General features: G+C 42.7%; 1 protein-coding gene across 3 annotated transcripts; it reads left to right on the forward strand.

The window, feature by feature from the left end:
- The first annotated feature begins 3,729 nt into the window (after positions 1–3,729).
- On the forward strand, positions 3,730–40,997 carry CCK (cholecystokinin). Of its 3 annotated transcripts, none has more exons than XM_040353123.1 (3): positions 3,730–3,974; positions 9,513–9,767; positions 40,525–40,997. In XM_040353123.1, the coding sequence occupies exons 2-3, from the start codon at positions 9,515–9,517 to the stop codon at positions 40,662–40,664; spliced, it is 393 nt and encodes a 130-aa protein (XP_040209057.1). In that variant the 5' UTR covers positions 3,730–3,974; positions 9,513–9,514; the 3' UTR covers positions 40,665–40,997. The 3 variants fall into 3 exon arrangements, with proteins under 3 accessions (XP_040209057.1, XP_040209054.1, XP_040209055.1); XM_040353120.1 differs by lacking the exon at positions 3,730–3,974 and adding an exon at positions 3,985–4,060; XM_040353121.1 differs by lacking the exon at positions 3,730–3,974 and adding an exon at positions 3,985–4,060 and having other exon boundaries at positions 40,528–40,997.
- The last annotated feature ends 31,092 nt before the right edge of the window (positions 40,998–72,089 follow it).

Consider the following 72,089-nt stretch of genomic DNA (forward strand, 5'->3'; position numbering starts at 1 on the left):
CAGAGCCTGCAGCGCGCGCTGGCCTTCCTTTTCCAGGCAGGTTACTGTACTTACCTTGTCCCTGGATCCAGCGATGCATCCCCGCTGTGTGAGCGAGCGGCGTCCTCCATTCGATTCACACAGTGCCTGCATGCCGCCGATCTCCGTTCCCTGCGACGTTACTAAAGCACGGGGGCGGAGACCGGCGCCAAATTCAAAAAAGTAAACAAACACATTACATACAGTATACTGTAATCTTATAGATTACAGTACTGTATGTAAAAAATACACACCCCCCCCCCCCCTTGTCCCTAGTGGTCTGCCCAATGTCCTACATGTACTTTTATATAATAAAAACTGTTCTTTCTGCCTGCAAACTGTAGATTGTCCATAGCAACCAAAAGTGTCCCTTTATGTCAAAAGTGATTTTAGAGCAGCTAGAAAACAGCGATAATAAATTATAATCACTTGCAGAATTGAGCGATAGCGATTTGTGGGGAAATCCGTCATAAAAAAATAAAAGTAATGACAGCAACAATTCTGCAACTGAGCAAATTTCAGTGATTTTGAGTTGATTACATTATTGAATAATTTTTATTATAATTACATTATCATTTGTTATAATTATTTATAGTTATTTATTATATTATAATTTTATGATTTTGTGTTTCAAACTTTATTATACCCGGGATGCCTATTAGACTCTTGTTTGGACAGATTTAAGTGAGTTATTCCTAAGAATTGCAGGCCTACAATATAAAATGCAGAATTTCCATGCAAAATAATTGTACCGCTTTGATACGTAATTCCAGACAGAATCATACCGCCAGGGAGGTTAATATCCATACCAGACCTGAAGGGCCTGATAATTGAATTTGGGGGGACCCCTACGCATTTTCTTTTTTTTTTTATGAAAGACTTTTCTCTGCATTGCCGGGAGTCGACAATTCATTATAGCCGCGAGTGATTTTAAATGACTTTTTTTTCCTTCAGAAATTACACTTTGTGCAGGGATAGTTCTAAGCACGGGAAACAAGCACTGCTTTACAGGCATACTATACACCCCCCTAGGTACGAAATTTAAAGGAATATTTCACTTTTATTGTTTCACTTTAAGCATTATTAAAATCACAGCTCTCGAAAAAAAGGCAATTTTTAACAGGTCCCCAAACACTTGTTTATGACAATAACTTGCATATCAGCCTTTAAAATTAGCACTTTAGATTTCTCCCATAGACTTTTACAGGGTGTTCCGCGGCTTTTCGAATTTGCCGCGAACACCCCAAATGGTTCACTGTTCACCGAACAGGCAATGTTCGAGTCGAACATGAGTTCAACTCGAACTCGAAGCTCATCCCTACTCTACATAGGAGGACAGGTATTTTAGATATGACATGTACTGAGGACAGGTATTTTACACAGGACATGTACTGAGGACAGGTATTTTAGATAGGAGCACTTTACTGTAGATAGGAGGACAGGTATGGTAGATATAAGGACAGATACCAAGGATGGGTATTATAGACAGGATAGGTACTGAGTGAGGACAGGTATTTTAGATAGGAGCACTGTACTGTAGATAGGAGGACAGATGTTGAGGACAGGTATGGGGGATAGAAGGACAGATACTGAGGATGGATATTATAGACAGGACATGTACTCTATATAGGAGGACAGGTAATGAGGACAGGCATTTTAGATAGGACATGTACTGAGGACAGGTATTTTAGATAGGAGCACTGTACTGTAGATAGGAGGACAGATGTTGAGAACATATATGGTAGATAGAAGTACAGATACTAAGGGTGGGTGTTATATACAGGACAGGTACTCTACATAGAAAGACAGGTACAGAGAACAGGTATTTCAGACAAGACATGTACTGAGAACCAGGGGCGGACTGACCATTCAGGCACACGGGCACTTCCCGAGGGCCCCATGCTACTAAGGAGCCCCATCAGGGTTGCCAGCCTCAGTAAAACCAGGGACAGTATGTAAAAATCTGTGTTTTTTAAAAAATCCACAAATTATAGCTGCCCCGCCTCTCCAGTACCTTTTCAGTGTGTGTATGTGTATTCTGTGTGTATGTATACTGTATGTGTGTGTGTGTACTGTGTGGCCCATAATCTATTGCCTGGGGCCCCCATAATCTCCTATTGCCCAGGGGCCCCAAAATCTCCTATTGCCCGGGGGCCTCATGAGTTGTCAGTCCGTCCCTGCTGAGGACAGGTTTTAGATAGGAGCACTGTACTGTAGATAGGAGGACAGATGTTGAGGACGGATATGGTAGATAGAAGGACAGATACTAAGGCTGGGTATTATTGACAGGACAGGTACTCTACGTAGAAGGAAAGATACTAAGGGTGGGAATTATAGACAGGACAGGTACTCTTCATAGAAGGACAGATACTGAGGGTGGGTATTATAGACAGGACAGGTACTCTACATAGAAGGACAGATACTAAGGGTGGGTATTATAGACAGGACAGGTACTCTACATAGAAGGACAGATACTGAGGGTGGGTATAATAGACAGGACAGGTACTCTACATAGAAGGACAGATACTGAGGGTGGGTATTATAGACAGGACAGGTACTCTACATAGAAGGACAGATACTGAGGGTGGGTATTATAGACAGGACAGGTACTCTACATAGAAGGACAGATACTGAGGGTGGGTATTATAGACAGGACAGGTACTCTACATAGAAGGACAGATACTGAGGGTGGGTATTATAGACAGGACAGGTACTCTACATAGAAGGACAGATACCAAGGTTGGGTATTATAGACAGGACAGGTACTCTACATAGAAGGACAGATACTGAGGGTGGGTATTATAGACAGGACAGGTACTCTACATAGAAGGACAGATACCAAGGGTGTGTAGTATAGACAGGACAGGTACCCTACATAGAAGGACAAATACTAATGCTGGGTATTATAGACAGGACAGGTACTCTACATAGAAGGACAGATACTAAGGGTGTGTATTATAGACAGGACAGGTACTCTACATAGAAGGACAAATACTAAGGCTGGGTATTATAGACAGGACAGGTACTCTACATAGAAGGACAGATACTGAGGGTGGGTATTATAGACAGGACAGGTACTCTACATAGAACAGGTACAGAGAACAGGTATTTTAGACAAGACAGGTTTTATAGGGGCACTGTACTGTAGCTAGGAGGACAGTCGCCTTTTGTGAAATGACAGATTCATTGGTCTATATTAGTACTAAAGAAAGAAAGGTGAACTGGTACTGTTGGTCGGACTCGGCACATACTGTACAGACACTAAAGACACTCACACTGATAGATATACTGTATAATGCATGCAGCTCAGACAGGGTAAGCTGTAGGTACACATTTATATAAGTGATATGTATATGTAGTACTTTGATGATAGTTGTATACAGATATTCATATAGTCCATCTATTTCCCAGACAGGTAATCATATGCTAGAAAAAGGTATGTGAATTCATTGGATCTGTAGAACTGAGATTAAACAATGATAATAAGGGTATAGGTTATATAGAATATAGAATAGCGATCTGTCTTGTAGCAGTTCTCTGTCGGTAATAAATGAATGGGCATGCATTACATGGTATGGAGAGATGTGGTCTCTGAGCTGTCATTGAGGAGGAGGATGAAGATGATGAGAAGTGTCATCTCAGGCTGTCTGCCCAGTGCAGGTAAATAGGACATGATGTGTGTTTACCGGAGAGAGGAAAATGAAATAAACAGATAATAGAAGAGAGAGACCAGCACAGTGAAGGACGATCTGTGGATTCGCTCCAAGTGAAATTAATTTCTTATGACCTGATGCCATGCAGTTGAACATGTGGTGATCCCTGGTTTGCGTCAGCTTGTGCAAACAGATGACAGTCAGGGCGACTATAAAAGCGACAGTTTGGGCATTAGGCGCACAGTACCTCCTGAGCACTGCCCTCTCCTGCCTGCCTCTAGGAAAGCACCTCCTGCCTGAAAGGTAAGCAGCATCTCCTCTGATCGCACCATGTGCTTCCATGCTAACTTCTCACACCGATACAGACAGACAGACAAGTCGTGGGAAAGGTAAAGTGTGGACTGATCGCCCTACTCTATCCTACAGGAAAGTACTTTACAAAGCACAGATCTGATCGTGCTGAGACTGACACAGGACAGGGGTGACAGATCCGGACTGCACATGGTGATGCTGAGGACAGGCACTCTGAAGCTCATTAATACTTGTTATTATCTACTGTAATAGATTCTCAAGGATCTGATCGTGCTGAGACTGACACAGGACGGGGATGACAGATCAGGACTGCTTTTGGTCCTTGCTTCCCCTTGGTAATTCTTTCTAACATCCCCTATAATGAATTATCAGAGATCCGCTGGTTCAGAGTGACACAGGACAGGGATGACAGATCAGGACTGCATTTGGTCCTTGCTTCCCCTTGTTATCAGAGATCTGCTGGTACAGAGTGACACAGGACAGGGATGACAGATCAGGACTGCTTTTGGTCCTTGCTTCCCCTTGATGATGCTGAGGACAGACAACTTGCAGCGCTTTAATACTTTCCAACATCTGCTATAACAGACTATCAGAGATCTGATGCTGTACAGTGACACAGGACAGGGAGGACAGATTAGGGCTGCATGTTGGTCCTTGTTTCCCTTTGGTGATGCTGTAGGCAGACACATTGGAGCTCCTTACCTGCTAACATTTCTAACAGACTATCATAGATCTACTGGCGTAGAGAGACACAGGACAGGGATGAAAAATGAGAACTCCACTAGGTTCTTACCTCCCCTTAGTGACTGACACCAAGGACAGACCCCTTGTGGCTCCTTAATACTTTTTTTTAATATATTCTCTATAATAAACTATTGGAGATCTGCTCATGCAAAGTGACACAGGACAGGGATGACAGATCAGGGCTGCATTTGATATTTGCTTCCCCTTGATGATGCCAAGGACATACAACTTGCAGCTCCTTAATACTTTCTAACATCTGCTATAAGAGACTTTCAGAGATCTGTTCATTCACAGGACGGGGATGACAGATCAGGGCTGCATTTGATGTTTGCTTCCCCTTGATGATGCCAAGGACAGACAACTTGCAGCTCCTTAATACTTTCTAACTTCTGCTATAAGAGACTTTCAGAGATCTGTTCATTCACAGGACGGGGATGACAGATCAGGGCTGCATTTGATATTTGCTTCCCCTTGATGATGACAAGGACAGACAACTTGCAGCTCCTTAATACTTTCTAACATCTACTATAATACAGTAAAACCTTGGTTTGCAAGCATAATTCATTCCAGAAACATGCTTGCAATCCAAAGCACTTGTATATCAAAGCATTTTTTTACAGGGTATAAAAGAGAAGAGAGGCACCTCTAAGTGTAGCAATAAGTTGCTAAATGTTATACCTTCATTAAATGTAACCATATTGCTACACTTAGAGGCACCTCGCTTCTTTTTTATACTCAGTTGTGACATGACGCTACTCTTATATCAAGACATTGCTTGTATATCAAGGCAAAATGTATTAAAACATTTTGCTTGTCTTGCAAAACGCTCTCAAACCAAGTTACTCTCAAACCAAGGTTTTACTGTCGTTTATGAGAGATCTTCTGGTTTAGTGAGACAAAGGACAGGGATGACAGATGAGGGCTGGCTTTGGATCCTTGCTTCCTCTTTGTGATGTGGAGGACAGACATTTTGCAGCTCCTCAAAACTTTCTAAAACCCTCTGAAAATCCTTTATGGTCATGCATTTTGGCTGTGTATATTATATTTGCTTGTTAAAGTTTAATAAACTTTATTCTTGATTGAAAAAACAAAACAAAAAACATTCTATCTGTTATAACAGACTATCAGAAATCTGCTCCTGAAACAGGATAGGGATAGCAGATCAGGACTTCTTTTGTTTCTTGCTTCTCTTGGTGATGCTGATTGCTGAGTAGACACACCTTGCAGCTCCCTATTACTCTAATGCCGCATACACACGATCATTTTTCAGCATGAAAAAAACATTGTTTTTCAAAAATGTAATTTAAAATGATTGTGTGTGGGCTTCACATCATTTTTCAGGTTCTGAAAAACGACACATTTTTTTTTCGAACATGCTGCATTTTTTAACGTCGTTTTAAATGATGTCATTTTTTCGGGTTGTAAAAAATTATCGTGTGTGGGCTAAAACGACGAAAAAAACCCACGCATGCTCAGAAGCAGGTTATGAGATGGGAGCGCTCATTCTGGTAAAACTACTATTCGTAATGGAGTAAGCACATTCATCACGCTGTAACAGACAAAAAAGCGTGAATCGTCTTTTACTAACACGGAATCAGCTAAAGCAGCACAAGGGCGAATGGAACTTCCCCTTTAAAGTGCCGTCGTACGTGTTGTACATCACCGCGCTTTGCTAGATCATTTTTTAAAAACGATGGTGTGTAGGCAACATCGTTTTAATGATGAAGTTGGGAAAACGTTGTTTTTTAGACATGCTGAAAAACGATCGTATGTGCGCGGCATCACATATACTATAATAAGCCAGCGTTTCCCAACTACAGTACTCAACAGGTAATGTTTTCAGGATTTCTCTCAAATCAAACGGCTGTGGTAATTACTAAGGCAGTGAAACTGATCGAATTACCTGTGCAAAATAATGGGAAGCCTGGGAACGTGACCTGTTGGGGTGCCTTGAGGACAGGAGTTGAGAAACACTACAATAGGCTATCAGAGATCTGCTCATGAAAAGACTGACACAGGACAGTCATGACAGAACAGGGCTGCATTGGTCCTTGTTTCCCCTTGCTGAGGACATACACTCTTCAGCTATTTAATACTTTCTAACATGTGCTCTAATAGACTCCTTCTATAAGCAGGAAACAAATCAGAAGTACTTTCTAAGCAGATGTTTCTCCATTCACACCCTGGCATTGTGAACTATTTCAATGAGCATTTAATGTGGTATACCATCCTGATTGTGGTTGACTTGCCCTTCTTACTTGGTACCGTATAATGATGTGACTCGCACTTTGAAGTTAGTGATCTCTGCCACACATTACAGAATCTCTAAACTACCTAAAAGACAAAACAAATGGACACATCAAAAACAGAGACTGTACTAAAACCATTGTACCTTATAATAAGAATTGTCATCCTCTTCTACAGCTGTAAAATGTTGCTGCATGTTAGCATGCAGGTTGCATTGAAAGCAAAAATAATAATAAAAAAAAAAGACAGCACAGGGGCTGAATTAATAAAACAGGTGGAAAGGAAATAATACTAAAAGTAAGCAATCACCTATAATGTTATGTGAAATTTCAGTAAGAATTCTAACTCTTGTTATGCTCTTTTCTGCAGTTCTAATGAATTAGTCACTGCTGGATTTCAATTACTGTCATTAAACATGTGTTTAGTTTACATAAATGTAAAAAAAAAAAAATGTTTATATAATAAATATTTGTTTAGTATACATAATAAATTTACACCTTTTTTTCTTTTTAACATATACATTTGTTTAGTTTACATAATACATAATAAATATATATTTTTTAAATTTGAGTTTAAATAATAAATATACATTTATATACATTATACATACTTTCTAATATACTGTATATACAGTATATATACACAAACACACAATTGTACAGGTTTTTATAAAGGGCTTTTATATATATATATATACATATATATATATATATATACATATATATATATATATATATATATATATATATATATATATATATATATATATATATATATATATATATATATATATATATATATATATATATACACTAATTTTTTTTAGTTGCATAAAACATAATACATATACATTTATTTAGTTTATATGATACATGATATGAATACATTTACTCATTTACATTTACACATTTTTTGACAATAATGCTAACTTTAAATCATCGAATTTTAGAGAAATATTTAATCAGTTTAATGTCAGCTGGGATGCACTATAGAACTACAAGCATGTTTTGACAGCAAAACATTGTTACCTGAACGAATTCAGCTGGAAGCTATTCTTATGCAGGCAGTAACATCATTTCAGAAAACAGCTAAGCTTTTTCATGATATGATGAAAGGAGCTCAAAGTTAACATATTGAGGTCACTGGGAAGTATATCACGACAGTGGTCATTCACAATCTCCATTTCTTTGCACATATCACAGACTTGGTGCTTGCCCTGTATCTTCCCTTTGGCGATGTAAAAATAACGGTTTCAGATATTCAGGAGAAATTTATTTATTCACTTATTTATTTATTACAGCTATTTATAATGGGCTGACAATTTACGCAACTCTTTACATATTGTACATTCCCCATCAGTCCCTGCCTTCAAGTCACTTTCAATTTAAGGTCCATATCTCTCATCGTACATACATACATATAGTAGAGCCAATTTAGACAGGAGCCAATTAACCTACTAGCCAGTCTAAGCTCTAAAATTTGTTTGCATTTCCACCATACTATTTCTTTACTATTCAGTTATACAGTAAAACCTTGGTTTGAGAGCGTTTGGCAAGACAAGCAAAATGTTTTAATACATTTTGCCTTGATATACAAGCGATGTCTTGATATAAGTAGCATCATGTCACAACTGAGTATAAACAAGAAGTGTAGCAATATTGTTACATTTAATGAAGGTACAACATTTAGCAACTTATTACTACACTTAGAGGTGCCTCTCTTCTCTTTTATACCCTGTAAAAAAAAATGCTTTGATATACAAGTGCTTTGGATTACAAGCATGTTTCTGGAACAAATTATGGTCGCAAACCAAGGTTTTACTGTACTTTGAACTGGTTTAAAGATGTTGGAAATGATGAATACTTTTTATCACTTGAGAATAAACACATTTGGCAGTCATGGATATTACTGCACCAATCCCTTATTAAAAAAACATTAACCAACTATATTATTTGTTTAGCTAATTTAATAATAATAATAATTTTTCTATCTATATGGCTATCAACCTAATTATTCATCCATTCCATCCATTTACATTTATCTATCCATTCATAGATTCTATTATTGTGTGCAACATTTTTTTTTTTTTTAAGATGTAAAAAAGAAACATATATAAACAGACTTATTAGCCATACTATTAGTTGTAACTAATAAATACAAATATCTGTCGTTAGCTGTATATTACTGTAGATTTGTACTTATGTGCCATAATGATATATAACTCCCTTACCACATTGTGCTTTATCTCTATTATTCCAAAATGTTATTGTCATAATTTACTTACCACTAGTTATCCTCTTAACACAATGTTTTTTTTTGATCTAGTGTATGCTTATAGTGCTTTGTAAAGTGCTAATTCAATGTGACTTTTTTAGAGTTCTTCTGAACAGTGCAAATCTTTAAAGTTTGGGTTACCGATTCTCAAGCAACAAATACTGATGTGAAAGTTAAATCACGTAAATACGTTGATAAATATATTATGTAATTATGTTGATAATTAAACCAAGTAACAAGGAATGTATTCCATCTCTCCTTTAGCTATGTACAGTGGAATATGCATCTGTGTACTACTGGCTGTGCTGTCTGCAAGTTCCACAGGACAGCAAACAGTGGGCTCTATGAATGAAGACCCTGGGGCTCGTGAAATAGAACAGCAGAACATATTACAGCACCCACGACATATCCGTGCCTCCTCTTCAGCCCAGTTAAAGCCCTACCAGCGCATTGACGGAAATAGTGACCAAAAAGCTGTTATTGGAGCAATGTTGGCTAAATATCTGCAGACCAGAAAAGGTAAGATGGGATTTTTTTGTGTCGTATTCCACAGATTTACCTAACTCACACTATATTTTCATGTCAAAAGAGGTTTTCCTTCAGTGGCCCAAATGGGGATAAGATCACCAAATCAAGCAAAGGTGTAGCATTATTTTTAGTCCTATTCAGTAGAAGCCATCTTTAAAAAAAAAAAAAAGGATTAACATTCTGGTTTCAGAGCTTTTCCCTTCAGAAAAGGAGGAAATACAAATACACATCACATACCATAGAAGCTAACCCTTTTCATCTATAACAGTCTAAAGCAGCCGTTCTCAACCTTTTTGAGGGACCATCGTAATAACTTTCCCGTTTTCGGGAACCCCTGCTAAAATTACTATATCTACAACTTGTGATACATTAGTGTGATACATTAGGGGGAAGAATTACCCCCTTTTAGATATCTAAAGAGCTCAGTGGTGTCAGCGGGCACTTATCTGAGAGGTATAAAATTGCCCATTGCTCAAGGAACCCCTAACAACCTCTGGAGGGATCCTAGTTGAGAAAGCCCTGTCTAAAGTCTCCAGTAGAAGTTTATTTCAATAAGGGGTTTCTGTTTTTTCTTTCTGTGTGCCAGTCAGTAAAATTAAATTTTCCATGACTACATCCGAGATAACTGTATCATAAATAAGCCATATTAAAAGTAACAGTTGAGCTATTTACCAATTGGTTGACTGGTGCAGATGTGCAGTGTTCAAACACAGTTTTCCTGTTTAAAGCTATTAATTCAAAGACCAAACATAATTTTGGGTTATTTACACTTTCATTCTTATCTATTAAGTTACATACAAACATGTAGCATATAAGATGAACTATTTAAACATTAAGATACAGTAGCTCGGTGAAAACTCTGTCCATTATAACCAGTGGAGAGAGCAACCAATTAGCCATACTAAAGAAGCTCATTTATACAACTTACACACTTTGTGCTACAACAATATAACAGACTACAACAGACTAATGCCGCATACACACGATCATTTTCAGCATGAAAAAAACATAGTTTTTTAAAAACGTCATTTGAAATGATCGTGTGGGGGCTACACATAATTTTTCAGGTTCTGAAAAACGACAAAAAAAAAAAAATTCGAACATGCTGCATTTTATAACGTCGTTTTAAACTATGTCGTTTTTCGGGTTGTAAAAAATGATCGTGTGTACGCGGCATAAGCGATTGTTATTATAGCGGAATATATATACAAATTTACAGCAGAAAAACTCTTTCAGTGGCCGCATTCAATGTAGTGATCTTGTAGTTGTCTCCCATGTAATTTGTTCATTCCTTGGAACGTGAAGATCATTCAATGATTTTTGCATTGACAGCTTTCTCTTAAATAATACTATTCAACCACCTTTATTTTTCCATGGTAAAAAAAGAGGCACAATGCGTTATATGTTTATTTATATGGCTGTCACATAATTTAGGCATTCTTATGAACATGCATTGCAGCAAAAATGTGTGACTGTATGACACACAAAGAACATATCAAAACTTACCTTCAGGCTGAAGTAATGAAAACAAATATTTGCTAACTACTATCACATTAACAGCTTCCCTCAATACCATCTAACCCTATGTTCATGTTGTTTCATTTTTAGTCTTTGTTTTTACCAGTTTTATTTACTGCCATTCACCTGACCCCTGTCCTAATGTAAGTGTACACTTTTACCTATGTACCCTAAAATTATATTTTTGTTCTAAATCAGTCCCCAACTTCATTTATATCTTGGATACTGCAACGGTAAGATCTCCCTGCCATAGTTCTTGGCATTGTTCCTGTCCAACTGGACATTTCTGGGATCCCACTCACCATGTTTCAGTGCCTTCTGTTGCATTCTTCATTAAATAAATAAAAATAATAACCCCCCCCCCCTTTATAATGGACACAAATGGTGGGCAGACTAGAGAAGTCAAGCATTGAAATCTCACCAATAAAGTCCCTGAAAGATCAAATAAATACAATTTCAGCATCTATAGAGAACTGAAAAATTATCTTTGGATGAACTGACATTTTGAGTCATTGTCCTAGATGACTAAGGACATTTATGTACTGTAGATTTTTTAAGGATTCTGACATTTAAAAAAAACAGTATGGACCTGTAGATGCAGATATGCAGAAACCTAACAATTTCTCATTAAGAAGAGCCTTGTATGTCCATCTTTCTAAACACATACAAGCACATGTTTGCTGTGTGCCTCTATCCTCTTGAATTCTATATGATCCTTAACTTTCTAGCATCAAAAAAGTGAAAATTTTCTTTTGCAATTAAGTAGACAGAACTATTTGTGCACTCCGTTTTTTTGTAAAGCAAAAATGGTAGTGAAGTAAAGGACAGCAGCAGGAATGCAAGGAGAAAGATACCAGATGGAAAGAGAACAATAATCTGGCAAACAGAAAGTACGGAGACATGGGTTAAATCAGGTAGTTCATGTGAGGAGCAAAGAGTTCAAGGTTCACCAGAAAGATACAATGCAAGACAGGGAATCCAAATGATCAGGCAGGACAGTGAGAAAAGCTACAGCCAGTCACCACGGAGGTCCCAGATTCAGATCTGGACCCTGACACGCTTATTTGTATGCTATGCCCTACCTTGAGCAATTGATATCCTTCCCTTTAATACTGCTTATCATCCCACTCCTATGCAACTTTTTACACTTCTAAAAATCATGGTAATGGTGGCAGTGATCTCTATTTAACAATGTGCATAAACCTGCCATGGAGAAATGACGTCCTTAATCCCCCCCCCCCCCCCTACCACCACCACCACCACACACACACGCTCACTCCAGCTAACCAATTGCTCATTTAAGCTTTAGTCCATTAATGTAATTTCAAAACATTTTAAATAGTCAGTTTTTATTAAAAGCTCAGCTGCTGATTCTACCATGAAGATCCTTATCCAGGCACTTCCTGCTATAGTGACCACCATCTCATAATTGTGCTACTATGCTGTGATTCTGTCACATGCTCATTGATGGAGAGTCAAAACAGCCTTGCCAAAACACATTGCATTACTAAAACCGGTCCTGCGCAATGATGAGTCGCTGATGCTTGAGCAAGTGCATGTAGGCAGAAAGTGAAAGACTAAAAGACTAAAGGAGGTTGGAGGGGAGCAGTAGCAGCAAGATGCAAAAAAAAGCATGAGCAAAATGTGGAAATAATATTTTATGATTTACCATCTAAACGCTATCCAATTAAGGTTTTGATCAACTTATAAGTGGACCTTTGAGTGCAGCATATGGAAGCTACTACTGTTGACTTGTTTTACAGGTGTGGGTCCTAGGCTTGTCATCCTGGCTAGGGATGAGCTTCGTATTCGTATGTTCGATCGTTCGTTGAAATACGAACAAAACGGGTCGTTCGCGCCAAATTTGAGTTACGTTTTACAGACCATAATTCACTGCGGCATCGCTGGCTGATGATTGGCCAAGCATGCACTATGACCCGCATGCTTGGCCAATCACAGCTTGCAAAAAACGGAGAGCCATAATTGGCCAAAGCCAGGGTGGTTTTGGCCAATAATGGTTTAGGGGGTTTAGTACACGCCCCACACTATAAAAGGCCGCCTGCAGGTCGGCCTTGTGTAGTGTGTTGCGGTGGTTAAGAGAGGACAGAGAGAGTGTCATTTTTTGCAGGTAGATAGAGCAGGCAGGTAGGCAGGCTAGTCAGTTAATGTTACAGTGTGTAGAGGATATATATACATCCCAGGTGTTGTACATATATTTATACACTGTATAGTTTAGCTAGATCAGTTCTTCCTAATTTACTGGCAGGCAGGTGATTGTGCTAGCTGCAGTATTATCACGTGGTTTATTGCCTGTGTCCTCTGTAGTTTGCACCTAAAGCTACTTGGTGTGTACTGGCCGTGTGCTCTGTAGTTTGCACCTAAAGATTCAGGAGCAGTGATTTTAATGATGCTTAAATAAAAAATAAAATAAAATAAAATTCCTTTAAATATTGTACCTGCTGGGTGTCTATATAGTATGCCTGTAAAGAAGGTCTTTGAGAACCTGGGTCTTGCCCGAGGGAACATGTATCAATGGAAAAAAAGTTTCAAAAACTGTGTTTTTTTCAGGAGTCCTGAAAAAAACGACCGTTTTTAAAACTTTTTTCCTTTGATACATGTTCCCTGGGGCAAAACCCGGGTTCTCAAAGACGTTTTCACGGGCATACTATAGACACCCAGCAGGTACAATATTTAAAGGAATTTTTTATTTTATTTTTTATTTTATTTAAGCATCATTAAAATCACTGCTCCTGAAAAAACTACAGTTTTTAAACCTTTTTTTCCATTGATACCTGTTCCCTGGGGCAAGGCCCGGGTTCTCAAAGACGTTTTACAACAATAACTTGCATATTAGGATTTAAAATGAGCACTTTTGAATTCGAACGTTCGAGTCCCATAGACGTCAATGGGGTTCTAAATGTTCGCACGAACGTTCGTGCCGTTCGAAGGTTCTGGTGGTGGGGGGGGGGTGTTCGGCTCATCCCTAATCCTGGCCATAATCTAGGCAGACATTGGGCCAGTCAATACGTTACAAGGTAGTGAAACTAGGATCAGAAAGATAGACGTGAAGTTTTCAATTTACAAAGCAAGTCAGTGATAGCAAATCCTAAATTCCATTTTAACACTAAATATCACATAATGACATAGGGCCAGATTCACAAAGGAGATACGACAGAGTATCTCAGATACTCCGTCGTATCTCTCAGAGTATCTATGCGGGTGATTCATAGAATCAGTTACGCATAGATAGCCCTATGATCCAACAGGTGTAATTGTTTTACACTGTCGGATCTTAGGATGCAGTACCACGGCCGCCGCTGGGGGGAGTTTGCGTCGTAAACCAGCGTCGGGTTTGCAAATTAGGAGTTACGGCGATCCACGACGGTTTCCCGTCGCAAATTTAGTCGTCGTTTTGGGTGCCCTAACTTTACACAGCACACGTATGTGCTGTATAAAGTATGGCCGTCGTTCCCGCGTCGAAATTGAAAAATTCACGTCGTTTGCGTAAGACGTCCGGGAATACGGAAGTACGCTACGCACGTCGCCGTTCGAAAAAATGACGTCACTTCGCGCAAAGCACGGCGGGAATTTCGAAACGGAGCATGCGCAGTAGGTCCGGCGCGGGAGCGCGCCTAATTTAAATGGCACACACCCCTTTAAATTACGCAGGCTTACGCCGGAGGCCGCCAGCGTAGGTTTTCATTGCAAGTGCTTTGTGAATCAGGCACTTGCGATGAAAACTTGCGGTGGTGTAACGTATCTACGTGAATCTGGCCCATAGTTTCTAAATATGTCCCTTAGTGCACCCCTTCATTTGGTAGCTTCTTTTTGCATTTTGGTATGCATCCATAAAAATGTGATGAACATACAAGGAAGCACAAGTAGACTGATTATTCATTTATTGTGAATGTCCTTCGGTAAAGCATGTCATTAAAATAAGATGAGGTTTAGTAGAAGTTACAGCATTCATCGTTAATTCATGCTAAATTCCTTAGTGGTCGAAGTCATCAGAGGAGAAATGGTGAGGATGGAGATGATAGTGCATACTGATATTGTGTTTTTTATTCAAAGATTGTTTCATGGTGAAAACATATTAATTATCAGAAATGAGTAAATGTGTTTTTACCCGAGGAGACAAGTGAAGAAATGCCATTCTCACTGCCTAACTAGTGTTTGTTTAACGGTACTGCTTTTTATTAAAGTCAAATATGTTCCATAGGAAGCTATGAGAGCCTTTAGCAAGAAATATTAATTACATAATTTTTTTTCACCCCTACTCAACTAATTTTTTCATAGAAGGCAGCATTAGATTAATTCCCTTTTAAATGCACCCTTGCAAATTGAAGACATATGTTCAGCAAATTTAAATATTGATATAATAACTCGCCATAGTGCTGTACAAACTTCCAAGTTTTTCCGTAATGTATGTTTTTCATTCATGCAGCAATCCAACTTCAAATGAAAGGACAATGTATTAAAGGTTGACTTAGTTTATTTAAATAAATAATCTAAATATCAGTTTAACAGCATTTCCACAAATCTCATTATTATTAGACATGTGCATTCGTTTTCGTCCGAAAGCATTTTCGTCTGAATTTCAGGCACTTTCGTTATCGTTTTAATAAACGAAAACGAATGCACAGAATACAAAAAGCGAAAGATCCGACATAAACAAATGCTTTATTTTCGTTGCAAAAACAGTTTGATATAGATAGGAGATTTGACATGACGCTGACAATAACAATCTGTGTCTATCGAACCTGCGGTCGAATGTGCCTAACCTTAACTCTATTAGTCGAAGATTATTCTACATAGAGAGAAAAGATTCGACATAGAGAGAAAAGATTCAACGTTATAGAGAGAAAAGATTTGACATTATAGAGAGAAAAGATTTGACATTATAGAGAGAAAAGATCGCTGCTGGAATTGGGTAGGGGAAGTAAAATAAAAATAATGATGATGATGAATGTTATTGGCTGATTGTAACCAAAGAGGAGGAGCAGTAAAATAGTCAGAACTAACTTGACAATTCAACATGAACGACAAATATTCGACAAAGCATCGAAAAACATACACACGTCGAATCTGTCATTGAAGGCTTATGGTGTCTGTCGAAAGTTTTAGAATATTCGACGGAGCAGCTAAACTGTACAACGCCGCAATCGTACATTTCCGATCAAATGCTCGGCCCATAGGCTATAGAAAAGTTCTAATGTTGGTTGACTAGTAATAACAATTATTAAATATAATTATTACTACCGTATTTTCTGGCGTATAAGACGACTTTTTAACCCCTGAAATTTTTCTTAAAAGTTGGGGGTCGTCTTAAATGTCAGACGAGAGGGCATCCGTGATAGGCGGAACACTGAACACAGTGTCCCCTGGGAAGCTGTGTGTCCCGCCTATCACGGAACAGCAGAAGGAGGAGGCGCGGCTTTTGAAAAATGGACGGCCACGGTCTGAGATTCAGCATGTCAGGGTCCAGGGATAAGGTAAGGGATCGAGACATGCAGTGACACAGTGAGGCATGTAACAACGGCACAGTGAGGCATGTATCAATGGCACAGTGAGGCATGTATCAATGGCACAGTGAGGCATGTATCAATGGCACAGTGAGGCATGTAACAATGGCACAGTGAGGCATGTAACAATGGCACAGTGAGGCATGTAACGGTGGCACAGTGGGGCATGTAATGACACAGTGAGGCATGTAATGGTGGCACAGTCTGGCATGTAATGGCACAGTGAGGCATGTAATGGTGGCACAGTCTGGCATGTAATGGCACAGTGAGGTGAGGCAAGGCATGACTAGTAGGAAGGGGGTCGTCTTATACGGTGAGTATATCCCAAAACCAACATTTTAGCTGGAAAATTAGAGGGTCGTCTTATACGCCGGCAAATACGGTAGTCATACAACATTAGAATTCTACTATAGCTAGCTTGTAGGCGGAATATTAGACCGTAAATGTACGATTGCGGCGTCGTACAGTTTCTCTCCCCTGTCGAATCTTCTTTGAACACTCGACAGACACCATAAGCCTTCAATGACAGATTCGACCTTAAATCATTCGGATTTTCGGACGAATGCAATTTCTAACGAAAGACTAAATTAATAAAAACGAATTTCGGGAGTAACTAAATACATTTTTTGGATGAAAACGAAATTCCAAAACAAAATATTTCATTGTGCACATGTCTAATTATTATTCAGTCACAGTGCAAAACACATTCCAGCCAAAACCTTTTTTGTGTGTTTTGAAAAGAGGAGCAAAGGTTTAAAACCCCCGTCACACTTCAATTTGTGTGTCAGGGAGATTAGCACCTATTTCCTTTCCACTTGTTACCAACCAAGAAAGTGAGGGTAAATCCAAAATTAACTAGTTTCCCTGGTTACCAGATGATTTTTAAGCATATTCTAGCTACAACTGGGGCCATTGTGGAAATCCTACATATACATGCACATATTGTTTATTTATAAAACATTCATTGCACAAATGTCAGAAGCATTCATGCAAGCTGAATGAAATGTTACCGTAATTTTCGAAGAGAATAATACCTGTATTGCCAACACCATCTAGTGGCCAAAATGGAGTACAGTTTTCTGAAATAACTCAATGAAAAAACGATACCGCATTTTGGCCACTGGGTGGAGCTGATGATACAGAAAAATTACAGTAAGATTTCATTCAGCTTGCACAAATGCTTCTGACATTCGTGCAGCTAATGTTTTATAAGCCCCTAAATGGTTTTATTATTGATGCCTTCCACATACTCAGCGTAACCTGGAATTCATATGGACTTCATTAACCCCTTATCACTAGTAGGGATTTAAAGCGGTAATAAACCCAAACCCCAAAAAGTACTATATTGCAGCTTACCAATCAATAGATGTGGCTGCATTGGTTTTCTTTTTAGGTATAGTCCCTCGTTTTGACCTGGTGATATAGCCAGTAACACACCACCTGTCTAAGAGTGCCCCCACTTGATGAAGCGGTACCAGTGGACAGCAGCTTTGTCAGTCTGAGGGAAGGGGTGTTTTAACATATTTAAATATACTAGCAAATTGAAGCTGAACTCCAGGTAACATTTTATGAGCGGTGATTGGCTGTTATAGCAGCTGTTAGTGATAGCACAGCCTTCTAACTAGGAATACACACACCTACACATTTCTTCTTCTAAACCATAAGGTAGGTTAATGTTCTCTTCACACGGGGAGCAGGGCTGAGGAGTGTTCAACAGATTGTGGGTATCTAAGTTTTGATCTGTATAGAAAAGTGATCAGCACTCAGCTTTTGATTTAACCACTGGAAAAACCCAGATGTTTTATCTAGTTGGCTTTCTTACTCTATTTACTACAAATACATGTTCTTTCACAGAGATTAACCAATCTTTAATGCAAATGAGCAATCTCCAGCCTGTACTGTATGGAATGCAGAATAAATAATAGACCCACACTGTTGCCTTGTATCCATGTGTCTTCTGGCATTTACAACTTTGGTACACAGACAGCCCTTTTTTCTAGTGTTTAGGAAGCCTAGTTAAATCAAATGATTGTGTTCTATATACCTGCAAGGATTGAAAATCCTGCATTACTACAACAAGCATAAGGCTGGGTTCACACTAGAACATAGAGCGGCTCACAGCAGGGGTCCAGTGCGTCTCCATTCACCGTTTCAGGTCTGATTTCAGTCCGAATTTTTGGACCTGAAATGGACCAAAAGACGCACAGGGCTCCTGTGCAATTCGCACTGGAGCCGCTCCAGGGATGTGGGAACGGACTCAATAGAGACGGTCACAATCCCCCTGCTATGCGAATTAGATTAAACTCGCATTTAATTCGCAATAGTGTAGACCCAGGCTAACATGTCATCATGCATGACATGAATAGTGGAAGAATGGAAATCTATTGGTTGTTCTTAGTAATCAATTATTCCAACAGTCTAAAGCTGGGTTCACATTGCCACATGGAGCGGCTCACAGCAGGGGTCCGGTGCGTCCCCGTTCTCCGATTTCAGTCCGAATTTTGGGCTGAATTCAGATCTGAAATGGACCAGAAGACACACAGGGCTCTTGTTCAACTCACACATGAGCCGCTGCGGAGATATGTGAACCGGCTTCATATAGAGCTAGTCACAATCTCCTGACATGCAAATTGGATAGAGGAAAGACCGCATCCAATTTGCGAATGTGTGAACCCAACCTTAAGCTGGGTACACACTACAGTTTTTTCCGTGTAATCCAGAGGGTTGCACAGAAAAAAAACGTCAGCTCCGGTTGTAGCCGCTATACTAGCCATGTGAGGTTAGTTCAGGGATCTCCCCCCTGAGCTGTTGTAATCTGACAGGGGGTGGCCCCTCCCCCGCCAGAACACTTCGATCAGCACTGCCATTGGCTGAGAGCGCTGATCGGGAGTCGGTTGACTGTTGGTTTTCCAGAATTCACATCTGACAGAAGCCAACCAAACTGCTGCTTTCTGATGACATTGCAAGACAAAACAAATGTCGAGGTGCTCTTCTGGTCACGTCACGTCTGGGTCCCTGGCTTCTGGTTTTGATACTCGGCAAGTGGAATGCACGCCGGCCCTTGAGCATGAGCCAGGCAGCTGTGGTTTCCTTCTACTTTGAATGCAGGCTAATTTAAGCAGGCATTTTTATACTTTTTAATAAAACGGTATCGCGCTATTGGTCACCTTTCTCTCATTTCAATGTGATTTTATGGTGGAGAGGAGGAGAGGAGGAGTTATCGTTGATCCATTTTAGAGGGGAAATACACAGGATCCATGACCCAACTACTAAGCGCAAATTGACCCACTTTTTAGTCAAACAAATTTACTACTGCACACTTCGGGGTGTTTTTTGGATGTGCTGATGCTAGCAATGGTCTCCCATATCTTGTCTTATTGAAGATTTAATACTTGAAGACTATAAGAAGTGCTTTAAAGGAATTTTTTTACCACTTTGGATTGTGTTTTTGATTTAGCACTTTGCACTTTATGATCATGTCCCTTTAATACCTTTTTGTTATATATCACTGCTATTTATGCCATTTCATGTTGTCAATCATTTGCAAAACTATAGGCTAGAGAAATAGCGCCTCCTGCCACATACTTTTTTTTTTAACACTCATAGTATAGCTCATCTCAACTACTATTCTCTTGTGTAAATTTACAATGGTAGTGATACATACCTCCCAACTTTGTGAGATGGGAATTAGGATAGAACACCTAAAAGTATATAGGCATAAGGCCTCGTACACACGGCCGAGTTTCTCGGCAAAAAACAGCAAGAAGCTTGCTGGGGTTTTTTTTTTTGCCGAGGAAACCGGTCGTGTGTACACTTTTCAACGAGGAAACCGCCGAGGATCTCGTCGGGCCAAAAAGAAAGCATGTCTTCTTTTTCCCCGACGGCAATGGGAAAATTTGGCTCACCGAGATCCTCGGCGGCTTCACAAGGAACTCGACGAGCAAAACGATGTGTTTTGCCCGTCGAGTTTCTCGGCCGTGTGTACGAGGCCTTAGACAACCCCCCTGCCATGCCCCCCTTAAATGAGAATCGTACAAAAAAAAGTGATTGGTTGAACGTCCACAAGTGCTTCTTTACCACTACTATTCTTTTATATTGGCTTTTGGAATTCACAAATGTAGCAATTTAGAAATTAGATGAAAGGTTTAGCACTGAAAAAACACTTTTTGATAAATACATCAGGGCCGATCCTAGGCAGGGTGCACAGGGTGCAGGGTTCATTGCACCCAGGCGCCTGCAGAGGTGGGGGCGCCGAACATCCAACAGACTCTCTAACAGAAGCCCTATCTGTGTCCATCAGAAAGGCCCCCCTCCAGCTCCCAATAAAGTACTCTGCTTCTCTTCCTGTATTTTGTTTATTGTTAAGAGATCATGTAAGGATGCCAGGTTAATGAAGACTTTGTGGGGGGAAAAAATTGTAAAGGGGAGGAGTTAGTAAAATGACGACGCCCATGTGTGGGCGCCAGAAATACTCTTGCACCCAGGCGCCTGTGACCCTAGGATCGGCCCTGAAATACATAGTGAATTTTATATACAACTATAAAGATTAGACCAAAATGAGGGACAAACAAGGAGGAAAGAGGGACTTTTTTCAAAATCAGGGACATTTGGGAGCTATGGTTATATACTATATATACTTGACCTCTCCGTTCTCTGCATTCCCAGGGTACAACAACCAAAGCAAAAGCAGCAAATTAATTCAGTGGTCTCATTTATTACATTTTCTCCTGTGGCCCATCTTAGAACACAAAATGAACAAGCTATTCAATGTGAGATATCCTTACTGCTAATTATTTATGACAGATATGGGACTTAAGTTGACACAGATCAGTGTCCTTGTGGCTCACCCCAGACAACTGATGGATTCTGTACACAGGCTTTCCTCAGGGCATTATTTGGAAAAGGTTTATTAAGAAAGACAGGGACTAAAAAATCTAGGAGCTGGTAATGAAAGAACAGTTGAGACACAATCTTTAAGTTAAATACACAGTATATTAAAGTACGTAATAGGTAATAACTCACAATTAATATTGTTCAGACACTTAAACGTAGGATCTACAGTAGCTCTGGATGGTAAACTAAAGAATACAAGGATTAAATCTTATAAATAACATTAGTGTCTCTAAGGCCCCGTACTCACGACCAAACATGTCTGCTGAAACTGGTCCGCGGACCAGTTTCAGCAGACATGTTTGGCCGTGTGTAGGCCCGAGCGGACCATTTTCGGGCGGATCGGACAGGTTTCCAGCGGACAACTGTTTCCTGGACTTGCTTTAAAACAGTCCACTGGAAACCTGTCCGCCCGGACATGTACGGTCGTCTGTACAGACCTACAGTACATGTCCTGCCGCCCGCCATCCCTCGCATGCGTCGAATGACTTAGACGCATGCGTGGAAGCATTTTAAAGGCAGGCCGCCCACGTCGCCGCGTCATTGTCGCGGTGACACCGCGTCATCGACGCGGCGACACCGCGGACACGCCCCGCGTATTGTTTACGCACGGACCTCTGTTCGATGGTGTGTACAGCCATCGAACAGAAGTCCCCGGGCAGTCCCCGGGCAGACATGTCCGATGAAAACGGTCCGCGGACCGGTTTCATCGGACATGTCTGCTCGTGAGTACAAGGCCTAAGTAGCTGGATTTAGAGGTATGGCTGGTTTCATTGTAGGTTTTGATGTCAATTTTTTTCTAGCATACATTTATTCTGCAGCAAACAAATTTGTACAGTAATGAAAAGCACTCACCAAGAAATGTATAGTGTTTTCCATATTTTATCTTTAGGTGTAAAGCATACATTTTTTTAAATAATTCCTTTTTTTTTTTTTTTTTTGGTATATATGAAATATTGCATACAACTATCTCATATCTACGTTTTTGAAGCCAGAATGTGGCAAGTGCTTTATTGTCTCTTATAGCTGATTTACTTCTTGATTACAGACCTAATAGCTGTATTTCAAATTATACGTGCAGCTGAATGAGTCATAATGCCTTAAGAGCAACCATAAATTGTAGAGCTAGTGCTGGGCTTTCTTAGCAGACAGCCCAGCATCACCTGCACACACTTCCGGATTAAAAAATAAATAAAAATTATTTGCTTTGTAAGTGTTTCAGCATTTGCGCAAAAGTCATGAATAATACGAAACATGCTTGTATGTGTGAATTGTCCGTTTCTATTTTTTGCCTGCCCAGGACAAATTTAACATTTCCTAACATTCAATCCTAAAACAAGCCATAGATGATGCCATTTTCTTTCCTGCAACCCGTGGTTGCAGGAAAGAAAATGGCATCATCTATCGCTTGTTTAATTCGTTCAATTCCCCCATCACAGTCAGTGTTGATAGAAATGCTTTCCGCAACAATATTGTGTTTCTTCCGGCCAAACACAATAATCACTGCTAGCAGCTAAAGCTGTAATTGCATGCAATAAAATCCAACAGGCTGGTTGATCGACTTCAGTACAACCAGCCTCACTATAGATGGATTGAATATTAGCCGGTCCCTGCGGAACTGGCCAAGATTGAATCTATCTATGGATGGCTTAAGAGAAAAAACCTAAGAACCATCAATCAGAAGAGGTAAAGAACATTTTACCAATAGAGAAAATAGCCCAACACGATACGCCAAGAACATTTGACCAGAAGAAAAGATAATACAAGGGACACTTCTGCACTGTGTACAAAGTTTATGGAGATTCCTGCACTCCGACAGTGCCACTGACAGTGTAATGAATCAGCTCCTGCCAATGGCATTACTAGGGTGGTGCGGGGGTTGGGTCCACACCCGGGTGCCACCCACTACAGGGGTGACACCATCCTGAGGGTGACAGAAGCCCTGGCTCCCTTTTGCATTAGTTTTTTTTCAGCCAGAAAACCCTCATGCAGCGCTGTGGCCGCTCCTGGCCTGTGTTCTACTCCTCCTCTCCTCTGTATCTCATTACGGCGCTGCTGCACAAACCTGTCACGATCGACCCGGGCAGTGCGGCTGCACACTGTCTTCTCCTCTCCAGCCACCGCCAGGGTGTCCCGTGTACCTGAGCCCCCCAAGCTGGTGCGGTAACAGGGGGGAAGTAGTGGGTGTCGGCTTGCGATGGGGGGATTACTAATAGAGGGGGGTGCTTTGTCCTGGGGGGTCTGTACTAATGGAGGGGGGTGCTATGTCCTGGGGGTCTGTACTAATGGAGGGGGGTGCTATGTTCTGGGGGGGGTCTTTACTAATGGAGGGGGGTTCTTTGTCCTGGGGAGGTCTGTACTAATGTAGGGGGGTTCTTTGTCCTGAGGGGGGATCTGTACTAATGGATGATTTGTCCTGGGAGAGATCTATACTTGGAAGGGGGTCTGTACTGATCGAGGGTGGTCTATACTTAGTGACGGGGGGTCTGTACTGAGGGAGGACTATAATTGGTGAAGGAGGGTCTGTACTGATGGAGGGGGGTCTACTGAAGGAGGGGGGACAGTACTAAGGGGCGACTATAGTTGGTGTAGGGGGGGTGACACCATGTTTTACCACACCGGGTGACACCAACCCTAGTGACGCCACTGGCGCCTGCAGAGGGTGAACTGCTATACAGGATTGATACAATGTTGCTGAAGCAGAACTCTGTTTACTGAACTCAAACCCTTTCAAAGATAAGCAGTAGATCGCCTATGATACAGTAATGTGTTTTGCTTCCATTGTGTGTAGCAGTTCACCCCCTCATTACACTGTTGGTGGTGAGTACCGGAATGTCCATACACTTTATACAAGGTGCTAAGTTCTCCCTCATATTAATTCCCCTTCTGTTCAAAAGCTCCTAGCCTATAGTATTACGCTATTTTCTCTATTGGTTAAAAAAATCTTTAACTCTTTGGATTTCTCTGAGGATCGATTGTTGTCACGGGGCAAATTATACATTTAACAAATAGAAACAAATAGAAACTGCCCTTCAACATAAATTACAAACATTATGGATAATATTTGTGACTTTCCTCTCCTTAACTTAACGGCTTGCCGACCAGCTACCACAGTTATATTACGGCAGGCTGGCTCAGCTGTGCAAATCGCCCATAGGTATACGCAGTGATCTGTGGGCGTGTGCCAATCAGCGGCTCCAGCGGACTTGATGTCCGCTGGCCGCCCACGATCATCCCCTGCAGTGACAGAACGGGGATCTGCCATAAACAAGGCAGATCTCTGCTCTGAATTCTGTATTTCTGCTGTGCAGGAAAGCGGATCTGTGTGTTTTCCCAAGCAGCCCATCTCCCTCACACAGTTATAAACTCACTGAAGGGACACATTTAACCCTTTGATCACCCCTGATGTTAACCCCTTACCTGCCAGTGTCAGTAGTATAATGTCAGTGGATATTTTTAGCACTAATCTCTGTAATAATGTCACTGGTTTCCAAAAAAATGTCAGCTAGGTGTGAGATCTGTCTGCCGCAGTCCCGCTAAAAATCGCTGATCACCACCATTACTAGTAAAAAAAATATATATATATATATAATAAAAATGCCATACATTTTTCCATTATTTTGTAGACACTTTGGGGCAGATTCGCATAGAATTGGGCTACGCTGCGGCGGTGTAACATATCCCATTTACGTTACACCGCCGCAAGTTTTCAGCGTAAGTGCTTGATTCACAAAGCACTTGCCTGTAAACTTGCGGCGGCGTAGCGTAAATCCGCCCGGCGCAAGCCCGCCTAATTCAAATGGGGCGGGGACCATTTAAATTAGGCGCGTTCCCGCGCCGAATGTACTGCGCATGCTCCGTCCCTAAAATTACCCGACGTGCATTGCGCTAAATGACATCGCAAGGACGTCATTGGTTTCGACGTTAACGTAAATAGCGTCCAGCGCCATTCACGGACAACTTACGCAAACGACGTGAAATTTCAAATTTCAACGCGGGAACGACGGCCATACTTAACATTGGCTAGACCACCTAGCGGGGCAGGTTTAGTTTTACGCCGTGTATCTCTACGGAAACGATGTAAATTTACAGCGACGGGCAAAGCGTACGTTCGTGAATCGGCGTAACTAGTCATTTGCATATTCTACGCCGACCGCAATGGAATCGCCACCTAGCGGCCGGCCTAGAATTGCAGCCTAAGATTCGACGGTGTAAGTCAATTACACCTGTCGGATCTTTGGGAGATCTATGCGTAACCTGATTCTATGAATCAGGCGCATAGTTACGACGGACGAATCTCAGAGATAAGACGGCGTATCAGGAGATACCCCGTCGTATCTCTTTTGTGAATCTGGCCCTTTAACTTTTGTGCAAACCAATCAATTTATGCTTACTGTTTTTTTTTTTTATCAAAAATATGTAGCACTAGCAGAATACATATTGGTCTAATTTAAGAAGAAATTTGATTTTTGTATAACATTTATTGGGTACGTTTTTTAGCAGAAAGTAAAAAATAGATATATATTTTTTTAAATTGCCATTTTTTCTTTATATTTATAGCGAAAAAAAATAAAACTGCAGAGGTGATCACATACCACCAAAATAAATCTCTATTTGTGAGGAAAAAAATTACGTGCAATTTTCAGTTAAAATAACACAGTGCTGTATCGTAAAAAAATGGCCTTGTCAGGAAGTGGGTAAATTCTTCCGGGGCTGAAGTGGTTAAGGAAGCATCTTGACTTCTTTCTCGATTGCTGTTGAAGAGTTTCCATTGCTTTCTTCTTTCTCTCCTCTATGCAAAACAAAAAAAAGGAATAAAAACAATTAAGTTTAACATTAGGCATAAAAGCATTTAGCAACGAAGCAAAATTCCAGCTAGATATTGTAATTCTGCCTTAAATGGATTTTATGCTGTGAAGGATCTGATTACTGATCTGTTTAAAAAAAAATACAAGGTGAAAAGAGAATAACAAAACAATATTTTGCTGCAGTTTTTAGCTTAGATCCCGATTTTTCTGGTCAGCATCTTTCAAACAACTTCCTCTGAGCCCAGATTATCTTGCACCTGTCCCTAGCATGTGGCTGGGCAGTGAAGGAGAAGCAGCACAGTGATGAATTCATCTCTTTCCACTATGGTTCTTGTCAACTCATGAACCAATTGTGTCATTCTGCTCTTGCTTACTCTCAGGCCCCATACACACCATAGAATCTATCCGCAGATAAATCCCATCAAATGGGTTTCTGCGGATAGATCAGTGGCGGCTGGTGAAGTTTTATGATGGGGGGGCGCAATACCCCGCCCTTCCACATTTGGTCCCTCCCACTTCTCATAAGCCACACCCCTTATAGAATCCACCACTCCGTCCCCTGTATTCCACTCAATGTCAGGAGCAGTGGCGGCCCGTCCATAGGGGCGCCCGGGCGCCGCCCCCCATCCCACAGTCAGTAAAAAAAAAAAATATATATATATATTTTTTTTAAATCTGTCCCTTGAAGAATTTTTTTTTTCCCAAAAAAGGGCCTTATTGGCTCTATGTCCGCGCGCCGGACGCCGGGAACAGTCCTGTAGGAGTAGCGCCACGTCTGTGCAATCACGGGATTGCAGACGCGGCGCTACATTGGCACAAAAAATATGCCTTTGTGGCGCTCTCCATCGCGCCATTTGCTTCCGGCGCGATGGAGTGTATAGTTATGGCCGGGCGGGTGCATACACTGTCTGTGTGCACCCGCCCGTCTCTGTGCTGAGTGTGCTCGTTCCGACGTCACTTGAAAAACAGGAAGTGACGTCGGGTCAGCTAGAGCTCAGTGCGCCCGACCGTGGACGAGGTAAGCTTGCCTGTCTCTACTTCGGCGGCCGCTTCACAGCTGCATCCAACCCCTCCCGCGATTTCGTATTCGGCGGCCGGCTTCCCCCCCCCCACCCCCCCGCTTATTCAAAGTTTTTTTTTCAATTGATTATTCGGCGCAGGATTACCAGAGACTGCGGACATACTGCACATGATTACCAGAGACTGCGGACATACTGCACAAGATTACCAGAGACTGCGAACATACTGCACAAGAGTACCAGAGACTGCAGACATACTGCAGGAGATTACCAGAGACTGCGGACATACTGCAGGAGATTACCAGAGACTGCGGACATACTGCAAAAGATTACCAGAGACTGCGGACATACAGCAGGAGATTACCAGAGACTGCGGACATACTGCAGGAGATTACCAGAGACTGCGGACATACTGCAGGAGATTACCAGAGACTGCGGACATACTGCAGGAGATTACCAGAGACTGCGGACATACTGCACAAGATTACCAGAGACTGCGGACATACTGCACAAGATTACCAGAGACTGCAGACATACTGCAGGAAATTACCAGAGACTGCGGACATACTGCAGGAGATTACCAGAGACTGCGGACATACTGCAAAAGATTACCAGAGACTGCGGACATACTACACAAGATTACCAGAGACTGCGGACATACTACACAAGATTACCAGAGACTGCGGACATACTGCAGGAGATTACCAGAGACTGCGGACATACTGCAGGAGATTACCAGAGACTGCGGACATACTACACAAGATTACCAGAGACTGCGGACATACTGCACAAGATTACCAGAGACTGCAGGAATTACTTGTCCTGCGACTTGGGACTTAAATGTTGCATGACAAGTCGTACCCCATGATTTCCAATGAGAACCGTTCATATCTGTGCGACTTCAAAGTAGTCCCTGCATTACTTTGGTCCCACTTTGATGCAACTTGAGGTCCATAGACCTCCAGAATACACAGGCATTGCTTTAAGTCACATCAGAATTGCAGTAGAATTGTGCAACTTTCAGACTGCATTAGCCTGAAAGTCGCAAGATTCTGCCACAATTTTTGCAGCGACTTGAAGCAATGCCTATGTATTCTGGAGGTCTATGGACCTCAAGTCACATCAAAGTGGGACACAAGTAATGCAGGGACTACTTCAAAGTTGCACAGATATGAACAGTTCTCATTGGAAATCATCGGGTCCAACTTATCCTGCAACTTTCCAGTCCCAAGTTGCAGGACAATTTGCAAGCGGGGGGTGCGGTGGTGTTGACGGCCGATATTTTCCCCGCACATTAAGTATAAAAAAAGTTTTTGTTTTTAATAACGGGGGGGAGGGGGGTGGGGTGGTCTGGTGGGGTAGTGTTACCGCCCGCTATTTGTGCTGTAATGAATTTAGAAAAGAAATGTTGTTAATAAGTGGGTAAATGAATTATAAAAAAAAGATTTTTTTAATAACCGTTATTGGAAAAATCTTTTTTTTATAATTCATTTACCCATTTATTAACAACATTTATTTTCTATGTAAAAATTCATTACAGCACAAGTAACACTACAGCGGGCGGTAACACTACCCCACCAGACCACCCCCCCACCCCCCCAGTTATTAAAAAAACAACTTTTTTTATACTTAATGCTAAATTGAATCAAATATAAAAAATAAACTGTTAATAAGCTTAATATATTTAACTAATATTAAATAAAAAAAACATTGTTTGGGGGGGGGGGGGGGTTGTTGCCTGGCATTATTTTCGCTGACTATTAAAAAATATTTTTAAAAAATATTAAAAAATATCTAAAAAAGAAATTGGATTAAGCAGGGGGGGTGGAGGGTGGATGCTAGCCGCCGAATATTAGATAAAAAAAAGACTTTGAATAAGCGGGGGGTGGGGGGGCCCGCCGAATATTGCATTAAAAAAAGAGTTTGAATAAGCGGGGGGGGGGGGGGCCGACGAATATTAAATGCAAAAAAAAGCCTTTGAATAAGCGGGGGGGGGGGGGAGCCGCCGAATAATCAATTGAAAAAAAATCCTTTGAATAAGCGGGGGGGGGAAGCCGGCCGCCGAATACGAAATCGCGGGAGGGGTTGGATGCAGCTGTGAAGCAGCCGCCGAAGTAGAGACAGGCAAGCTTACCTCGTCCACGGTCGGGCGCACTGAGCTCTAGCAGACCCGACGTCACTTCCTGTTTCTTAAGTGACGTCGGAACGAGCACACTCAGCACAGAGACGGGCGGGTGCACACAGACAGTGTATGCACCAGCCCGGCCATAACTATACACTCCATCGCGCCGGAAGCAAATGGCGCGATGGAGAGCGCCACAAAGGCATATTTTTTGTGCCAATGTAGCGCCGCGTCTGCAATCCCGTGATTGCACAGACGTGGCGCTACTCCTACAGGACTGTTCCCGGCGTCCGGCGCGCGGACATAGAGCCAATAAGGCCCTTTTTTGGGGAAAAAAAAAAAATCTTAAAGGGACAGATTTAAAAAAAAATTTTTTTTTTTTTTTTTTTTTACTGACTGTGGGATGGGGGGCGGCGCCCGGGCGCCCCTATGGACGGGCCGCCACTGGGATAGATCCTATGGTGTGTACACGCCAACGGATATTTATCCGCAGAGAAATCTCCCCTGGGATGGATTTCCAGCAGATGGATATTTGCTGACATGCACAACAAATCCATCTGCTGGAATCCATTCCAACGGATGGATCCGCTCGTCTGTACAGACTTACCGGATCCATCCGTCTAAAGGGATTCCCCGCACGCGTCGTAATGATTTGACGCATGCGTGGAATTCCTTATATGACAGCGTCGCGCCCGTCGCCGCGTCATAATAGCGGCGACGGCGCGACACGTCATCGGCAGAGGATTTCAGCGCGGATTTCAATGCGATGGTGTGTACACGCCATCGCATAGAAATCCTCTGAAATCCTCGAGAGGATTTATCCGCGGATACGGTCCGCTGGACCGTATCTGCGGATAAATCCTCTCGTGTGTATGGGGCCTCACACTTCAGCTCTGATAAAAAAGAGATTGGAAGAAGCTCATTCAGGACCGGTTCAAACATATGCATGGTGCACAATCGCATGTGATTTGCACCGCACTGCAAATCACATGTGATGTCCGTGCGATGCGAATTCAGCCATACAGATAGTATCGCATTCAGACTAAACTCGCACAGGACCCTTTTTGGTCCAAACCAGAATCAGATCGTATAGGTGTTCACACCTATGCAATCCAATTCATGTCCGCACTGACAGTTCGCAGTGTGATATGCAAGCTGAAATGGGGGGTGTCATTAACAATGTATGACACCCCCCAGCAGTTCGCATATGGCAGTGTGCACTGCCATGCGAGTCGGGGTGTGATGCGGGAACCCGCAGTGGATTCGCAGGGTTCCCGCATCGCACCAGTGTGAACCCAGCCCTGGAGGTCAAATGCAGATATTTACACTGCTTGTACTTACAAATATGCTTAATGATGTATTAATGACTACAGAGCTGTATTAATTTATGTAATTTATATATGCCTGGAATTCAGATTTAAAGTAATACTAAAGCTTTGTGTTTTTTTTTGTTTTTAAATAACAAACATATCATACTTACCTCCACTGTGCAGCTCGTTTTGCACAGAGTGGTCCCGATCGTCCTCTTCTGGGGTCCCATGGCGGCTCTCGCGGCTCCTCCCCACATTAGATAACCCCCTAGGAGAAGCGCTCTCCCAAGGGAATTACCTTGCGGGCACGCTCCTGAGTCATTTATTCAACGTCCATAGACGCCGAGTGTATGACACGACCCTGCCCACCTGGCGGCCATGTCATTGGTTTTGATTGACAGCAGCGGGAGCCAATGTCTGTGCTGCTATCAATCTAGCCAATCAAAGCCAGGACTCTGTGGAGAGGACGGCAGGGACATGCCAAGGAGATGAAGGGGCTCAGGTAAGTAAAATGGGGGGCTGGGGGGGCAGTGACTGCCAGGTGTTTTTTCACCTAAATGCATAGGATGCATTAAGGTGAAAAAACAGGAGCCTTAACCACTAGCCGACCGCGCACCGCCGTTCTACGTCGGCAGGTCGGCTCGGCTGGGCGAGAGCACGTAGTATAACGTCCTCTCTCTCAGCCGCCACTAGGGGCGCGCGCCGCCGCCGGAGGCGCGCGCGCCCCCAGCTCGCCCCCGACTCCCGTGCGTGTGCCCGGCGGGCGCGATCGCCGCCGGGCACACGTGATCGCTCGGTACAGAGCGGGGACCGGGAGCTGTGTTTGTAAACACACAGCTCCCGGTCCTGTCAGCGGGGAAAACGCTGATCTTCTGTTCATACAATGTATGAACAGAAGATCAGTGTTTCCCCTAGTGAGGCCACCCCCCCCCCACAGTAAGAACACACAAGGGACATACTTAACCCCTTCCTCGCCCCCTAGTGTTAACCCCTTCACTGCCAGTGGCATTTTTATAGTAATCCAATGCATTTTTATAGCACTGATCGCTATAAAAATGCCAATGGTCCCAAAAATGTGTCAAAAGTGTCCGAAGTGTCCGCCATAATGTCGCAATACCGAAAAAAAATCGCTGATCGCCGCCATTACTAGTAAAAAAATATATTAATAAAAATGACATAAAAATACCCCCTATTTTGTAAACGCTATAACTTTTGCGCAAACCAATCAATAAACGCTTATTGCGATTTTTTTTTACGAAAAATATGTAGAAGAATATGTATCGGCCTAAACTGAGGAAAAAAAATGTTTTTTTATATATTTTTGGGGGATATTTATTACAGCAAAAAGTAAAAAATATTCATTTTTTTCAAAATTGTCGCTCTATTTTTGTTTATAGCGCAAAAAATAAAAAACGCAGAGGTGATCAAATACCACCAAAAGAAAGCTCTATTTGTGGGGAAAAAAGGACGCCAATTTTGTTTGGGAGCCACGTCGCACGACCGCGCAATTGTCTGTTAAAGCGACGCAGTCCCGAATCGCAAAAAGTACTCTGGTCTTTGGGCAACAATATGGTCCGGGGGTTAAGTAGTTAATGTTGAAAAAAATGCTTGTTACTATTTTTTATGTCAAGTAGCATTCATTCCCCAATAAGCATCTAGTGGTCACGTGGTTACACTGCTCCAGAGCTTCCAAAAATTTGAAGTTAACTGAAATGCAAGTGCAAAGCTGAACACAACAGGGTAATTGTAGTGTTGCTTATTACATTGATCGTAGCAGTGAATTACATATGGGACCAAAGTCATAAACTGTATAGAAGGCTGATGGATTTTCTTAATCCATTTAACTTCTTATTCAATTTTCCTAATCCATTTAACTGGTATAGTTTGTTGTTTAGAATTAAAAATACCAAACTAAATATTGTCCATGGTGTATAAGTACCGGTAATTGGCAAATGTAATACAGTATAGGTAATGCAAACAGTGAAAATTAAAAATATAAACATACCCATTTAGTGAATTTGAGAGGTTTACACAACAGATGCTGAATTTATTTCATCCAGAAACTACAGCAGATGATAATGCTGGATTAACAGCAGGAACATGCAGCAAAACCATATTTTATTTATGCATGTCAAATTGATTTAAAATACAGGGAGTCCCATGTTTGCCTAAAATAGTAGAGAGCCAAGGAGGTATACAGCTGCCAGAAAAGCAACTATTTTATCTTTGGATGCCAGTACACTACAGGCTTCACTGCCATTTTGCTTTTGCTCAATGTTATATTTCAAGATCTCTTTAACAGTATGGAATATAATATTCATGCAAAATTTATTAATAGTGTAGAACAAATCTCATAAAAAGGCAAGGAATATGGGTGGGCAAGTCACCAGGACGACCAACTTTACTTGAGGTTTACCAATGCAAACACAGTTTGTTAGCTTATTTATTTCCACTGTAAACTGTCTCTGATGTTCAAAATTCTTAAAAGCCTTTTCGGGCAACACATATGTCAGCAGGATCCCTTAGGAAACCACAACATGGTTTTGCAGTGCTGGCCGGCCACTTGCATTTTCGCCAGTACAGTAGCAGATCGAGACCTTCAGAGCAGGGTATTCTTCAGTGTACCTGCCACTTTTACCCATAGTCACCAAATATATAACAGTATGTCTGTGTAATGTTACTTCTTCCTGAAGAATGTAGGCTTCCCTTTCTTTACATGGTTGTATTACATAGTATCACTGACAACAACAAGACTAGCAGTACAACAGGCCTGTGGTTGACAGATGCAGGCAGTACTGTAAAAACTGAAAAAAATGGCGTTAATAAGTGACACGTTTCCATAATATTAGTGGTAATCATTAGCAATAGCATTATAGTATTTTTAGAACTAAAAAAAAGCCCATACAACATCATACTTACAATGCAGGACCAGCAGCCAAAATTTTTGAGGGGTTATCCAGCCAGGAAAGGCTGAGTTGCTGAGTTGGTATCCATGGAGTATATGGGCTCCTGTCTCCTTTCACCAGCTTATATGCCCTTCACTGAAATCAGAGGGAACCTGAAAAACTGTTCAACCTGTAAAAAAAACTTGCATAGCACGGGAGGGTCTTCCTGTGAGATTTCTTAAGCCCTGTACAGACGATCGGATATCTAATGGAATCTAATCCGATGGATTTTTTCATCGGATATCCGATGAAGCTGACTTTCATCAGTCTTGCCTACACACCATCGGTCAAAAATCTGACCGTGTCCAAACGCGGTGACGAAAAACACTACGACGGGCTGAGAAAAATGAAGTTTATTGCTTCCGAGCATGCGTCGACTTGATTCTGAGCATGCGTGGATTTTTGACCGATGGACTTCCACACAGACGATCGTTTTTTTATCCATAGGAAAAATATAAAACATGTTCTATTTTTTTTAACCGATGGAAAACAAACCGATGGGGCTCACACACAATCGGTTCGACCAATGAGAACAGTCCATCGGTCTGTTTTCATCGCTAAAACCGATCGTGTGTATAGGGCTTTAGGGTTTTTCCAGAAGGAACAATTAAGTCATCTTCACCTAGGTGCCATTGGAAGACGCTTGTTTGATTTAGATTTTTTTTTTTTTTTACATCTGTTTGTGCACTTTACTTAAAGCGGGAGTTCACCCATTTCTAAAAAATTTTTTTTTCTTCCCCTAGATTCCTGCTCGTTCGGTCTAGGGGAATCGGCTATTTGTATTAAAATAGGTGCAGTACTTACCCGTTTTCGAGCTGCATCTTCTTCCGTCGCTTCCGGGTATGGTCTTCGGGAGCGGGCGTTCCTTCTTGATTGACATTCTTCCGAGAGGCTTCCGACGGTCGCATCCATCGCGTCACTCGTAGCCGAAAGAAGCCGAACGTCGGTGCGGCTCTATACTGCGCCTGCGCACCGACGTTCGGCTTCTTTCGGAAAATCGTGACGCGATGGATGCGACCGTCGGAAGCCTCTCGGAAACCTGTCAATCAAGAAGGAACGCCCATTCCCGAAGCCCATACCCGGAAGCGACGGAGAGGATGCGTCTCGTAAACGGGTAAGTACTGCACATATTTTAAAATAAATAGCCGATTCCCCTAGTAATAACGAGCAGGAATCTAAGGGGGAAAAGTGCCCTCTAAGGGTGAACCCCCGCTTTAATGGATGGGTCTAGAAAAAAAAATACCTTTTATAATGAGTTTCCTAAAAAATGATTATTTTATCAGTAAAGCCTGAATTCCTATTCCCTTATGTGTTTTGGGCTTCGGTTTGTGTGTATGATGCATTTGCTATTTGATTGCTTGGTATGCAATGTATGAATGAACTATACTCATAAGAGCTTCTCTTGTACTCTCCTTGCTCAGGCAGAATATGAATGTTTCTTTTATAATTATTCTTTATAGGCACATGTTAGGATGTTAGACATAGGGAACCTGTCCTAAACCACCACAGGTTCACATGTAAACAAAGCCCATGTTGTAAAAAAAGAGCATCTACTTACCTTTCTTTCAACATTTCTAGGCTTCCTCTGCAGCATGCTATAGTTCCATTTGCTAGAGGGGGGTAGGTAGAGCAGATATTCAACAAACCAAGAAGTGTTGAATACCTGCTACAGGTAGGGAGCAGTGAATATTCTGATGACAAGAGCCTCAAGAAAGGTAAGTTCATGTTCTTCTTTTACAGTGTGGGCTTTGTTTACAAGTGACCTTGTGGTGACATGGTCATTTTAACTCCCGGAATCATGCTGCATGGGAGTTTAGGTATGATTGATACGGTTCTACATCCATATCTAATTTTATTTATATGGCTGATTATTTATTATTATAATCTGTTAGAGTGTGTAGAAATTGTTCTTCCTGTGCTTTTTAACTCTAGCTTTCAGTGGCGGCTGGTGTTATATTTTTTGGGGATGGCAAACATTACACCCACAGACACCCAACCCCACCCCCGGCTGGGTCACCCACAAAAAACACCCCACTCCCCCCCGGTCGTTCACCAGCCCCTCACTTACCCCATCTAGGTCACGGGCAGCGCTCCCTCCAGGCAACGGACAGCAGCTTCCCCTGCGTTTCCCCTCTCCTAGGCGGCCAATAGGATCGCTTCTTCTCTCGGCCAATCGGGTGATGTGTCCCAAGACCTGATTGGTTTGAAAGATAATCAGGAAGACAATAGAAAATATTAATTAGCTATTGTCACACACGTGGGTGGGCTCGGGGGCCTCTGGCTCTAATTACGTGTTTCAAGAAAAAAAATTGAATTCCATGCGTCCAGCACCTCGCATGTAGATTAGGGGGACAGATGCATGGATTAGGGGGGGTGGCACCCCTGTGCACCGTATGGATGGGCAACCACTGCTAAACACCAAGGAGTGAGGGCCTAATGTAAGACTTTGTCACTACTAAAGCCACATACATTACAGTCTAATTGTACAATATACTACATAAAAAAAATGTAATACATGTAAATGTAAATGTGAGTAATTAGATAATCTATAAAAAGTTACATTACATCTAAGCAGATTGATTATGTCGACACTAAAAAATATCCTTATTCTTAAAAAATAATCCATACATATCCACTAGATAATTGCCTTGTGATCTATTTTTCATGCCTAGTCCATGTCGGGAGTGAGCAAGAGGGGTTGGCTATGTTCTTACATGCAGTGGCATGGAGCAAAACCATAGCCACCCTCTAACAGGAAGTCAGATCACAGCAGCAAAATAAAAGTAAAGAATTAAGAATACAAACATTGAATAAATAAAACACAAAAATAAAAGTTTCTTGACACTTTAAGCTTTTTATGCAACTTATTGAAAGCCTAAAGCTAAAAGATTGCACAAATAAAAGATTGTATCATGTGGCAAGTACACAAGCTATTATTATCTAACCACAACTACAAGGATTGGAATGTGTCAACCTGATTGAAGTAATTACCATTATTTAAAAATAATTTACTGTGTTCTTGTTTCTCCTATCAAAGTAGAACATCCTTGTAAAATGCATAATATAAAGTATAAATACAATAGTAAACTAAGTGAACCTGTCGGAATACTCATTTGAAGTACAGCAAGCAATAGAAGCTTTATTTTTTTAAACAGCCGTTTATATTTTGTTATCTAGGGGTGTTATGTAGCAAAAGTGGACATGTAGTCAGAGCTTTTTTTTTTGGTTACAGTAGAAATTAGTTTGAATCTTTGTTTTTTTTTTCTTTTTTGTTTAAATTATTATAAATTATTAAATCCTGTTGGGGATATTTCTTCAACTTCCCTTTTTGTGCTGGAGACAGATGTGAGTAGAAATCTCTCCAAAGTAAAGGCAAATCACCCAGAAAGATGTTACTAAAATACTTTAGGTATTTCCATTGGATGATTTCCCCTTTGCCTCCTGTTCTATGGACAACTGTAAAATTCTGGGTCTCCTATCATTTTCTGTCTTGGTGACAGTGTTCAGCAGGACAAATAGAGGGATGCCAGGTGGACAGTCAGTGCTAAAAACCTAACATTCAACATAATGTCTCACAGTGCTGCCAAAAGTCAGGCCTCGTACACACGACCGAGCAACTAGTCGGAAAAGAGACATTGTTTTCCTGGACTAGTTCCTTGTTAGGCTTGTCGAGAAACTCGACAAGCTTTCTTTGCGTACACACTGTCAAGACCAAATCTCGTCGTACTCAAACGCGGTGACGTACAACATGTACGACAGCAGGGGAAGTTCGATTCCACTGGCACAACCCTTGGGGCTGCTTTTGCTAATCTCATGTAACTGCGTGTTAAGTAAAAGTTTGGTAGGAGACGATTTGCACTTTTCAGTCTGTTACAGCGTGACAAATGTGCTATCTCCATTACAAACGCTACTTTTATCGAAGGTGCTCTCCCGTCTCATACTTTATTCTGAGCATGCACGGGTTTCTAGGCATACACACAAACGTGTTTCTCGTCAAAAACCAGCCCGACGAGGAACACCACAAGGAGATTGAAACTCCCGTCGAGGAAAAAGAAAACTTGTTTTCTTTTTTCCTTGTCGAGTTCCTCGACAGTTTTCTCGATGAAAAGCATACACACCACCGTTTTTCTCTGCAAAAAAGCTCTGCCACCAAGTTTCTTGATGGATTCTGTCGAGGAAAACGGTCTTGTGTACGAGGCCTCAGTATTAGAAGGTGACGCCATTTGAATCTAAAATCAAAGAAATAGCCAGAGGTTTCAGTATAAGTTATAACCGATCTTACTACAAACAAAAAAAAGGATTGGCTAGCTAGACATACAATTGAAAAGGGAAAGGTCCTGGAAGTCGCACATCTCTGCAAAACCCTTTAAGAAGGTGTATGACAGTCTCAGTCGCTCCAACCAGGCCATGTGACATTAACTTTACTTATGAATATAGTGATAATCTTTGAGGTATAGTAATATCTATTGTAAGGTTTTCAGATTTTTTTTTATTACTTAAAGGTTTTCCAGCTCTAAAGATGATGAATTAATGAATCGGAAAATCTTTTTTTTTTTTTTTGGCATTGGTAAAGTGGGGAAAGTTTAGACCTTATGTTAAGTTTTCTTGTTTTCATTGTCCTCATTGATGAGATTCACCTCTCTATTTGGTGACCATTGTCAATGATAAAGAAAGTGAGGTGAAATGCAACATTTTAGAGTTGTCTCCAGAACAAAGAGGTCCAATTGTTCAATGGGGACTGTTGCAGGATAGCTGTCTAACAAGGTGAATTACCCTCACTTTGGCAAATTTCCTCTAATTTCCTGTTGCATCTCTTGGACAGAAATTAAATGGAAATTTTTCCAATTGTACCCAGAAAGCAAACACATACCCTGATAAGGGGTTTAACCCTTCCCTACTCAATCCATATGTACACTTTAATCTATGTTTCAAAGATTCATGGAAACATATTCTACTAAACAATACTTGGTTTATAACAAGAAGGATATGGTTTGCAATGCATAAAATTCCTGGTATACGTGTAGGCTTATGCAGTAAAGCAATCAAAAGTACAATAACTCATGTCAGATTGTATTTTTTTAAACATAGGTCTGTAAAATAAACATGTCAAATTACAACATACCAATTATACCAAACACGTTGTGGTCTATGTGTAAAAAAAAAATATCGCCATGTGGATTCCTCGCAAAGGCTCCCCAAATGAATGCTGTATTGTTTGTAGTATGATTATGTCTTATAATCATCAGCTCCATCTAGTACCAGTGATGCTGCATTTCATTTTTATTTTTTGATTGAGCTATTTCAGAAAAAGACTTCATTATGGGCACCAGTTTGAGCTGACAATCACAGGAGATCATCATATTACAAACAATATGGCAATTGTTCTTGGTGCCTGTGCCTTCCGGCCACAATTTCACTTTTTAAATATAAATACCCCTGTAATACACAAGCTTAATGTATTCTAGTAAAGTTAGTCTGTAAACTAAGGTCCGTTTTGTTAGGTTGTTACAGCATTTAGACACTTTATAAAATAGAAATTGACTGGGGCCATCTTAAGTGTGGGCATCATGAAGCCAGACTGTATGACTTCCTGGATTTCAGCTTTGCAGATCTCGCACATGCTCAGTGCTGCACAAGCAGTGTAATAGGTTTCAGATCAGGTTTCAGCACCTGTACTGTCCAAGTCACATGATTCTTCGAGACTGGGGAGTGCACAGACTCCTGGAAAGTTACACCCACTACATTCCCAGGAGTCTGTGCGGTGTAGGTTAGGAAGCTTAGGCACCTAGGTGCAGGAAGAGGGAAGATTAACTATTCTGCCTAGCAACAACACTTTGAAGGCATCTAAAAAAAAAAAAAAAAATCTTAAAGGACTAATGACATTTTTTTAAAACTACTGATGTAATGTTATATTTATGGGTGGAACTCCACTTTAAAGCGATATGATTTTTTTTTAACACAACAAACATGTCATACTAACTGCTCTCTTTTGCACAGAGCAGCCCAGATCCTCCGCTTCTCGGGTCCCCTGCCACCCCTCCTGGCTCCTCCTTCCTGCTGGATGCCACCAGAACCAGCAGCTGGCTCTGGGAGCACCCAAGGAGGGGCACTCCTGAGCCGTGGCTCTGTGTGTCAAGTCACACACGGAGCCGAGGCTCTGCCCCACCCCCTCTGTCTCCTGATAGCCTTATTGGCTGTGATTGCCATGGGGGGGCTTAATTTGCCACTTTAAATATGCAGTTTACCAAAACCACTTTCATTCATGGATGATTGATGATAGGGTGAATCACCTGTTCTCTTCTGCTTCTATGCTATTCATTGTTACTTTGTTGTCGGCTCATTGCATTCTTAGCAATGTACAATATAGTAGCAATCCAAAACAGAACGTGAGGACCAGTCTTAATCGCTGCAGAAGGTGAGTGGAGCTAGGAATGGAGGTGCAGATATCTCCAAAACATAATTTCCAGTATACTCAAAAAAAGACAAATTGACCTTTTAAATGTAACCAACGCCAGAGGCTTTGCCAGACTTATGTTGTTTGCAAGAGATCCAAATAGTGTTTGATTAGTATTACCTTGATTGATTGGTTGATTGATTGTTATTTTGCTTTGTAGCAGGATCTTCTACTGGACGGTATGCTGTTCTGCCAAACAGACCCGTCATTGATCCCACCCACCGGATAAATGACAGAGATTACATGGGCTGGATGGATTTTGGCCGCCGTAGTGCTGAAGAATACGAATACTCTTCTTAAAAAACCCTTATCTTTAAAGCAGACTCCATTTTCTGTACATAAAAAAATAAATTAATTTGTTGTCTTTACAAATCAGTGTTTTAAACATATATTTATTATGTACTTGTTGTAAATTTGTTTGTAAAACTAAACAATGAAATACACATATGCAGAATTTTCCAGAAAACATTATCTTCTTAATTTTGTCTTTTTTCAAGTGTTTCTTTCAGCTTCTTACCATGATACCAATATGCCATATTAAAAAAAAGATTTTGTTTAAAATCTCTTGTCAATCCAAGTTGCTGGGTATTACACAATAAACTGTAGATGAAAATCTGCCCACGTTCTACTAAATAATAATATAACAGTCTTCATTTACACCTCTAATGAACTTTGCTTAATATACCTAAGGCTGGCCATACACAAGTTTTTTTTTGTTTTTGTTTTTTGCGTTCAACCAGCGGGTTGAAAGAAAGAAAATGACTTAATTCCCCAACACATGTCAAGTGGGCGGATGAGGGAATTTTTTTTCCTATAATAATATCGCTGTTGTATTCTGACAGCAGGGAGATTTACCCGCCAGCTATAGCTGATCGAGAGGGAATTTTTCAACAGGTTGGATAGATTGACTTGTGTACAACCAACATGCCCATACATGGATTCCTGCTGAAGCTGAATTTTAATCCATGTATGCCTGGCTTAACATTGGCAGGATTACTGTATGTGTGAACAATACTGCCGCGTACACACCATCACTTTATGTGATGAAAAAAAACGACGTTTTAAATCATGAAATAAAACAACATTTTTGAAACTTCATTTTCAAAAACGACGTTGCCTACACACCATTGTTTTTTGAAAAAAAATGCTCTAGCAAAGCGCCGTTACGTTCAGCACTCTTTTCCATTGAAGCTAGCTTCATAACTTGCTTCTGAGCATGCGCGGGTTTAAAAACGTTGTTTTAAACGTCGTTTTGCCCACACACTATCATTTTAATTGACACAAAAAACGATGTTTTGAAAAATGACACAAAAAATTGAAGCATGCTTCAATTTTTTTTGTCGTTTTTCACAAGACATAAAACAACGTTTTCCCCCACACACGGTCATTTTAATTGACGTTTTTCAAAACGTCGTTTTTTTTCATCAAATAAAGTGATGGTGTGTATGCGGCATACCTCTGCCCAGGGACAAAAAAGACCATCAAAGCTACTAATAGGGCAGTGTAGGAAGAACCAATGGTCTCCAGTCACAATGCAATACTTGCATCGTTATATCTTATGAACATTTCTGTTAATGAAGCCCAAATAAAGTTATAGGACCAGGTATTCAGTCAGATAGACAGCCTTCTTTTTTTTATAATCTTTCGTACACTTTCCTGTTACAGCAGAATGTATTAGTATGCTGTCCAATAGGCACCAGAGTTAGACCAAGTGCTCCCAAAAATCAGAACTCAGTAACAGACTTGGTCAGACATTCTTTTTCTTTGCAATGCTTGTGCAAGTATTCTGTGCAGGAATACTTGTGCTGAGGGGTGTGCCTGTTACTCAGCTATGCCAGTATAAAGCACTGCAATGTGAGGGCAGCTTTTTCATCAAGGCAAAACGGATATTTTAAGGTATTTACTAAACTGATAATCTAGCATTAGATGGTTTAATGTGTACATATGAAATTCTGAGAAAGTTACCATAAGATATGGACTGGAGCACAGTAGTTTGTGAGATATCAACTCAGAAAAAAATCAATTCTCTCTGCGGAGGCCTTCTCTGCCCTATAGTCATTAGGCATTTGTATCAATGGTGTTCAATGGGTCAAGTATTATCATATAAAATCAGTACACTAACTGACTTGTTCATTTTTATAGGATACTACACTTTGTACAGCACCATTATTTGTTTTCAAAGAACGCTATTATGCTCATTGAAATGTACAGTATCTCACACAAGTGAGTACACCCCTCACATTTTTGTAAATACTTTATTCTATCTTTTCATGTGACAACACTGAAGAAATTACACTTTGCTACAATGTAAAGTAGTGGGTGTACAGCTTGTATAACAGTGTAAATTTGGTGTCACCTCAAAATAACTCAACACACAGCAATTAATGCCTAAACCGCTGGCAACACAAGTGAGTTCACCCCTAAGTGAAAATGTCCAAATTGGGCCCAAAAGTGTCAATATTTTGTGTGGCCACCATTATTTTCCAGCACTGCCTTAACCCTCTTGGGCATGGAGTTCACCACAGCTTCACAGGTTGTCACTAGAGTCCTCTTCCCCTCCTCCATGATGACATCAAGGAGCTGATGGATGTTAGAGACCTTGCGCTCCTCCACTTTCCGTTTGAGGATGCCCCATAGATGCTAAATAGGGTTTAGGTCGGAAGATATGCTTGGCCAGTCCATCACCTTTACCCTTAGCTTCTTGAGCAAAGCAGTGGTCATCTTGGAGGTGTGTTTGGGGTCATTATTATGTTGGAATACTGCCCTGCAGTCCAGTCTCTGAAGGGAGGGGATCATGCTCTGCTTCAGTATGTCACAGTACATGTTGGCATTCATGGTTCCCCAATAAACTGTAGCTCCCCAGTGCTGGCACCACTCATGCAGCCCCAGACCATGACACTCCCACCACTACGCTTGACTGTACCAAGACACACTTGTCTTTGTACTCCTCACCTGGCTGCCGCTAAAGACGCTTGACACCATCTGAGCCAAATAAGTTTATCTTGGTCTTATCAATCCACAGGACATGGTTCCAGTAATCCATGTCCTTAGTCTATTTGTATTCAGCAAACTGTTTCAGCAAACTGTTTGCAGGCTTTCTTGTGCATCGCCTTTAGAAGAGGCTTCCTTCTGGGACGACAGCCATACAGACCAATTTGATGCAGTGTGCGGCGATTGGTCTGAGCACTGACAGGCTGACCCCCCACCCCTTCAACGTCTGCAGCAATGCTGGCAGCACTCATACGTCTATTTCCCAAAGACAACCTCTGGATAAGACACTGAGCATGTGCACTCAACTCCTTTGGTGGACCATGGCGAGGCCTGTTCTAAGTGGAACCTGTCCTGTTAAACCGCTGTATGGTCTTGGCCACCATGCTGCAGCTCAGTTTCAGGGTCTTGGCCACCATGCTGCAGCTCAGTTTCAGGGTCTTGGCAATCTTCTTATAGCCTAGGCCTTCTTTATGTAGAGCAACAATTTTTTTTTCAGATCCTCAGAGAGTTCTTTGCCATGAGGTGCCTTGTTGAACTGCCAGTGACCAGTTTGAGAGAGTGAGAGTGATAACACCAAATTTAACACACCTGCTCCCCATTCACACCTGAGACCTTGTAACACTAACGAGTCATATGACACCAGGGAGGGAAAATGGCTAATTGGGCCTAATTTGGAAATTTTCACTTATGGGTGTACTCACTTTTGTTGCCAGCCATTTAGACATTAATGGCTGTGTGTTGAGTTATTTGGAGGGGACAGCAAATTTACACTGTTATACAAGCTGTACACTCACTAATTTACATTGTAGCAAAGTGTCATTTCTTCAGTGTTGTCACATGAAAAGATAGAATAAAATATTTAGAAAGATGTGAGGGGTGTACTCACTTTTGTGAGATACTGTATTAATGGGTTAGTACACCAAAAATGGATCTTTTATCATGGTAACCAGTATCAGACTCTGGCTTCTGAGGCCGCGTACACACGACCGGTCAAAACCGATGAGAATGGACCGAGGTTCAGTTTCATCGGTCCAAACCGACCGTGTGTACGGCCCATCGGTCTTTTGTCCTTCGGACCAAAATTTTAAAACTTGCTTTAAAATCAAACCGATGGACCGCTGACCGATCGGGCCAAATCGATGGTTAGTACACAAAAGCATCAGTTCAAAATCCGTGCATGCTCAGAATCAAGTCGACGCATGCTTGGAAGCATTGAACTTCGTTTTTTTCAGCACATTGTGTGTTTTACGTCACCGCGTTCTGACCCGATCGGTTTTTGAACTGATGGTGTGTACACACATCAGACTATCAGGCCACTTCACCGTTGGACCGATGAAAACGGTCCGTCGGACCATTCTCATCGGATGAACCGGTCGTGTGTCCAGGGCCTTAAACGTTGTTGATACTTTAGGAATCCAATCTCTCATACATAATTCTTCACTCTTCCTGAACAGCTAGAAAAACACCAACAAAAAACACCCACTATTTCATTCTCCAGGGTCTCTGCCTAAAAATATATAATGTTTGGGGGTTCTAAGTACCTTTCTAGCAAAAAAATAAATAAATGAAAATTGCAGATTTTTACATGTATGGGGGAAATGTAAGAACTCCCAGCCCACTGAGTGTAGTTGTCATGGTTAAATGCTTACCTTTTCCACTCTCAAGTTTTTCACTTAACCGACTTTGCATCAAAACCATTCTGGCTAAGTCCTCTGCCTGGTGGCTCACCGCAGCCTCATTTATTCTTATGGATGGTCCCTACCCTGGTGAGTGACGGAGGTCTGCTGTGAGTAATGAATAGGGCCGTGAAAAATGTACACACTAGGCAGATTACTTAGCCACAATGCTTTTGATGCTAAGGCTGCGTGGTGCCAGGCAAGGAAGCACAGTAAAGAACTCAGGGATATGGGGGCTAAAAAAGTTATTCTGTCATTAACTGTATGCTGTAAGCTAAACATCGCCTAAGTTCCTAAATAACCTGCCCTTCCAAAGTATTTATGGTAGAATAAGCAAGATATTTTCCTTATTGCATGCTTCAGTCTCTGAGTATACACAATGTGTGGCTATTATGAGTAGGTCCCTTCACTAAGTAAAGTTGGCTTTAGCCTTCAAGCATTTTTTTTTTTTTTATTGCTTTGTAGGTGTTATACTTTAAGAGTGGAATTTTTTTATTTATTTTTTTATTGCTGAAAGAAATAAGGGTTATATACAAGGCTATACATTTTTATAAAAATGAAATGGAAAGAAAACATAAAATGGAGGATGGGAGGTGAAGGTGAAATTTGAATATAGTAGAACCAAGATGTGAAAAATATCTAAATATTAAACCCTCACAACAAAAAAAAAATTAAAACACATATCATAATATTGTCTGAGCAAGCCGACACCGCATTAGTGTGATCAAAGAAAGGGTAAACCCAATGACAGGAGATTTGCACCAAGGTTGTAGTCTGTGTCTCTGATGAAAGGTAAATATAGTAAGTATGTGGAGATTTTGATTAATTATGTCCTGAAATTCAAGTCTCCCTTTACTAAACAAAGTTACTACAATTTTGTTATTAAAAATAACCATGATCGCTTTACCTGATAATTGGCACCATAATCAATTTTCATTAGTCTGTCTTCAAAAACCTCCCGTAGAGTAGATTTGAACTTTCTAGCCAATATCTAATACTAATTTTTTTTTTTTTTTCCCACGGACATATTATGATCATTGACTCCTTCCCCTCTGGGAAAAATAGGCTTACTATAGTTACTAGCCTCTCTCCCCCCCCCCCCCCACCCTGATCTGTGTGCCTTATTGCTGTTATTGTTTCTTTTAATTTTCTCACCTATCAATATCTGTCATACCTTGTACAAATTTTTCAGAAGATTTAAAAACTTTCCATTTCTCCCACTCCCACACCTCTCTGGATCTGTCCTCTCCTCCTATCTCCCCTCGAGCGAGGTACTCCATTTCTGCTATATAATCGACCCTCTCTATCCACTCTTTTATTGATGGCCTTTTTGGGTGTATCTAGTACTAATACTATTTGGGATGTGTTACAAATACAACAAAAAGTTTCCCACCAACAACATTGGTTTCTACAACCATTACAACAGTTACAAGTAGGTAGGCAGCAGTTGGATGAACAGCAGTAGCACCAAAAATGCATGCCTTTACTATATACTGTATGCTTTTTTACATTATAAATCCTCATAAAGAATATTTATTGTGTGACCCTTATGGGCACATATCGTTTAAGCTATGTATAGTCTCTGCCCGTCGGGTATACCAGGCGCCAAGCATCCACCAAGGTCAAAGAGTTCAGCTGTGATTTAATTTTCTGAATAATAGAATATGAGATGCTAGACTTGCCGTTAGAAGTATCCTGTAGGGGTACCAGTGGGATATTAAAATCCCCACCCAAAATAATACAGCCAGTGGCAAAGTCCTTTAATTCGTCTATTAAGTGACAACAAAATGCAAGATGGCCTGAATTAGGGAAATAAGCATTGGCCAGGGTAATCTCTTTATTATGCCACATTCCCTTGAGGAACAAAAATCGCCCCTTAGGGTCCTTGTATTGCTGGGACACTTTAAAGTTTGCATGTTTATGCAACAGAATTGATACACCTTTGCACTTAGAGTTAGGGTTTGGCGCATGGTATACCTCAGGAAAGTGTCTATCAAATAATCTAGGGACAGAGGAGGATATAAAGTGGGTCTCCTGTATTAACACAAAAGCCGGTTGAGCCTTTTTTAATTCTCTTAAAAGTGATACCCTCTTTTCCGGAATATTAAGGCCCCTTAGGTTGTGGGAGATCAGGGTAGGGTGTTCTCCTAATGAGGAATAGGCCATTTCAGCACAATGTCAATAAACCCCCAACCTACAACAGAGAAAAAAAAAAAAAAAGAAAAAGTCTCCTGAAGGAACAGGGTAGATATATACAATTAACCAATCGAGCACTCCTCTACCACTGAAGAGGGGCTCCTCCAATTGTGTCTAACCCAGGGTACAAGGCCCGAAGATAAATAACCCTGTGAACCCACAAAAAGCACTCCCGTATCGATTATGTGTTTATTTCGCAACGTGATTTACCTTTGCTCCAGGCAGCCAACATAGGCATACAATCCCTTTCGGATCACTGACCGGTTTCGATCTCTCTTTCACAACAAGATAGGCCTTCTAGACCATGCAGCTGGCGGTTGAATTCCACTGTATTGACGGATCCCTTTACCAGCCAACAAATTCACGAGGCGATCAAATTATACTTCCAGCTTAATACTACAGAGTATATGTCACCTCTGACGATCTGGGAGGCTCATAAGTGTGTCCTACGTGGCGAACTTATGCGCCTAGGTTCGATTAAGAAAAGAGAAGCTGAAAAAGCTATCTCGGCATTGGCGGAAAAAATTGCCTGTTTGGAAAGTCAACATAAACAATCACATTTAGAGGTGCTCATGTCAGAAGTTTCAAAGACGCGGGAAAAACTTAACTCCTTACTTAATCTCAAAGCAAAACGTATTCTCTATCTCAAGAAGGGCTTTCATTATGAACATGGGGATAAGTGCGGCAAATTCCTTGCAAAAACCCTTAAAACAATTTCTTATGCACATTCTATCCTTTCCATTAAGACCCCTAAGGGCCAACTTATACAAAAAACGGACCAGATTGTGGCACAATTTCATGCTTTTTATACTAAGCTTTATAATCTCCCTGTGATACATAAACCTGCAGAGCTTCAAGGAAATAGAGAATCCATTTTGCGAGAATATATCGTGGAGAGTGGCATGCCTACTTTATCCTCGGATGAGAGCGATTCCTTGGAAACGCCGATTTCAGAAGAAGAACTTATGGCGGCAATTAAGACTCTAAAACCGGGTAAGAGCCCAGGCCCGGATGGGTACAAGGCCCATTATTATAAAATTTTTATAGACACCCTGAAAGCCCCCCTCCTCCGTGCTCTGGATTATATCCGAACTTCCTCACCAAGCTCGAGCACTTTTACGACGGCATTTGTAACATTGATCCCTAAACCAGTGAAGGACCCTACTGACTGTACAAGTTACAGGCCGATTTCATTGTTGAACTTGGACTTAAAAATACATGCAAAATTAATGGCTTCCAGGCTGACACCTTTCCTTTCCAAACTTATAGGCCCAGAACAGGTGGGATTCATGCCAGGAAGGGAAGCACGGGATAATGTTATAAAAGCCCTTAATTTGGTTCATTATGCACATACCCGGGGAATTGAGGGCCTTCTCCTCTCAACCGATGCGGAGAAGGCCTTCGACCGTGTCGCCTGGGACTATATGTTTGCTACCTGCAGGCATATTGGGTTGGGATCGCACATGATGGCGTGGATATCGGCTTTATACCATAAACCTCGGGCACAGCTTAAAATCAATGGCACCCTTTCAGAAGCAGTGGATATAAACAATGGCACAAGGCAGGGATGCCCTCTTTCCCCTCTCTTATTTATTTTATCTTTAGAACCTTTTACCCGCACAGTTAATGCAAACCCGGAGGTACAAGGCTTTCAGATAGGCAAGCGTGACTTTAAAATAGCAGCATATGCGGATGATCTTTTATTTTTTTTGACACGGCCTCATGACTCAATTTCGAATCTTTCTAAAGCTTTTAAAATTTTCAGTTATATCTCCAATATGAAAATTAATGACTCTAAATCGGAAGCCCTTAATCTCACACTGTCATCTGATTCCTTAGCGAGGGCACGCTCTTCCTGCTCGTTTAAGTGGGTAACCTCATTTAAAACCTATCTAGGAATCAAATTGGCGGCTAACTTTGGGGATATCTATAACATCAATTTTCTACCCTTGCTAAAAAAAATTCAAGTAGATCTTAAAAGTTGGACCTCTAGACCCTTTTCCTGGTTTGGAAGAGCTGCCATAATGAAGATGGTAATTATACCTAGAATTTTGTACCATTTCCATACTTTACCTATTCCACTCCCAGGTTCTTTTTTTAAACGACTTCAGGCTATTGTACGCACCTTTATTTGGAAGGGGCTAAAACCTCGGATAAAGTTGGAAACGCTTTCAAAATTTAAGGAAGAAGGGGGTATAGGCCTGCCTGATTTTAAACTCTATCATTCTGGGATACATTTAGCTAGAATCTTGGACTGGAACTGTCATAGGGGGCAGAAGGATTGGGTTACATTGGAGGAAGCTTCTTCTACACTGCATCTTAGATTGCTACTTTGGACTCCTTGGGGGAAACTCCCGCAGAGCTTGCGGCAGCATCCCTTGGTGGGGTCCACGCTCAGAGCGTTTCACATGATGATGAAACATCATAAATTGTCCTCATGTCCCGGTCCGCTCACCCCTATTACTCGCAATCCGGATTTCCTGCCTGGGATGGACCTGCACTTTTCTGCACCCACGGACCAAACAATGCCCCTGTTAATGATACATTGTGTTGAGGCTAACACCTTAAAATTCTTTGACTCCCTAAAAAGAGATGTAGACAGGGGGGGGATAGCGTCGGGATTACAAGTACAATGGGAAAAGGCACTCAAAATAAGTTTTACAGATAAGCAATGGAAACGTGCCTGCATTTTTGCCCATAAGTGTGCGATTGGCACGAGAATGCAGGAAATGTCGTATAAGCTTTTAACACAATGGTATACCACTCCGGATAAAATAAAAAAATGGTACCCGTTGACATCGGATTCTTGCTGGAGATGCGAGCAAGACTCGGGCACCATTGTTCATATTTGGTGGGAGTGTCCGTGTCTGAGATCCTTCTGGGACAAGGTGTGCGAACTGATCAAAGCCATTACGGATACCACAATCTCTCTTACACCTGCTTGTTGCTTACTCCACATTGCGGACTGCTCCATGCAACATTATAAAAAATCATTGACTAGACATCTGCTGAACGCAGCGAAAGTTTTGATTCCCAGGCACTGGAAATCGAAGGATATTCCTTCCATTCCGGAATGGTTTAGCTCCATAGAGAACATCCACCAATTGGAGGAAACGGTAGCAATTGCCAGGGAATCATCGGAAAAATTCAATCAGACGTGGTCACCTTGGGTGGCGTTCAGGTATTCTGATCAATACTTACAACTCGATATGGGATGAGATTGCTGTTTTGGCTTTGACCATTTCCTGCTCACTCCTTTTGGTACGTAGAGACCTCAGAAGATCCGTTCATTACGGTGTCTTCGGCCCCCCTTATTTATTTATTTATTTTATTTTTATTTTTATTTTCTCCCCTTCTTCTTCTTTTTTTTTTTTTTTTCTCTTCTTTCTTTTTTCCCCTTTTTGTCTTTAGTATTAGCTAGTAGCGGGTAAATCATAGATAGTGATGTTTTTCTCTGCTTTCTTTTGATATAGGATATAAAAATTGCCTATATTCAGAGTATGTATTGACATTTTGTGATTATGTGCTACTGTGCGGTACTTAGGTACCTTGGCTGTATTTGGTACTCTGATTTTTCCTTTCTCTAATAAAAAAATTATTATACACATATCATTTAAGCTGTACAGTCCCAATACTTTGTATACAATATAAGAATACATTTCTTTGGCTTGTTGTCTTGCATTTATAAGAAAAAAATAATTAAAAATGGTGGTTTATCCCCCACTTGTTTGGGAGTATTGGGTACATTTTCAAGGATTTGTAGATATTAAGCCAAACTCTGGACAAGGTTTCTCACCCTTCTCTAATTTCTAGGTTTGTTTTAAAATAAATATTTTAAATGCCAGATGTTCTCACTACATCTTTGGTTGACACGCCAGGTCCAGAGTCCTTTATCTTCCTTCTTGCAGTGATGCATGGTCTTTGCAGTAGAGCATGGTCTTGCCTGCGTGACATTGAAACTTTCAGTGGTGGGTCCTATGAAGACTAAAGCGGTTGATAGCACCAGGAGGAAACAATGGATCTACTGCAGCTCTGGACTGATAGGGCTTGACTCCATGAAGTGGCACCAGAGAGGAACATTGTGTGTATGTGTGTATTTATAGATAAAGTTGATCCAGGGAATATCCGATTGCCTCTCAGGGGATCAGAAAATATTTATTTCCCCTGCTGGTGTAAATGTATGTAAAGGAGATTATTTAAAGGGGTTGTAAAAATCAGAAGATTTTTTACCTTAATGCATTCTATGCATTAAGATAAAAAGCCTTCTACTGTTAAAAAAAAAAAAAGATAAAAAGCCTTCTGCATGCATCAGCCCCCCCCCCCCTCAGCCCCCCTAATACTTGATGGATCACCATCTCTGTCCAGCGATGTCCTCAAGTGTCTCTACCTCCTGATTGATTAACACCCAGAAGTGGCGCGATTTGCTCCTGCTGCTGTCAATAAAAGTGAGTTAGCCAATCAGGAGAGAGAGGGGGCAGGGCTGAACTGCAGCTCTGTGTCTAAATGGACGCACAGAGCTGCAGCTCAGCTTGGGTGCCCCCGCTGCAAGCTGCTTGCTGTGGGAGCACTCAACAGGTGGGAGGGACCAGGAGCTCAAGCCAGGGACCTGAGATAAGGAGGATGGCTGCTCTGTGCAAATCCACTGTACAGAGGAGGCAAGTATGACATGTTTGTTACATATAAAAAAAAAACACTTAAAGAGTGCTAGATGGGGGGATAAAAATATAAAATGGTTAATGGCTTACTGGGAATCATGTAAACTGTAATAGCAAACTCTTTCAACACTCTTAATTTGAACCGTTGGCCCTATCCAGGAGCCAGTAATACAAGTCTCAAGTATATTAGCTGTAATTTATCAATGTTTCATCTCTTCTACAAAGAAAATGCATCAGTATAATTACAATTAGAAATGCTGTTCTGCAGTTACTGATGGATTTGGCTACAATAATCTTTGCAAAAGAACAGTTTTCTGCTGGCTGAATATGATGTGGAAACCATATGCACCTCTAATAGGACTAAGTTCAACAGGCATAAACAACTGTGCTTTCAACAGAATTGTGTGTGTCCATCATAATGCAGCTTTAATTCAACCAGTATTATTTATCCAGTGTAATTTCCTTGAAAACCATCTCTGCCCTAACATGCCTTTGTATCCATTGGTGAGATTCGTATACTATGACAAAAGCTGAAGATTGTGTCAATAAAGTTGACAGACAGTGTATGAATCTCCACGGAAATAAACTGACATGCATTTAAATGACATTAAAACTCTGTGCATAAATGACTAAGGGAATAAAGTACAGAGTGGCACAAAGAAATGATCGAATTGTAAGATTTTTGCTACAGCAGTTTATTTTCCACTGAGAATGATATCGCTTCTCGGTGGATTAGGCTGAAGCAATTGAATAATGTATAGCCATTTTCTTCTGCATATGGTGCATGCATAATAAAGCTGCATAAAGGACAAGCACAGCTTGTTAAAAATGAAGAAGTAACCAGTGGTTGTAGTTTACAGTTGATACTGAACTCAAGGTGAAATTGAAATAAGAAATTAGCTTCTGCAACCCCAGCTAAAGCAAATGGGAATATGTAAAACATCAAAAATGTTCTCTTTGGTACCTGTTCTTTTCCTAAAAATGCTCCCTTGGGAAATGTGCCACAAGTGCCTCCCTGTTCTTATAAATCCAGCTACAGGATGTAAGTATGATGCCACTACATCACACACTAGAAAATAATACATTTTGTTAAGATTGCTTAAAGTGGTTTTAAAGCTTGTTTTGTTTTTTTAAACAAAAATAACAAACATGTCTATACGTACCTGCTCTGTGCAATGGCATTGCACAGAGCACCCCCGATCCTCTTCTTTTTGGGTCCAGGTCCCTTCATTGGGTGCCTCCAGAGAAAGTCTGCATCCCTTGCCCCTCCCCCATGCTCCTGTGTCACTGGATTTGACTTAAAAGTAAAAAAAATCCTTATTAAATAAATAATAATAATAAAAATTACACAAACGTGCAAACAAGAAAAATTGCAAAAATATAAATAAATTAATAAATACAGTGGTGCTGCAATCAAAAAACCTTAAATCTTCAGTCAACATACATATATAAAAAAATTTATTGCGCTCCCAGCTAAAAAATGCTAAATTATCATACAAACTCAAGTGACCTTCAACAATAGTGTTCATACAAAAAACAATAACGTGTAAGTTCATAAATACTAAAGGGGTAACACTGAAGATTCATTTCAATAGGTAAATATGAACGGACTCATGAATGGCAAAGTCCATGTAAATTAAATGTGATAAGGAAAACTTGACAGCAGGTGAATCTGCTCTGATGATCTAGTAAAAAAAAAGGCATTCACAGCCGCTTACCAGATAGAAGATCATATAGCGCTCGTCAGAATATTCTCCAGCCAGGCCAGGATAATCATCCAGGGATTCCTCCTCCAGGACACACCATTCGCGTTATACTGAATTCCATTTGGCTTACACTGGATTTCTGCTGCGGTATACTCCTCACAGTCTCACCCAATCGGATCACCGATCACCAATTCCGTGTAACACTCAGGCAGGATAAAAAGAAGAGAGCCTCATGGTGTAGTATGAAGGTTCAAAGGTGCTTATTTAAAAAGCTGAACTGCACTGCAAACACACCACAAATACACCAAGAGACATGCAAAGATAAAAAAACACAGCCGCGGCTGACAGTCCGATCGGCTCGTGCGTGGTGACGTATAGAGTACTAACTCCACCCAACGTGTTTTCCCGTAACAGGATTCTTCTGGGAAAGGAGATCATTTCAGCTGGGCTGTTCCTGGAGACCGCGGCCGCCCACTCAGCCTTTTTGCAGGCGCCCATTCAGTTTACGGCATGCCTGGTGGAAGTAACTAGAGGTCAGCTGACTGGTGAGGAATGTGAAGGGGGAGGGGCTGGAGGTCTGGAGGAGACCTTATCTCCTGATTACGGCATAGGTGTCACTGCTACAAGACACCACAAAGTCGGAGACACATTGAAGCCAGAGACACACTGAGTAACACTACCTGTGATTATAGTTGCCATTAAAAGTCCCTACTACAGTTCTCAGATCAGCAGATGACATTGATCAAGAGCACCTAAGTTGGCTGATCAGAACTCCCCCCAGTACTGTCACCTATCCCACCCCCATCCAGCACTGCCACTCATCCCAACTCCCCGCCAGCACTGCCACTCATCCCATTCCCCCCACCCCCCCCACCAAGGAGTAAGAGAAGGAGAAAACTAGAGAATACATGGAAGGGAGGGGAAGGGAGAGGAAAAGAGGGGAAGGAACAAAGAAAAAGGGAGAGAAAGAATAAGAGAAAGCACAAGAAAGATGGCTAGAGTGAGGAATGGGGGAAAAAAACAAGAAATTAGGATAGAGAGGGATAAAAGCAGAGCAAAGAGAAAGAGTGGTACATCCTAAAATGTACCATAAGGGGTTTTAATACTGTACAAGGGGTACATGTCCATGGGTTAGGAGCGCAAATTTCTTGTCTTGGCTTGGGTGCTGACAACCCATATTACAAAAATGATTTTACTGTTAGGGGTCCTCACAACTTGGGAAATTTTATCAAGGGGTCACGGGACTAGAAGGTTGAGAACCACTGCATTAAGGTAAAACACCTTAAGGCTTTAGAACCACTTTAAGTGTGACGACAACCACATTTTTTTTGTGTCAGTGTAAAATAAAACAGTACATCTCTGCAGCACATGCAATTTCCCCCATCATTTATCACTTTGAAATCTCTACAAGTACAGAAATAATGGGTAAGCTTCCAGAAATCGTGTATGCTTCTAATTTTCTGCAACACAGTGGTCTTCAGATTTAAATAGTGCAGTTTCAGTGTGTACCAGCAGGTGTCTTCAAGTGATTAAAAGCTAAGTTCACCTTTATTGAATTTTTTTCTAAAATCCAGCTTCCCTATATACCAATATACCAGTAATGTACCTCTGTTGCACAACAATAAAAACTTTTGGGGGGGTTTGAAGACCAGGCCTCACCCCCATCCATGGCTGTAGTTTGCAGACCACTTCAGAAACTTCCTGGTAGACGGAGGACAAACACACAGGATGGACCAGCCAGTATGACCCAGGAAAGAGTTTAACAGCTGTCCTCATTGGCACACATTCACACATCAACTAAGTTGACACATTGGGCCCAATTTGTACTCACTTTTGTTGCCAGCGGTTTAGACATTAATGGCTGTTGAGTTATTTTGAGGGGACAGCTAATTTACACTGTTATACAAGCTGTACACTCACTACTTTACATTGTAGCAAAGTATAATTTCTTCAGTGTTGTCACATGAAAAGATACAGTTGTGCTCATGTTTACATACCCCAGTTCTAAATACCCTGTTTTGCCCCCTTTAACATCAATGATAGCTTGAAGTCTTTTGTGATATTTGAGGATGAGGCTCTTTATCTTTTCAGATGGTAAAGCTGCCAATTCTTCTTGTCAAAAAGCTTTCAGTTCCTGTAAATTCTTGGGCTGTTTTGCATGAACAGCTTGTTTGAGAACTGGCTTGTAGTTCTCAATGAACTGCAGAGGAATTGGTGAGTGCTCTAGTAGTTCATTGATCTTCCTGCTCTCCAGTAATAGTTTGCCCATATGGGAGGTACAGTTAGACAGCTATACTGAGATTCTGCAGGATTCTGGGATTGCACCTGCAATCTGCTAAAAAAAAAAATCTCTGGAGCCTGGAGAGAAAAAACTCTGCCCTTGTAGATAAAGGGCATTTATAGATAAAAACAAACTGTTCAGCTTTGCCTAAAGTCGTATAATGCCCTTGCTATGAGTGTATGCCATTTACATACCTCTTGAAGCCTGACCTGCAAACTTCCAGGACATTGCTAAGTGAGGCTCAGCTATTACTCTTCACCTTCACCATCACAGGAGTGAGCTCTTCCAATGATTCAAACCCCCTTGCAGTAGTTCTGGGCTCAGAGTTTGAATTCACTCCTGTGATGTTGAAGGTGAACAGTAATAGCTGGGTCTCACTTAGCACCGTCCTAGCAAATTCCTGGGATTTTTTCAGGTCAGGATTCATGAGTTACATACCGGTAAATGGCCTACACCTATAGGAAGGAAATTACCGTATTTATCGGCGTATAACGCGCACCGGCGTATAACGCGCACCCTAATTTTAGGAGGGAAGTTTTAGGACAAAAACTTTCAACAGCCCCTTTTATATTCCAAAGCCCCCCTGCACATTACACAGATCCCAGCACATTACACACAGATCCCAGCACATTACACATAGATCCCAGCACATTACACATAGATTCCAGCACATTACACGTAGATTCCAGCACATTACACACAGATTCCAGCACATTATTACACACAGATCACATCAAAGCACATTACACATAGATCACATCACAGCACATTACATTACACAAAGATCACATCACAGCACATTACACACAGATCAAATCACAGCACATTACATTACACATAGATCACATCACAGCACATTACACACAGATCTCATAGATCTCAGTTTTCAAACTGCCTGTGAGTGCTGTATGGGTGGGGGGGGGGTATACTCTGTCCTCCTACCTGCTTCTCCTGTCACAGCATGAGCCGCTCCACTCACCCAGCTTCGGCGTCTGTAGTCCCGATGATACCCGCTTTCCCGCGCCAAGTTTGAATACTGCGCCCGCATATACCGAGCGCAGTACACTCGCATATAGTCGGCAATGCTCGGCTACTCTCGCGCTCACGTCCTGTACGTCCAGGACGTGAGCGCGAGAGGAGCCGAGCCTGCCCGACTATACACAAGTGTACTGCGCTCGGTATATGCCGGCGCAGTATTCAAACTCGGCGCGGGAAAGTGGGTATCGGCGTATATCGCGCACCCACCCAAAAGTGCGCGGTATACGCCGATAAATACGGTATTCAACTTTGGTCAAAACTGTACAGTTTGTTTTTTATCTACAAACACCCCTTTTCTAGACGTAAAACACTGTTAGTGGTCCTGTTTAAATTGAGGCTTGAGTGCAATTTAACTTATACTGACAGCACATTCATTACAATATTTATTTTTCAAAAAATAAATGATGCTATAATCTTGCTTTCCACTGTTACAAATGGTTGTTGGGATCCTATTGAAATTGAGCTTGAGTGAAAATAAACTAAATCTTGGAATATATTCAATACAATCTTTGGGGTGTTTTTTCTGAGAATAAATGAGAGTTTAATGCAGATGTGTACATACAAAAATGGCTATTGGGGGTTACTATTCAAATTGGCTAAATTGTAAATACATTAAATCTGCAGTACAATATTGTGTTTCTTTCTCTGGAAAAAAAATGACACTGTAACGTTGATTTCTAGATTTTACTGTTGAAAAAAGGGTTTACAACAAATGATTCATTCTGTAGATACTGTGCACAAAGTAGAGAATATGCACACAAAACTAATAGGGATTGAGAAAGTTCTGCGTCTATAAATGAAAAAAATGTTCTGAAACCACATAATTCACTTTTTGAATATAATAGCGGACCCCTTGGACTGTTGACTGTACTGTCTGGACCACAGCAAGCATGATACGCTGTAATTTGTATTTCACTATAAATCCTGCCTGGTCTCTACTTGTAAAAATGCTGCCTAGAAATGCTGCTCCCATAGCTAAATCTGATTGAAAAGAAGACACAAGTCCATCCAGTTCAACCAACACAATAAACACACACACACACACACACACACACAAAAACAGAAAACCTTCAAATACACTATCCTATAACTACAGTTAATCCAGAGGAAGGCAAAAAAAACAATAAAAGCATGATCCAATTTGCTCCAGCGGGGGGAAATAATTTATTCCTGACCCCCAAGAGGCAATTGAATATTCCTTGGATCAACTTTAAGTATAAAAAATATTAGTATTCAGTTAACTTATGTGTATCCAGGGAAGGACACAAGCACTCTTTAAACAATCTACTGAGATGGCCAGAACCAGCTCTTGAGGGAGTCTATTCCAAATTTTCACAGCTCTTACTGTGAAGAAGCCTTTCCGTATTTGGAGATACATTTTCCTCCAGATGTAAAGAGGGCCTGTGATGACCTAAAAGTGAATAACTATACACTAAGTTTACTATATGGACCACTTATGTATTTATACATGATGATCATATCCTCCCTTATAGCTGGATTCACGTATATTGCCGCATCTTTCCGGCGGCTTAGCGTATCGTATTTACGCTACGCCGCCGTAATTTAGATAGGCAAGTACTGTATTCACAAAGCACTTGCCTTCTAACTTACGACGGCGTAGCGTAAATGTGGCCGGCATAAGTGCGCCTAATTCAAATGAGGATGGGGGGGCGTGTTTTATGTAAATGAATGGGGACCCGACGTGATTGACGTTTTTTACGAACGGTGCATGCGCCGTCCGTGTACATATCCTAGTGTGCATTGCTCCAAAGTAAGGACGTATTGGTTTCGACGTGAACGTAAATTACGTCCAGCCCCATTCACGGATGACTTACGCAAACGACGTAAAATTTTCAAATTTCGACGCAGGAACGACGGCCATACTTAACATTGGGTACACCACCTAGGGGGCAGCTTTAACTTTACGCGGCGTATCTCTTACGGAAACAGCGTATCTTTACTGCGACGGGCGCACGTTCGTAAATCGGCGTATCTAGGCATTTACATATTCTACGCCGAACTCAACGGAAGCGCCACCTAGCAGCCAGCCTAAATATTGCACCCCAAGATACGACGGCGCAGGCTGTCATATCTTAGCTAGGTTTAAGTGTATCTCAGTTTGAGAATACACTTAAACTTAGGACGGCGCAGATTCCGAGTTAGGTCAGCGTATCTACTGATACGCCGGCCTAACTCTCTCTGAATCTAGCTATTAATCTCATCTTCACAAGCGAGAATACATTCAGTTCAGCAAATCTTTCCTCATAGCTGAGCCCCTCAATGCCTCAGTTTGGTTGACCTTCTCTGCACTTGCCTGTTCAAGCCACAAGTTTGAAACCGAGGCTACCTTCTTTTCTCATTATGTGTTCCCCTTACAGGGAAGTGGACACAGCCACCATATAGAAATATAGTAAAGAGAGAGTCTTTGTCGTGCTGCCTCAGAATCAGACATTCAGTGATCCCTCTTGGATGGTGGCATAGATGCCTGCATTAATTTTTCCAGGATCAGGATGGAATGAAATGTCCTCCTTGAAACTTCCCTAAAATGTACTGCTTCACTTCTCTGTCAGCACCCTAACACTCTTTCTTGTATCTCTCTCATGACTCCGCTGCCTTGTGGTGGTAGATGGCAGGGATGAGCTTTTATGCAAAATAATGGAACTGGCTATGGACCTTTTAGACAAAAGAATGGATGCTGGGTACTTGCCACTGTGGTGTAGCACAGGCCATAAAAAGGCGACATAAGCAGTCCAATAAGGCCCCATGTCAACTTCACATTTAGCCCCAGTGCATAGTGCTCCAGTCTGTAGCCATGGGTTGGAGGCACCATCCAGCTCCGCTCCCAGCAGCCTTTCAAACTCGATGAGAGGCTAACAGCTGCTGTAGCTGGATAGGGCTGGGTGGTGCACTTAGCTTTTTTATTTATTTTTTATTTAGGGCACTATGCACCCAGGTACGAATGCTCAGAATGTAGATTTCTTGCATCTTGTGCCAATGAAAAGTTCTAATGGTTGATGCATGGTTCAGTTAATGCTTCCAATGGAGTTCTCCCTCTTGCTAAGACTACACACATAGCCAAGTCTTCTCCCTTTCTTCCTCAAAAGTTATCTGTTATTCTCATTTGCTGTTCCATCCATGTATTCTAATTAAGTTAATGGTAACTAAAAACCTCCATTAGCATTTACTTAAAGGAAGATGAAATATTGATTTTTCCATAATGTGCAGCAAAATTATTAACACATATGGGTCATAGCTATACAGGACTGGGAATAAATAATGTGTATCTTAATTTATTTCAGTGACACTTATAAGTCATTATATTGCATTAAGCATCTTATCGCTATCTTAAAATACTCTAGATCTGTAGTAGCAATCTAATGCCACAGCCCACTCCATTACCCTCAATACTTTTCTTATTTTCTTACTTTTCTATCCTACAATTATGTTGTATAATGTTTCTTTATTTTACTATCTAGGACTTCAGGTTTCATATGATGTGGTGTAATGCATTTTCTTGAAATTAAATCCCACCATTTTGGAGGCCAACAAAAAAAATCAGGTATAAATCAACATTGTCAGCTAATTTCCTAAAAATTACCCAAATGTTCAAATTGTTATATATCTTACATCATTTAACAGTTAAGTTCCTTTAATATACTTGGTTAATTACAATCTATATTCTGCAATATTTCCTTAAAAATAAATCATTCACATAAACAAGTACCATGGGCCTGATTCTCAAAAGAGATACGCAGACTTAACTGCTGTTCAGCCTGCGTATCCCTGTGCCTAACTTTGGAAACGATTTTCAAAAGGCTTTTTCCAAAGTTAGGCAGAAAATCTGACATGTGTAAGACACTTACACGGTCAGATTTTAGGATGCAGTACCGCATCCGCCACTGGGGGCATTTCTCATTGAAATGTAGCTTTGCGTATGCAAATGAGGACTTAAGCAGATTTTCAAAGCATTTCATCACTGTGATTTCTGCCTAAGTTCCGAATTTGCCTGCGCAAAACTAGGGCTGGTTTTATAATGTGGAAAGTTAGTCACACATTGTAAAGGCCCATTCCAGAGACGGCATTTGGTATGCATTCCCGAGGGAGAACTCCACGGCAATTTTTAAATTCAAAACCGGCATGGATTCCCCCCCCCCAGGAGCATACCAGGCCCTTAGGTCTGGTATGGGTTGTAAGGAGACCCCCCCTCCGCCGAAAAATCGACGTAGGGGGTCCCCCTACAATCCATACCAGACCCGTATCCAAAGCACGCTACCCGGCCGGCCAGGAATGGAGTGGGGACGAGCGAGCGCCCCCCCCCCCCTCCTGAGCCGTGCCAGGCCGCATGCCCTCAACATGGGGGGGCTGGGTGCTCTGGGGCAGGGGGGCGCACTGCGGGCCCCCCCCACCCCAGAGCACCCTGTCCCCATGTTGATGAGGACAGGACCTCTTCCCGACAACCCTTGCCGTTGGTTGTCGGGGTCTGCGGGCGGGGTGCTTATCGGAATCTGGGAGTCCCCTCAAATAAGGGGGCCCCCAGATACCGGCCCCCCACCCTAAGTGAATGGATATGGGGTACATCGTACCCCTATCCATTCACCTGGAGGCAAAAAGTAAAAGTTAGTAAACACACAACACAAGGCTTTTTAAAATAATTTATTATTCTGCTCCGGATGCCCCCCCTGTCTTCGTTATTAGCTCAATTACCAGGGGGGGCTTCTTCTTCCACTCTCCGGGGGGGGTTTCTTCTTCCGCTCTCCGGGGGTCTTCTCCGCTCTCCGGGGGGGGGGCTTCTCCGCTCTCCGGTGGGCTTCTTCCATCTTCTCCCCTCTTCCGCTGTTGACTCGGCGAACCCCGGTTCTTCTCCAGCTGTCCGGTGCCTTTTTCTTCAGCGCTGGCTGCCTGCTATGTTTGTGTGTTAGCTCAATTAGTAACAGGCAGCCGGCGCGGTCTTCTGTGACGTCAGGGTCTTCTGTTCTTCTCCCCTCTTCCGATGTTGACTCGTCGCCTGTTGTCGCTGTAATGATGGAAGCGCGCCTTGCATCCCATTTATATTCATGCTCCGGCAGGTACCCACGTGGTGGGTGCACGTGGGTAGGCACCCACCACGTGGGTACCTACCGGAGCATGATGGGACGGTGATGCCTATATAAATGGGATGCAAGGCGCGCTTCCATCATTACAGCGACAACAGGCGACGAGTCAACATCGGAAGAGGGGAGAAGAACAGAAGACCCTGACGTCACAGAAGACCACGCCGGCTGCCTGTTACTAATTGAGCTAACACACAAACATAGCAGGCAGCCAGCGCTGAAGAAGAAGGCACCGGACAGCTGGAGAAGAACCGGGGTTCGCCGAGTCAACAGCGGAAGAGGGGAGAAGATGGAAGAAGCCCACCGGAGAGCGGAGAAGCCCCCCCCCCAGAGATCGGAGAAGACCCCCGGAGAGCGGAAGAAGAAACCCCCCCCCGGAGAGTGGAAGAAGAAGCCCCCCTGGTAATTGAGCTAATAACGAAGTCAGGGGGGGCATCCGGAGCAGAATAATAAATTATTTTAAAAAGCCTTGTGTTGTGTGTTTACTAACTTTTACTTTTTGCCTCCAGGTGAATGGATAGGGGTACGATGTACCCCATATCCATTCACTTAGGGTGGGGGGCCGGTATCTGGGGGCCCCCTTATTTGAGGGGACTCCCAGATTCCGATAAGCACCCCGCCCGCAGACCCCGACAACCAACAGCAAGGGTTGTCGGGAAGAGGTCCTGTCCTCATCAACATGGGGACAGGGTGCTCTGGGGTGGGGGGGCCCGCAGTGCGCCCCCCTGCCCCAGAGCACCCAACCCCCCCATGTTGAGGGCATGCGGCCTGGCACGGCTCAGGAGGGGGGGGCGCTCGCTCGTCCCCACTCCCTTCCTGGCCGGCCGGGTAGCGTGCTTTGGATACGGGTCTGGTATGGATTGTAGGGGGACCCCCTACGTCAATTTTTCGGCGTGGGGGGGTCTCCTTACAACCCATACCAGACCTAAGGGCCTGGTATGCTCCTGGGGGGGGGAACCCATGCCGTTTTTTTCTTTGAAAATTGGCATGGAGTTCTCCCTCTCAGGAATGCATGCTGAGCGACGCTGTCATTTTTTAAAATAATTATTTGTTTTCCCGGCGCGTCTTTTTTTTTTTCACCCGTCGCAACTTTAGTGTCCCGTCGAAATTCTCAAAGCCGCCCGGCGTTAATTACGTTCGCGCGCTGCACGTCGGGAAAATGACGTCACACGCATGCGCAGTACGGCCGGCGCGGGAGCGCGCCTCATTTAAATTTTAAACGCCCCCAGGAGAGGAGGACCGCCTTACGACGGCGGCACTTAAGTTACACGGCCTGAAATTTCTAGGTAAGTGCTTTGACGATCGGGCACTTAGGTAGAAATTTTAAGTCAGTGTAACTTAACTGCTGAAATTTAAGTTACGCAGGATTTTTGAGAATTTGGCCCCATATTTGTCGGTGTATAAGGCGACCGGGCGAATAAGACAACCGCCTAATTTTTAATTTTTTTAAGATTATTTGCCTGTACTCACGGTATAAGACGACCCCCCTTCCGACGCTTTATATTTCTTCCTTCTGGAGCCACTCACAGCGAGCAATGTATTTTATTAATGAATACAAAGCCTGCTTGGATTGGCAGAGGCTGTAACATCATCAGCCCACGCCTCTCTGACTCTCAAAGCCAATCCGAGCAGGCTACTGTATGTAGCCTGCTCGGATTGGCAGAGGTTGTTACTCCAATCCGAGCAGGCTCTGTATTCATTTGAATACATCGCTCACCGGGATTGGCTAAGCTGTATGTACTGTATGTAGCCGAAGCTACATACAGTATTACCGCACATCCAGCAGGCATCCGACCAGCTGACCCGGCGTACAGTATAAGACGACCCCTGATTTTTGGCCAGTTTTTTTAAGTGTAAAAGGTAGTCTTATACGCCAGCAAATACAGTAACTCTCAAAGCAGAATCAGTGAAATTCCCTTTGCTGCCTCTGGTAAGGGCAGCAACATAGTGGTGATGGATAAGGAAAATTGAAAATGTAGTGCTAAAAAGTTGAGTAAGCTATATTCAAATGATCAAATGTTGCTATGCACATGAAGGTAGGTCACAAAGTGTGAAAACATAACATATATGAATATAGGGCCAAATTCCCAAAAACGTAGCCTAACTTAAATTTCAGCAGTTAAGTTACACTGACTTAAAATCTCTACCTAAGTGCCCGATCGTCAAAGCACTTACCTAGAAATTTCAGGCCGTGTAACTTAAGTGCCGCCGTCGTAAGGCGGTCCTCCTCTCCTGGGGGCGTTTAAAATTTAAATGAGGCGCGCTCCTGCGCCGACCGTACTGCGCATGCGTGTGACGTCATTTTCCCGACGTGCAGCGCGCGAACGTAATTAACGCCGGGCGGCTTTGAGAATTTCGACGGGACACTAAAGTTGCGACGGGTGAAAAAAAAAAGACGCGCCGGGAAAACAAATAATTATAAAAAAAAATGACAGCGTCGCTCAGCATGCATTCCTGAGAGGGAGAACTCCATGCCAATTTTCAAAGAAAAAACCGGCATGGGTTCCCCCCCCCAGGAGCATACCAGGCCCTTAGGTCTGGTATGGGTTGTAAGGAGACCCCCCCACGCCGAAAAATTGACGTAGGGGGTCCCCCTACAATCCATACCAGACCCGTATCCAAAGCACGCTACCCGGCCGGTCAGGAAGGGAGTGGGGACGAGCGAGCGCCCCCCCCCCCTCCTGAGCCGTGCCAGGCCGCATGCCCTCAACATGGGGGGTTGGGTGCTCTGGGGCAGGGGGGCGCACTGCGGGCCCCCCCACCCCAGAGCACCCTGTCCCCATGTTGATGAGGACAGGACCTCTTCCCGACAACCCTTGCCGTTGGTTGTCGGGGTCTGCGGGAGGGGGCTTATCGGAATCTGGGAGTCCCCTTTAATAAGGGGGCCCCCAGATACCGGCCCCCCACCCTAAGTGAATGGATATGGGGTACATCGTACCCCTATCCATTCACCTGGAGGCAAAAAGTAAAAGTTAATAAACACACAACACAAGGGTTTTTAAAATAATTTATTATTCTGCTCCGGATGCCCCCCCTGTCTTCTTTATTAGCTCTATTTCCAGGGGGGGCTTCTTCTTCCACTCTCCGGGGGTCTTCCACTCTCCGGGGGTCTTCTTCCACTCTCCGGGGGGGGTTTCTTCTTCCGCTCTCCGGGGGGGGGCTTCTCCGCTCTCCGGGGGTCTTCTTCCATCTTCTCCCCTCTTCCGCTGTTGACTCGGCGAACCCCGGTTCTTCTGCAGATGTCCGGTGCCTTCTTCTTCAGCGCTGGCTGCCTGCTATCTTTGTGTGTTAGCTCAATTAGTAACAGGCAGCCGGCGCGGTCTTCTGTGACGTCAGGGTCTTCTCTTCTGTTCTTCTCCCCTCTTCCGATGTTGCCTCGTCGCCTGTTGTCGCTGTAATGATGGAAGCGCGCCTTGCATCCCATTTATATAGGCATCACCGTCCCATCATGCTCCGGTAGGTACCCACGTGGTGGGTGCACGTGGGTAGGCACCCACCACGTGGGTACCTGCCGGAGCATGAAACACAATATTGCATGCAAATAGTGTGCATTCAAGATTATGAATACAGAGCATCCCATATAGCCAATATTTGTTGCTATAATTCAGCTGTTCGGTTGATATTCATTTTCAACAGGAAGCAAGGGCATTGAGGTCTAGACTACTGCAAGGGGGCTATTCAAAGACCACACTAAAACAAGACATGCAACACAGCAAATAACCATATGATATGATCTACTGTACTCTTTAGAAAGAACAATACGTATCTTGGGCCAGATCCACAAAAACCTGACGTAACTTAAAAAATCCAATTTAAGTTACACTGCCTTAAAGTTTCTACCTAAGTGCCTGATCCACAAAGCACTTATCTAGAAATTTCAGGCTGTGTAACTAAAATTCCGCCGGCGCAAGGCGTTCCTATTCAAATGGGGCGAGTCCCATTTAAATGAGGCGCGCTCCCGCGCCGGCCGTACTGCGCATGCGCAAAGTTACGTTACGCCGAGTTTTGAGGATCGCGACGGCTTAAAGTTGCGTCGGGGAAAAAAAAAAATGACAGCGGCATGCATTCCTGAGGGAGAACTCCATGCCAATTTTCAAAGAAAAAACCGGCATGGGTTCCCCCCCCAGGAGCATACCAGGCCCTTAGGTCTGGCATGGGTTGTAAGGAGACCCCCCCACGGCGAAAAATTTACGTAGGGGGTCCCCCTACAATCCATACCAGACCCGTATCCAAAGCACGCTACCCGGCCGGCCAGGAATGGGAGTGGGGACGAGCGAGCGCCCCCCCCCTCCTGAGCCGTGCCAGGCCGCATGCCCTCAACATGGGGGGGTTGGGTGCTCTGGGGCAGGGGGGCGCACTGCGGGCCCCCCCACCCCAGAGCACCCTGTCCCCATGTTGATGAGGACAGGACCTCTTCCCGACAACCCTTGCCATTGGTTGTCGGGGTCTGCGGGCGGAGGCTTATCGGAATCTGGGAGTCCCCTTTAATAAGGGGGCCCCCAGATACCGGCCCCCCACCCTAAGTGAATGGATATGGGGTACATCGTACCCCTATCCATTCACCTGGAGGCAAAAAGTAAAAGTTAATAAACACACAACACAAGGCTTTTTAAAATATTTTATTATTCTGCTCCGGACGCCCCCCCTGTCTTCGTTATTAGCTCTTTTACCAGGGGGGGCTTCTTCTTCCACTCTCCGGGGGTCTTCTCCGCTCTCCGGGGGGGGGGTTTCTTCTTCCGCTCTCCGGGGGGGGCTTCTCCGGACTCCGGGGGGCTTCTTCCATCTTCTCCCCTCTTCCGCTCTTGACTCGGCGAACCCCGGTTCTTCTGCAGCTCTCCGGTGCCTTCTTCTTCAGCGCTGGCTGCCTGCTATGTTTGTGTGTTAGCTCGATTTCAAACAGGCAGCCAGCGCGGTCTTCTGTGGCGTCAGGGTCTTCTGGTCTTCTGTTCTTCCGATGTTGCCTCGTCGCCTGTTGTCGCTGTAATGATGGAAGCGCGCCTTGCATCCCATTTATATAGGCATCACCGTCCCATCATGCTCCGGTAGGTACCCACGTGGTGGGTGCACGTGGGTAGGCACCCACCATGTGGGTACCTGCCGGAGCATGATGGGACGGTGATGCCTATATAAATGGGATGCAAGGCGCGCTTCCATCATTACAGCGACAACAGGCGACGAGGCAACATCGGAAGAACAGAAGACCAGAAGACCCTGACGCCACAGAAGACCGCGCTGGCTGCCTGTTTGAAATCGAGCTAACACACAAACATAGCAGGCAGCCAGCGCTGAAGAAGAAGGCACCGGAGAGCTGCAGAAGAACCGGGGTTCGCCGAGTCAAGAGCGGAAGAGGGGAGAAGATGGAAGAAGCCCCCCGGAGTCCGGAGAAGCCCCCCCCCGGAGAGCGGAAGAAGAAACCCCCCCCGGAGAGCGGAGAAGACCCCCGGAGAGTGGAAGAAGAAGCCCCCCCTGGTAAAAGAGCTAATAACGAAGACAGGGGGGGCGTCCGGAGCAGAATAATAAAATATTTTAAAAAGCCTTGTGTTGTGTGTTTATTAACTTTTACTTTTTGCCTCCAGGTGAATGGATAGGGGTACGATGTACCCCATATCCATTCACTTAGGGTGGGGGGCCGGTATCTGGGGGCCCCCTTATTAAAGGGGACTCCCAGATTCCGATAAGCCTCCGCCCGCAGACCCCGACAACCAATGGCAAGGGTTGTCGGGAAGAGGTCCTGTCCTCATCAACATGGGGACAGGGTGCTCTGGGGTGGGGGGGCCCGCAGTGCGCCCCCCTGCCCCAGAGCACCCAACCCCCCCATGTTGAGGGCATGCGGCCTGGCACGGCTCAGGAGGGGGGGGGGGCGCTCGCTCGTCCCCACTCCCATTCCTGGCCGGCCGGGTAGCGTGCTTTGGATACGGGTCTGGTATGGATTGTAGGGGGACCCCTACGTCGATTTTTCGGCGTAGGGGGGGTCCCCTTACAACCCATACCAGACCTAAGGGCCTGGTATGCTCCTGGGGGGGAACCCATGCCGGTTTTGTTTTTTACAAATTGCCGTGGAGTTCTCCCTCGGGAAAGCATACCAAATGCCGTCGCTGGAATGGGCTTTTACAAGGTGTGACTAGTTTACACTTTGTAGAACCAGCCCTAATTTTACACTTGCAAAATAACACTTACGGCGCAAAAACGAAGCTAGAAAGCTTTGTGGATCGCCTTAAGTGCTAATTTGCATACTAGCAACGGCATTTCGACTCGAAATGCCCCCAGCGGCGGATGCGGTACTGCATCCTAAGATTCGGCAGTGTAATTCAATTACACATGCCGGATCTTCTGTCTAACTTTGGAAAAAGCCTTTTGAGGATCGTTTCCAAAGTTACACACAGACTGAACAGCAGTTAAGTCGGAGTATCTCTTTTGAGGATCTGGCCCCTTATACTGTGAGGCTAATGCCCAGAATCAATTTTGGGAATATAGGGCCAAATTCTCAAAAAAGCTGCCTAACTTAACTTTCAGCAGTTAAGTTACACAGGCGTTAAATTTCTACCTAAGTGCCCGATCTTCAAAGCACTTACCTAGAAATTACACGCCGTGTAACTTAAGTGCCTCCGTCGCAAGGTGGTCCTCCTCTCCGGGGGGCGATTACAATTTAAATGAGGCGCGCTCCCGCACCGGCCGTACTGCGCATGCGTGTGACTAACAAATTTAGGAAGTAAATTCCCATTTTTTGGGAACCCATCTATGGGTTAAGTATTCGGCTTCCCCAGCTGATAAAATAAATAACAACCATTCCTCACGTAACCAGTAAACACACCTTCCTTAGTACATCCTAGTTCTATGATTGGACCATAGGATTATCGCCACTCCCTGTTAGGAGGGAATTGGCTGCCGAGTATTATATAAAATCCAGTGTGAAGTGAGAGATGGCTATCGCCTTTGAAAAAGTCCTATTGACGAAACTAGTCAGGTGACTTAGCTTCTGTCACGTCACACGCAAGTACGCACCGCCAGCAGACACTTCCGGGTACGGACCACAGAGCTGTGGAGCGCAAACAGCCACACGTGCTACGGCTACCGCGCTGGACTGTTCCATAGAACCCGGAAAGTGCACAACGAGGCGGAAGACTGGACGTTGTCCTACACCTACCGTTAGCAAAAGAACGGTTTTTATTTCAGTTTGTTAACAATTTTTTTTGTTTTTATGGTATTTTTAACCACTTGTGTACTTGGTTTGATCCCTTTTGTAATAAAGTCGATCACCAAGTATTGAACGTACTACCCCATGTGGATTTCTTTTTATTTTTTATACGATCATCACCCCAAGAGATAAGACACGGCATATGGGGAAAACGCCGTCCCACACCAGACCGAATACAACAGGAGAGGTAATCTGACAGCTCACTGAAGCTAATTCAGACAAGCTCTACACCCCCTAGAGGGGACATCTGTCCGGTGAGTGGGGATACAATAGGGGGAATCGTCAGCCACGCCAGAGAGGGGATACGGGAAAGTTATTTGCAGCAGGATAAGAATTTACCGTATGCACCAGCTGGGGATTGCACTGCATAAATAGCCTGAATTGAGGACTGCACGGCTTCTTTAGATACTGCCTTTTGTCTGTTTTGAATTTTTATAAGAGACGTCGAGAGCTAACTTCTATCACTAACATATTTTGTTTGAAGTATAAATTTTGAACACTTGAATTTAATCACTAATTGAGGGATCCATAACCAACGTGAATATTTTAACATTTTTATTTTTATCAGTTAAATCCGATCTGAGGAGACTCAGATTGGCACTTATTCTCACAGAGGAATCACTAGCACAGAGCACTTTAATTAATTGTTTGATGGTTGATGAAATCATATTTTTTATGTTATATCATTATTAATTTTTTATTGAGCATCATTAATTATATGTATGCCTGGTGCATGGTATAGGCAATAGGCATATCCTACCTAATTTGTGTCACACACACACATTCTACCAAAACTAACATTTCATGTTTAAAAACAACATTTTTTTCTACTGTATGAGGGAATACACTTTTTCAGTTCACATAATTGGGCAATTTCAGACTTAGGGTGGACACTTACAGATCCAACTGAAAGTGACATTTCCAATTTCAATTTTCAATTTAATTAAGGGCACAGAAGTACTGACTATCCCCTTTCCATTGCACTTTTTGCACTTTTTGCACTTTTAATCTCGTTTCTCTTTGCAAACAGTCTTTACTGTTTTTTGGAGGAGACATAGGGTCAACATATAAATAGGGGACCAGGCGGGTACATACCGCACACCAACAAAAGGGGGACCTTATATCCTAATGGTGGCTGTACACATGAGCTTAACCACAGGAAGGAACCCAACACTATTTATTTGATTAATTACCTGCCCACAATCTAGTGTGTTACAGTCCAGTACCAGGATAGCAGCGCCATTATCCCTTGAGCATTAAGATTTATACACATTTGACACTACTCCGTTCCATAAACCCATGGCGGGAAACACAATATTGCATGCAAATAGTGTGCATTCAAGATTATGAATACAGAGCATCCCATATAGCCAATATGTGTTGCTATAATTCAGCTGTTCGGTTGATATTCATTTTCAACAGGAAGCAAGGGCATTGAGGTCTAGACTACTGCAAGGGGGCTATTCAAAGACCACACTAAAACAAGACATGCAACACAGCAAATAACCATATGATATGATCTACTGTACTCTTTAGAAAGAACAATACGTATCTTATACTGTGAGGCTAATGCCCAGAATCAATTTTGGGAATATAGGGCCAAATTCTCAAAAAAGCTGCCTAACTTAACTTTCAGCAGTTAAGTTACACAGGCGTTAAATTTCTACCTAAGTGCCTGATCTTCAAAGCACTTACCTAGAAATTACACGCCGTGTAACTTAAGTGCCTCCGTCGCAAGGCGGTCCTCCTCTCCGGGGGGCGATTACAATTTAAATGAGGCGCGCTCCCGCACCGGCCGTACTGCGCATGCGTGTGACGTAATTTTCCCAACGTGCAGCGCGCGAACGTAATTTACGCCGGGCTTTGTGGATTGCGACGGGACAATAAAGTTGCGACGGGTGAAAAAAAAACTACGCGCCGGGAAAAAAAATAAAAAAATGACAGCGTCGCTCGGCATGCATTCCTGAGAGGGAGAACTCCATGCCAATTTTCAAAGAAAAAACCGGCATGGGTTCCCCCCCCAGGAGCATACCAGGCCCTTAGGTCTGGTATGGGTTGTAAGGAGACCCCCCCTACGCTGAAAAATCGACGTAGGGGGTCCCCCTACAATCCATACCAGACCCGTATCCAAAGCACGCTACCCGGCCGGCCAGGAATGGGAGTGGGGACGAGCGAGCGCCCCCCCCCCCCCTGAGCCGTACCAGGCCGCATGCCCTCAAAATGGGGTGGTTGGGTGCTCTGGGGCAGGGGGGCGCACTGCGGGCCCCCCCACCCCAGAGCACCCTGTCCCCATGTTGATGAGGACAGGACCTCTTCCCGACAACCCTGGCCGTTGGTTGTCGGGGTCTGCGGGCGGGGGCTTATCGGAATCTGGGAGTCCCCTCAAATAAGGGGGCCCCCAGATACCGGCCCCCCACCCTAAGTGAATGGATATGGGGTACATCGTACCCCTACCCATTCACCTGGAGGCAAAGTGATAGTTATTAAACACACAACACAAGGGTTTTTAAAATCATTTATTAGTCTGCTCCGGTGGCCCCCCCTGTCTTCTTTAGCTCTAATACCAGGGGGGGCTTCTTCTTCCGCTCTCCGGGGGTCTTCTCTGTGTAATTTTCGGCGTAGGGGGGGTCTCCTTACAACCCATACCAGACCTAAGGGCCTGGTATGCTCCTGGGGGGGAACCCATGCCGGTTTTGATTTTACAAATTGCCGTGGAGTTCTCCCTCAGGAATGCATACCAAATGCCGTCGCTTGAATGGGCTTTTACATGGTGGGCCAGATCCTCAGCCAGCGGTGCAAATTTAGTTTGTCCTAACTTATGTCATTTAAGTTACGTTGCCCTAAGTTGGTGTCGTAAGTGCCGTATCCACAGCGCATTTGCGTGTAAATTTCAGCCA

Source organism: Rana temporaria, chromosome 5 (genome assembly GCF_905171775.1).
Source record: "Rana temporaria chromosome 5, aRanTem1.1, whole genome shotgun sequence".
NCBI classification, from domain to species: domain Eukaryota; kingdom Metazoa; phylum Chordata; class Amphibia; order Anura; family Ranidae; genus Rana; species Rana temporaria.

Bases quoted from the DNA above. Each gene is read 5' to 3' on its own strand.
- CCK (XM_040353120.1), top strand. From the start codon at position 4,012: ATGCTAACTTCTCACACCGATACAGACAGACAGACAAGTCGTGGGAAA. The intron at 4,061-9,512 runs GTAAAGTGTGGA...TCTCTCCTTTAG, and splicing joins ACAGACAAGTCGTGGGAAAG to CTATGTACAGTGGAATATGC. The intron at 9,768-40,524 runs GTAAGATGGGAT...TTTGCTTTGTAG, and splicing joins ATATCTGCAGACCAGAAAAG to CAGGATCTTCTACTGGACGG.